This window comes from Diadema antillarum, unplaced genomic scaffold, assembly GCF_040938485.1.
Source record: "Diadema antillarum isolate AM-2024a unplaced genomic scaffold, OU_Dant_1.0 seq00000384_RagTag, whole genome shotgun sequence".
NCBI lineage: Eukaryota > Metazoa > Echinodermata > Echinoidea > Diadematoida > Diadematidae > Diadema > Diadema antillarum.
Window position 1 is genome coordinate 1,618,106 of NW_027271382.1, and position 72,089 is coordinate 1,690,194.

The 72,089-nt window shown below is 39.4% G+C and overlaps 1 protein-coding gene across 1 annotated transcript; it reads right to left on the minus strand.

The window, feature by feature from the left end:
- Window positions 1-5,289: 5,289 nt before the first annotated feature.
- LOC139731786 (uncharacterized) lies at window positions 5,290-50,220 on the minus strand (the record flags this gene model as incomplete). Its single annotated transcript, XM_071642662.1, has 6 exons — window positions 5,290-10,378; window positions 11,206-11,290; window positions 12,995-13,111; window positions 20,261-20,383; window positions 36,219-36,310; window positions 50,187-50,220. Coding segments are annotated over 6 exons (4,294 nt in total), but the record flags the coding sequence as incomplete, so codon positions are not given.
- Window positions 50,221-72,089: the final 21,869 nt, after the last annotated feature.

The window sequence follows — 72,089 nt, forward strand, 5'->3', positions numbered from 1 at the left end:
AGGTGTGAGGATTATTCTGACCCCGAACACTATGTGAGGTCATGGGGATTATTTTCTACTGGTGCCGGAATGTCAGCTCATGTACCTGTGTATATTTGGCTCCCCCTTGGAGCAGCGCAAAACACAATCAGCACACTTCTTTCTCTCTCTCTTCCCCCTCCCTCCCCTCTTTCATAAGAAAAAAATAAAATAAAACAAAAATGTATAAATGACATGAGCAAAGTCTAACTACATGCAAAAAAAAAAAAACCCAACCCTATTGATATTTATGAACCTGTACCAAAACATCCATGAAGATGTCAATATGAGTAAAGAATTGGGGTAACAACACTACAACAAAATGAACAACCTCTGCAGTGATTAATCCCTAGTACAGGTGGTACATGTACTGCCATTTCAAAAGCTGCATTATGCACTCATGAATTGAATGAACTTCAACACGCATTGCTATCAAAAGGTCTTCAATTATGTGATTCCCTGCTACATGTTTCTCACTCCAATATGATGCAGTGGCTATTGTAAACTTGAGGAGATGGTGGGAATAAAGCATATAGTCTAACGTCATCCAAAAGATTTCTCTTATCCGGGTTAACAGTATCGACTTTCACTCACGGGAACATTTTGAATGCAACTCCGCCATTAACGGTGGTTGGGGGGGATTGTAACCACATCTTAATAAAGGAACAACTTTCATATTTCAGGGTGGCCGACATACACCTGAACATTCAAATATCAAAGTCAGAGAGATTTCAGAGAGAAATCGGGAAGATACTGGTGTGTTACACGCATTTCAAAAGGCAAACACAATTTTCCAAATCAGTGAGGTATTTTTACTTTACTCTTGTCGGAGCATGAAATGTGTCTGTTTTCTGGGAGTCCCCTACACAGTCACGGCGACTCAATAGCTTGGCATGTTATGAGCACTGTAGTGCTCATGGAGGTAAAAGAAAACAAGAGACAACTAGAAAAGCACTCATTGTAGAGTGCAGACCTCCGCCAAGCAGCTCATTGATCCACCAATACATGCATGCTGAAAATCGCCTACAATGTAATTTCCCAATTAGAAGCCTTTTGTTTACGTCATCAGCTTCCAGCCATGCGGTGCCTCTCCTGAGCAGAGCACACGCTTTAGAACGCATGTGCAAACCTAAAATATGCGCAGCTTGAATGCCCAAGTTCATTGACCCTATCTGCCAAAAGATAAAAATCCTTCAAAAATCCATAAAAATGCTCAGATCACTGCAAAAATTTAATCATCTGTTCCTTATGTCATTATCAACTTTTTCTGCAAGTTTCATTCAAATCCATTTCCAACTTTTTGAGTTATTTTGCACACAGAAAAACCAAAACCGATGACAACATAACCGCCTCCTTCCTTGGCGGAGGTAAAAAATGCAGGTTTGATTCAAAGTGAGCATAGACTCGAAGAAGACCAAGCAAACTTTTGGCATGTCTACCACAAGAGTGCTACATGATGGGAGCAAAATTCAGAACCAGCATTATTTCATCAACAAATTCGGGGATTTGCCTGATTCATTTTCCCTTCCATCATCCACCCACCCTGAAGCTGGATGTTGATGAATTTCTGCCATAGGCCCAATACATTGTCGATGCTCACCACCAAAACAAATGAAATGATAATAATGATAATGATAAAAACATTTTTTTTTCTAACTTGGCAAGAATGTTATAATGTGAATGATGTAATGTGACTAATGTGAAAACGTGAATGAAATTTTTGTGGCAAAATTAACCAGCAAACTCTCACAAAGAAGCAGAATGGGGAGGTTTCATGCAACAAATTCAGTATCTCCACTCCACAAACAGGTTCATTTCTCTTTACAAAGATGTAAGATGTGGTGACAACTCACGTAATGTAAAAAAAAAAAAAGTGAATGACCCATCTCAACAGCATTTTTTGTCATATCCTCTTTCTTCTTCCTACATATGATTTGTAAAGAAAACTCAACTGGCCATTGAATACACAGATATAAAAATATTAGGACTGAGGCTGTACAGGTCTTTGCATTAAAAAAAAAAGAAAAAAAGAGAAAACAGATAAGTTGTTGGTAAAGCTTCACTAGTTTCTGCAAACAAAATGTCTGCACGTTACATGCACAGTACTGCATTCAAGTTATTATCTACCATACTGCTCTGGAATAACAAAAAAAAATGGGGGGGGGGGGGGAGAAAAACAACAATGGCAATAATTCCTCTCCCTGATAACCAAAGAACTATGTAGTTGGTAACTTGTCCTGGATTTGACAAAAAGAGAGCGCGAGAGAGAAACAAATAAACAAAAACAAACAAACATCACCGTACCACTAAAGATATTTGCAGAGTGAACACATACATCATGCAGTTTGGAATGCTTAAGAAGCACATTCAAATTTGTCTCAACATCTACACATGGGGAAAGGCTACTGGCTGCAAACAGTTATCTCAGGCCCCACCTTCTGAGAACACAAATCTCTGCTTGTCCAATGCGTGGGGATTTGCCATGGCAACACGTAATTAAGCAGAGAATGTGCAAACCTACTTTACTTCATTCAATTTAAAACCAAGCAGGGGAGTTCAAAAAAATGACTACAAAAAACTTCTGCAGGACTATTTCACACCACAGCAGGGAAATTTAAAAGGATGACAATTTCAACAGACTTTGCACAGTGCAATAACCCATCTGATGACATGCCATAAAGCAAACATGTGATCATATGATCATATCTACATCCAACATGGCATTCAAAAATGGGGGGGGGGGTGCCTTTTTAGTGCCATGAGCCAAATGTTCTGGCCATTCATACATTCAACTTAATCATTCTTCCTGCTCATTGCCTTCAAAAAGTTCAGAATACTGTATACGCCATATATTTCGCGAGTCTAAATTTTCGCAAATCGGGAATTCCCAACGATTTCGCAAGTGGTTAAATTCGCGATCGTGGAGTCCTGTACTGAATGGAGAAGAGTACATGCATACGTCACATTCACATCGGGATCAGAGTCAATATTTTCGCGTGTCTTTAATTTCGTGAATAGCACCCGAATCGCGAAATTCGCGAAAATAAAAACCTCGCGAAATATTCTGCGTAAACAGTAATGCCGCATCAAATCCTTGTTGGACTTGGTTGGCTCTCACAAGTACCCAACTAGATCCCGTCTCCTCCGATAGTAGACCGACAAACGTACTTTGATAAAGTCAGATCTCTCGCTTTAAAAAAACAAAACAAAACACTCAACAAAGATGCAGGTCCCGAATTGTAGATGGGAAGAACATTCCTGGTGACAGGTGCTACGAACCAACTTAAAACTCTAATACCCCCAGGGGCGACCAAAACTCACTCTTGAATTAGGACCCACTCTGCGTGACTATTACCTCCCGGACTATTAGTCTGGTTCTATTCATCATAGAGTCCAAAAATGTTGCTCCTTTGCAATGTACGCAGTAGGGGCTTTAAAAAAAAAAAAAAAAAAAAGTGGAAGAAGAACACTACGGTCGACTGGGTTTGACAAGGAACCAGTTCAATGATGGTGAATGATGATCCATAGTTGGGGAGTGACGACTTCGCATGATAACGTGTAGAGGGTTGAATCTGAATCCAATGTGAAAGTTTCAGCAAAATTTGAACTCTAGTGTCACTGGACCATATACAAAAACTTCCCACAACAATAGTAAGAAAATGTAACTTGTAAAGGCTCCAGTTTTGTCTTTGTCTTTTTTCTAGTTGTCAAAAAACAACACAAAAAACACACTATGTTGGGAAAATTCCAAATTCATCAGCAGGGCTATATTTACACAAGGCAGACATATGATACTCTCAAGCTGTCTTCATCTGACAATGTGTATCCTCCCTAAAAACCCCCATTAAAACAGCCATCAATGGACACTACACAATAGCTCGAATCTACGCTTTGTACCCCTCATATTAAAAGTTCCTAAACATCTTATTCAATCTCAAATGAGCCTTTCTTGTTTGTTTGTTTGTTTTTCCCCCTGTCACAATGCTCGTACATTCACATGTTTATGTCAGCAAAGGGTGGTAACTGAATATCTCATTGAATGCTCTCAAAGAATGCCATTTTGTCGGGGAACAAAGAAAACTTACGAGTCAAGCAATGTGACAATTAGGCAAACTCCATCACGTGGGTGATAACACATATCATTCAAATGTACTGTCAATTAGGATGTTGTAACATCTCTTAATGTCTGTTGTCATCAACCATGGCAAAGTTAACATTTCTACAGGAGACAATATCCTCAATGATGCATCAAATTTATTTACACTTTTAAAAAAAGAGGTCTTTGCAAGACAGCATCACTGAACTATTACTCACATGCACTGTGATATTGGGGGGGGGGGGGGGGGGGAGACCACTATTGACATATGGCAAGAAAGCTAATGTGGCTACCTTTCGGGGATACAAGTGTCACTTTGACGTTTTCGTAATCATTCAACATCACAGATATTTGCTCTCTAATAATATCATTAGCAGACATGTGACTGACATTTGTGTGAACACAACACAATAATTGCAATAGATATCGAATAGAATTTTCAAGTCAAGAATTCAACAGGTGCAATAGTTGGCAGGAGCCCTCACTCGTGTGCAAAATACTACTTATCTTGCGCATACGTGATATGGTGTCTCATTGAAGCAAGAGAGCTGAAAATGAGATTCACAAACAATTTTGCGGATTCACAACTCTATACACGCACTGGCGCCTGCCGGCCGGCCTGCACAGCAAGCCAAGATATCAAGCTCGGGGGCTATGAGTTGGCAAAACTAGTCCTGATGTTGACCACGCAATTAAGTCCACTGTCTGCAGAATCATCATCATGCTGGTGTTATCATTATTATCATTTTTTTGGTAAATTCATTGTTTTCCATTCCGATTCAAATATTCTGTTGCAAACTGAGGAGAAAAAGATGTCATTTAATTGTCTAATCATACATCAAAATGGTATTTCATTGTATGACGTAATCATTACATACATAGTCCCAGCCATGCATGATTGTGTCTATATATAATTTTCAGCCAACATGGAGGCTCCACGATGGTAAACGCAGGAGGTTAGACCATTCCCACAGAGTCATCAGCGAATCCGTCCTAAATGCACAAAATTGATGCTGCATCAGCTGGTGTACCTCGCATGCAGATGGTTCTGCATGGGGTCGTGACCTTAGACTTATCCTACAATGCAATGTGTCAACACTTAATCTCAGCGTGTTGCCAGCACTGTGTGTAGAGTTATGAATGCACAAAATTGCAACTCAATGACCTTCCCTCCCCCCAAAAAATGGCAAGACAGCTCCTGCCAAGATTTACACTGTTCAAAATCTAAAATGGAATTTGTTAAGAAACAACAAAAATCACTTTCATCTGCATGCATGCGAGCTGATGAACATTTTGTTGAATGGATATGTAAACTTCTCAGCCTCGCAAAGCAAAAAAAAAAAGGCGACTCTGTCAACTAACTGTCCATTTTGGAAACATCGTTCATGATAATCATTCTCGTATACGACAACACAGGCCACGTTATCAAGCACTCTGGTTAATCACGACGTGACTGCTCCACCTGCCTTTCAATGACTTTTTGCAGAATACTGTGTCGGGCAACAAAGATGCTGCCATGACTATAAAAACTCTAGAGCCATGCATTACCACTCCTTGCTGCAATGGACAAAATGTTCCACTTTCCCTAATGAATACTGACGTGTATCACAAAGTCTCGCCGACTTCCATACATTCACCTTTTTTTGGTTTGATCTTCAAAAGTATTTCACCACACACAACTACAAAAGGAAAGAAACAAATGGATGCACACACTCACACACACACGCGCGCGCGCAAACACACAACTCGCATACAATTTTGAACATTTCTTGCCCTCTCACTCTTGAATTTCTTTTGTCGCCTCACCAATTCCCGCCATTGTTACTCTATCGCCGGTTGAAATGCCATTATCTTTGCAGTTATAAACATTAATTCAACTTTTTTTGTCTGTATAACTTTTGTACTCTTCTAGGATCAACTTTACCGATGTATAAAAAAAGAACATCAGTAAAACCAAAGTTAATTTCATGCACATCGTTCACAGACTGACTTCAAACAATTACTCCTCCATTACTAGATTCCTAGAACCACAGAAGCTAGTCTTCCAATGTTCAGATACTTAGAGTCAATTGATCTCTATGTTAAAACTGAAACACATTCAAATATTTCATATTCATTCAACAGCATTTAAAAACTCTTTTTGCAAAAATGCTGTCCGGCAATATTTGCCTAGACTACTGAAAGAATCTCTATCAACTAATAATGCACCTTACACTTTTTTTTTTTACTGCAACACTTGAATTAAGTAAATGAGTATGATCATACATCATATATTCTCCATGAATGATGAAAAGGATTGGGTTTAGTTACAAATCAATTTTTTTTTTTTTACATCAATACGCCTAGAATCACACTGTGGATAAGTTGCGAGTCTCTGACTCTGCCACATGTTTGTGTCTTGGGCTGTATTGCTAAGCAATTCTACATGCCACATTCCAGCGTTGACAGGCTGGTGTTTCGAGTACCCATTTGCCATGGTGTGAGTGGCAGGTCACATCCCTGCTCCTCACCCATCTCCTGAAACATGTTCTCCGGCAGGTCATCCATCATTATGCTGTCACCGATGGACGATGCTGTACTGTTCGAAGTGTCATTGAATGACTGCGCCTCTGCAAACAGATTCTGGCTCTCTGCGATCTCCGCGGGGCTTGCCCTCTGTGGTGCGATGTCGTACTTGAGGTTGTAATCAGCACCATTCTCTGAGGTCACAACAGCAGGCTCCTCCTGGCCCGCAGACCAAGACTGCGTCGAGAGGTCGTTCATCTGCTGGATGTTGCTGGATGATGTGCCCATGTGGTCATTGTACGGTTCAAAGTCTGCTTCCGTTACTTCCAGATCCAAAAGGTCTTGATTCAGATTGCGCTTGGCTGAGAAATTGTTTAGTTGGACTGCTTGGATCTGCCTTACCTGGTCTGCAGTCATAGCTGGCATGACTTGGGTAGCAACCATATCACTTTGACTTGGCAGATAGTCCTGTTGGGTTGGGTATTGGGAGGTGAGGGGTTGTCCCAGGAGCCTGTTGGCAGGCTGCTCAGGAAGAGGCACAGACTGACTGCGGTTTTGCAGGACCCGTTTGTTTGCCGCCATCACGGCCTGCAGTTCAGAAACACTGGCACTGTTCTGCAAGAAGTTCCTCAGCTCAGTTTCCAAGGCTTCCTGTGTGACTGTGTTGTTTATGGTGGGACAAGCTGGTCCGGAGGGATTACGGCGCCTCTGCCACATCGCCTGCTGGCTCTGTGCACCGGGAGCCACGATGGCACCAGTCGGAGTTAATAGCTGAATGTTAGAACCAGGTTGTGCACTTTGCAGGAGGAATGTAGGTTGCTGGGGTATGATTTGTTTTGGGGCTGGGGATGTCATATTTTGGCGAAGCTGCTGCTGCTGCTGCTGCTGATGGTACTGAAGAGAGACAGGGCTGGCAGTAGGGGGCCTCTTGGAACTACTTGATGGTCTCCGCTTGCGTGTGGGTGTAACAAATTCAGACTGCTGCTGACGCTTGCCCTTGCCTTTCCCCCCAGCAGCGAGATCCTGGCCCTGATCAGGGGCTGCTGTGTTCATTAGAACTTGATTCAGTATGGTATTTGCGACAGGATGTGTTGGCTTGGGCTTGAACCTGAGCTTCAGTGGACTCTCCCCGCCATCCAATTCCACGGTATTGATTGGTGTGAAAGAAAACGACTTGCCATCACTGGGGCTGGGTGGAATGCTCTCGCTCCCTTGCTGCATAGGAATTGCAGCACTCTGAGCCCTGACCATGTGCCCAACAGCAGGCAGCTCTGGGATCGGTGTTGTAGGGACACTTCTTACTTCTTTGGGAACAGTGGAACCAATATACGACAGGTCATCTAACGTCAGCAGTCTCTCCAGCATTTTGGGCTGAGTGCTATCATTCGGGTTGAAGATCGCTACCTTTGTACTCTGTGGACACTGTGCCGTTCCTGGATGGCTGTTGTTACTGAGGCTTTGGTTGTTTATTGCTACAGATGACTGAGACTGAGGTAAATTGCTGACCAGGCTGAGCTGTTCTGGCTTTGACTTGTGAGGAAGCATCATGGCGGCAGACATGCCGGAGACAGTCAACATGGTGTTGGCGCTGGTATCTGCATCAGGCAACAGAGAGATCGATGGCTGGGCCACATCTGGACCGAGAATACCACTGGTTTCATCCACAGTCATCTGCTGGATGGGCACAACATTGTTGTTACCAGCAAGAAGCTGCTTACCTCCATTCTGCTGGAGCATGATCCTTGATAATAAGCTATTTTGCTGAGGGATGAGGTCTTGACGTCCAATTGCAATTTCAGCACTGTTGGCAGATGTCACACTGCTGTTATTGCCCAGGGTTGGTTCCTCGCGTCCAGAGTGCACAACCAGCTGCGCCAGCTTGTTCTGCTCCTGCTGGCTCTGTAAATTTTGAGCGGGCATTTGGACATGAGCTAAGACCACGTTTCCAGGCAAATTAACAAGAGTACTGGTGGTGGCTTCCTTTGGTGATAGTAATGATGATGACGAAGTCAATGGACTGGATGTCCTTGATGTGATAGTTTGAGCACTTCGCTGACTGAGCAGGGTCGCAACGGTCTTTCCCCCACCATTTTGTGTCATACCAGCCTTACCACCACTTGACATACTTCTCATGAGCTCCGCAGCCGATATGTTCACTGTACTCTTCACTATTCTGCCTGCTGCTGGAGCCTTATCCAGTTTGCCGAACTGGACTGAAGGGCTGGCGATGGAGGGCTGGCCGGATGCCTGCCTATTCTGGTCCACAGTGTTGGTCTGTATCGGTATACTATTACCTTGGAATGGTTCAGGGTTGATCAGGACAGAAGAAAGTTTCATGGGTTGGGTGGCGAATGTGACAGTCGTAGGTAAAGATGACTGCCCATTGGTTACAACTGACTGAGTGTTCTGCATCGGCACTAATGATGACACTGTTGTTCTCACAGGGGTCGTGGTTGCGGAGGTCAGCTTTGTGACTGGACTTGAGTCAGATGTTACAACACTAGACAAAGTTCTTTCTACGAAAACTGGGGTAACATTTTGCGATCTTGTGTTGCTAGTACCCGTGTTGAAAGCGATTCCCTGAGAAGACAGAACAGTCTTTTGGCAAGCGACATTGGTGGTCGGTACCACAGTATTGGGTTGTGGAGGCACGGCCTGCGCGACCAACGCAACCTGGTTCGGTGCTACATTCTGTCCAGGATTCTGTTGGATTGCAGCATTAGTATTAGTTACAGTCTTGTATCCACCACACACACCCTGTAAGTTTTTGACTTGGTTACCAACAATGACAACCTGACCACCACTCTTGATGACGTTTTGAATACTTGTTGCTGGTATGACTTGGCTGCTGAGCACGGCATTGCCAACTATTTGATTCCCTACAGGTTGCACTACATTGACCGGAGTCTGGTTTCCCACAGCTGCCACAGTCTGCACTGGACTTGAAAACACATTCTGCCCCTGTAGCACGACGTTCATCTGCTGCTGGTTTGTTAGCTTTGGGACACCTTGCATCTGTATGGCCTGCTGTCCTTTCACCACAAGAAGTTGAATTTGCTGGCCGTTTGGTTTTGCTGATGGACTGATCAAAACCATTTGGGCGGGGTTAGTGTCCCTGACAGGTGTTTTGGGTTGTATAGGAGCAAAGCGTCGTTTGCCAGGGCTTTCCTTGGATGCACTATTACTCTCTCCAGAGGTGTTGCTCGAAGACATGTTATTCTCTACATTAGTACTGGTGTCATTTCCCTCGGCAACATACGATGAAGATGAGGTGCCATCTCTCACAGTGTTCACATCCCTCTGCTCTAGCTGCGTAGCTTTGTCTATCTGCGATGCCTGTGGCGTTGTCAGCTCCTCTGACGACCCCGCAGTCGCCTGCTGCTTGAACTGCGCAGGGCTCAGCACGCCCTGAAGCCGCTGCTGGTTCTCCTCCGCCTGCTTCTTGCGCACCTCCTGCCGATACTGCAGGGCCTGCTTGAGGTGGTAGTTGGTCTCCCGGTGGCGCATCTCTGGCGTAAGGTCGTGCCGGAAGTTCTCCATCGTGTGTGACTGGACAATCAGGATGGACTTGGAACACCTGGTGACAAGCTTATTGCTGGTGAGATGCTGGGCCAGTTCCACAAAGTCGGTGAAGGGCTTGCTGGTGACATTGGAGGCCCACTCGCAGATGACCTGGGCAGCTGCCAACTGCAGGTGATCATCGTCCATGCTGCACAGGGAGGCAGGACAGTTGGTGCACTGACCCTGAAGAATGTCACCCTGTAATAGCGAGAGAAAAAAAAATTGACAAACCCGACTTAGCACAATGTCTACACTTACTATGACCCCAATTGTACCTGATTTACAAAACTTTGAAGTAAAATCAGTGCAAGAATGATACTGTAGTAATTGAATAGAGCTGACACTGTACGACTTATTTTCAGTAGTGAGTATTCATTTCATGGAGGGGAGGAGAGGGGTGTGAAATGGCTCTGTCCCTGATATAGAGACAGAACCACATATTTAACGCTTAATAGATTTCTGGCAAATAATGAACTGCATACATCATATACTTTGAGAATCTAGACGTACATTCTGCTAGCAAAAATTGTGCAGGTGGTTGAATTCACGATCAAGAATCCCAGACACAGCTCATTTCAAGAGAAAAGATAGCAATTTCCCACCTTGGAAACGATGTAAATTGCATTCTTGTTTATCAAATGGGGGCAATATTGTGGCGAGTTGTTATTAAAGTTTGCGACTATCTATCAATTTGTGAATTTCACAGAAATAAAAATGTTGTGAAATTTATATGGCCAGTACAGTGTGCGGGGAGCCCTACTATATGAGTAACATAAAAAAATGGCATGAAAATGCAAAACTTGTTCTTGTCCCACCTAAAACCTTGGAAACGATGTACATTGTATTCATGCCTCTCAAAGGAGGGCAACATTTTGGCGAGTTGTTAAGTTTGTGACTATCTGTTGATTTGTGAATTTCACAGAAACAAAATTCTTGTGAAATTTATATGGCCTGTACAGTGTGCAGGGATCGGAGGCCTACTACATGAGTAGAAAAAGGCATGAGAAAGCAAAAATTGTTCTTACCCCAGACTTTATGGCAGGTGCATCCAAGAGAGACAGAGAGGGCGACGTCAAATCAGTCTTCTTCTTCACACCGCTGTAGCAATACGTGGAATGCGGAGGTCAAGGACAATGTACCATAACATAAGTCTGAGAAAAAATTTGACGTAAAGAACAATCCTTCAGGAATGTATATTTCACAAGGAATGGACCGTGTACCTTTAATACCTGCAATACAGGGAGTCACTTTGTATGCACAATGTGACTTACATCAGTATTCTCTTAACAAAGCAAGAGTAAATAACAATAATTTCAAGATCACACTAAGAAAACACTAGAAATGTCGCTATGGCGACTGATGCCTCCGCCATAATGCATGATTCTCCCAATAGGCGTATAGTACAATGTCTTCACAATGTGTGATCCATGACATTTTCACAGAACTGGCAAAATATTGAAATGACAGGTTTGTCAGAAATGTCTTGAACTGGGTTTGCCATAATTTTCTAAGAGTGCAGGTATACATATTTGGGGAATTTTGGGGAAGTTTATGCATTGAGTAATTTCAAAGGTATGAAGAAAGAGTGTGATAACGGTATAAAATATTTTTTTTTTTTTTGGGGGGGGGGGCATTGAAACCTGGCCTTTGACCCTTAACCATTGACCTTTGACCTTCTGGCTGGAAATTTCCTGGAGAATCTCCATTAGGTAATGCATGTACTAAGTTTTGAAACTAATAATGCAAGCATTGCATATACTAGTATATGAGGGAAATAGTAAAATTTTGAGGAGTTGACCTTGACCTTTGACCCATGACTATTGACCCATGACCCCTAAATTCCCTAGAGAATCCTTGCCAGACAGTACATGCGTATGTACCAAGTTCCATGAAAATACATTGAACCATTTGCGAGAAAAGTGATATTGCAACATTTTCACCTAACCTTTGACCTTTTGACCTTTAACCTTATGACATGAAACTCTCTCTGGAGAATCTTTACGTAGTAGCACACGTCCACACCAAGTTTTAAGAAAATGCCTTCAGGCATTGCATAGATATGGGGGAAATTGCAACATTTGCAGCATTTGACCTTGACCTTTTGACCTTTGACCTCTTGCCAATGTCACTACAATCTATTCAGCTAATTGTCCCATCATACATCATCCTTGGACCAAGTTTGGTGAAAGCTGCTTCATCCAGTTTTGAGTTATCACGTAGACAGATAAATTTTAGGATTTGACCTTGATCTTTGACCTTTGACCTCTGTCCGATTTTACTGAAAAACTAATCAAGTAATTGTTCCATCATACATCATCCTCGAACAAAGTTTGGTGAAATTTGCTCCATCCAGTCTTGAGTTATCGCGTAAACGGATACAATTTCATGATTTGACCTTGACCTTTGACCTTTGACCTTTAGCTGATTTCATCCAAAATCTAATCAACTAATTGCCCTATCATACTTCATACTTGGACCAAGTAAGGTAAAATTCCAGTAAATATTACTCAAGTTATCGCGTAAACGAAAGCGGACGGACGTACGGACGGACGGACAACCCGAAAACATAATGCCTCCAGCACCACTTCGTGGCGGAGGCATAAAAATAATAGCAAACAACGTCTGAGCACCTGCCATTAAGGTTTATGTCTTAAAAATTACAGCAAATGACCTTCAAAATCATGATGCACTCAGTAAGACATTTGATCAGCTCATTAACGAGTAAAGGACCAGGACATCTTCCAAATGCTAATGGCGCGGTCTTGCATCAAAGTCGCCCATCCTTGAGTAATGGCGGAGTTTGGAAAAGGATATCTCGAATTGCCCCTCGTTCCGAGCCGCCTCGCCTGGACCATTGGAAACACTCCTTTGATGACCTTCCCAAAGTCGGCTGTACTCAGGGCTCGGTGGTTGGAGCTCTCACAGAATGACCTATGATGTAGAAAAGAGCAGAGAATGAAAGGGGGGGGGGGAGTTATTCCTGCATCAACAAAACATTAAATGTGTTATCTTGTCATTTACTTTTATCACTTGTAGAAAAAAAAATTGTTAGTGACTATTACTCACTTGAAACAGACATTCTATGGCTGAAATTTCCAAAACTTGATGAATTTTTTTTTCTTTCTCCTCTAATTCTTGGTAACAAATATTCCTCAAAAGTTGTGTCTCCTTTTGCAGCCAATTAAACTTTCTCAGATATATCTTCACGCAAATATCGTAGCTACAGCTTCAACGGATGCATAGTTCATTTGCCACAAAAACAAAATCTAAATACACATACACACACACACACACAAGATTGATTATTGACCTGTGTTGACAAGCTGGTACTGAAAACCCTGTTATTCTGTCAATATGTTGTTACACTGAGCTATGAATTTGCATATCAGTGGTCAGACCTTCCATTTCATTCAGACAGGCAAGGTCTATAAAACTTACAGCCCACCTGATACAGGTAACTACATCACGTAGTTCAAAATACTACTTGTGACGTTACTTCGGTGGCTTCAAATCAACCAGAACAAAATAATCCTCCGTGTTTGCTCACAGATGGGTAGCAGAAGACCATTTAAGACCAAATTACATCACAAACAAAGTACATTTGATTCAAAACAACATGTTTACCATCTGACTCAAGGAAACTTACAGTTTTGTGCAAGGGAGAAAAAGAAGATATGACAGGGCACACGACAGACGGACAAGCAGACAGACAGAGAGAGCCAGAGACTGACAGAATGATTTACATATTAACAGCTTCGCATTTGTTTTCTTAAATGTAAAGCATATGACAGGATTCCAGATATTTCATTTCAAAGTTTATGTCCTTGTTTGCAACTGCACAACATTGTTGAATCAAATGTGACAAAATATATTCTGCGCAAGAGCCTGGGTGCGGAGTGTTTCATGGGAATAGCAGACTGTGAATATCGTTGGACTCCCAGAATCCCCTGCAATGCCCCCCCCCCCCCCCCCCCCCCCCCCGCCCATCCCGACAAGGAACTTGTGGCTGCCCAGCACTCACTCACTCACTCACACACACACACACACAAACACACACACACACACACACACACACACACACACACAATAAGAGCACAAAATGGGCTGGATTTGAAAGCATCAGACTGTGTCATGTCGACTTAAAAAAAAGGGGAAAAAAAAGACATACTCTTCATTATATTGAGACGAGAGCAAAGAGTATGGAACAATGTAGTCTAGCTTTGGGAGCATGATCCCCTATGCCTGCCCTAGCTGCACCTAAATCTTTCTGGGTGCACATGCCACTTGGAAGAAGCTACTGCATTGTCACCTTGTAGAGGTCAAACATACAGCACTGCCACTTGAGAGCACATTGCAGAAGCGACAAAAGCGATGCCACTTTCTGGCAAATCATGCAAATACTGAATCTCTGTTTCCCAACGTGGTATCCAGATACATGTAGATCAACACTTTTTTTGACTACGGACTTTAATACTCCAACGTGTAGAGTGGGTCAACAAGTTCACACGTGACTACTCTACGTCAGGATCAGAAGACAGCCACGTACGCAGAGTGTCAAAAACATGCTCAAATTCCTTTTTCTGTTTCACAGAATGATAATTTGGATATTGTGAGATAGCTTACGCACTGACATGAGCATTGCAATAGACTTGTATGGGGCCTCAAATCTGAAATGCAACCAGTAAAGTTCATACAGATTGTGTAAGGAGTATATTAAAGAAGATTACATGTACAACATTTAATTTCTACTGCTAACGTAACATGTACCTATCTGGGAAAAACAAAATGAAGCAAAACAAAACATGTTTTCCTTTTAAATGTGACTGGGTGACACATCACAAAAACAAAAAGGGAGGAAATTAAAGAGAACACTTTCACTTCTCATTGCTAACTGGTAGAGGAAATTCCGTTAATATTTGACATACAGCCTTCTAATGAAAAGTCCTCTTCTCCCAGCACTATCTTGGGTTTAAAGGGAAGGCTCTGCAACTGCTATCTTTCTCGACTCATGACAAAGTCTGACCACACAATCATAGAACATTTCAATGTCTCTTTGCATGGGAAACGGCCATTATATCTACCACCAAGTTTCCTTAAAGGGCATATTCAAACTTGCAAATGCACTCAGATGATCAACTTCAGTCTTCACTGGGAGGGCGGGGGGTTGCTTGGGAGTGGTACACTACCTTCAATTGCCATTCCCCACCACCTTCAGGCTGTCTTTGGTGATTTGATGCAGTTAAATTAGATATGGAGATCAGCAGAAGTTTCATCAAAATTCCAGATCCAATTCCAAATCTCAGATCTTTCAAATTTAAGTGACACTTATTGCGACAACATATAAATATGCAAAGTACCTGATGCAATGATGTCACCAGCTCACAACTTACTCATTGGTTCATGCATAAATTGTCATAAAATGGTTTTCTTCCCCCATAAAAGTCGTAATTCATAAGGTGATTACAACCCCCCTTCCCCCTCCCCTGCCCCCAAAATGTCAGTTTTTCTTCTGATATGAATGCATCATGGGAAATTAGAGGAGCTTTCTGTGCTCATCACCTGGAAGATCTTACCATCTCTCCACCTCACACCTCATCTCATTTGCATATGATAATATATGGTTGTTACACCCAATAAGCCAGTTCGGGGTTTCACTTTGAGTATGAGCAGAAAAAGGTCATGTGTACCAGCAGGGCATGTTGATTTTCAAATTCACTGAGATAAGCATCTGTGATGTAATGATTATTCAACTGATCCTTATTTGAGTGGTGCTTGCCAGCACATCCACCCGACAGCAAAAGCGGTATCTGACAATATCAATGGAAAGAGATTAGTTACATTCAATGCAAAATAATGAAATGGATGCTTTCCAAAGTGCCAATGGAAGGATCATTCTGGTCACCTGTTCTACGCAAGTTCATCCTTAGTTTGAACATGACTGATGAATTCCATAAATTGTTACGTTGGGCAAGCTTATATCTTCTGTCGCCTTGAAAACTAGTGAAATGCCTAATGAATGGAGAAAGAAGAAAGGTCATTTGTACCCATGTGCCCATAAGCTAACCCCGAACTGGCTAATTATCACTGTTCCATTTAATCATGTGCAGATTTACAGTTCAAAATCTGTCGCGTTTTCAGTCCCAATTCTGTTTATAACCTCCTACCAATCTGTTTACTAAGTATTCTTTGCTTTTATTGCCTTTGTCAAAGCTGACCAGATCCTCGATTGGAAAATTTCAATTTTTCAAATGTATGTGATACTCTTACCATTGGTTCAGACAACATATTTTCACTGATAATCATTCCCATAGACAAGTATGCACACACATACACACTGGAGTGTAGGCTAGCCTGGTGATATTCCATCCACGTGTTGCAGGCCTCAGGTGACTTATTTGTTCGCCTTCTATTGTGCCAAAATTGGTTTGCCACGTGTGCCTGGGGAGCTGGCTGTTCACTGCAGCTCATTGTCACCCCGCCCCACAGCCCGGGCACTGGAGAAATTGCCCCAGCGGTGAACTGAAATCCCGGCTGCACCCTGTACTGGCGCTTCTCCTCAGTCCTGTCCTGTCCCGCTCAGCCCCAATTTTCCTCCACTTGAGACGATAACGACTGGAAGGCGAGCATATGAATTGCAGGATCGGTGCCCTGCGATGAATGGACTGCACTGTAACCTAGCCCGGGTCACTGACTTCTTTTAGGGAAGACCCGTATTAACAGGGAATGTAATCTATCAGCCCATGGTACCAACAACACTGACAACCCATTTGATGAGGCTCTAAACTTATATAGTTTTAATTGCAAGGTCACTCCATTTTAGAATGAACAAACAGCAACCCCATCTCCTCCCCTGGAAAAAAAAAAATGTGGCTCCTGAAATGTTTGAGTGTGGATGACTTCAGCTGGGGAGATCTATAAGAATAAAGGCTACTGGGTACCACACAAAATGCATGCTCATATCATTTCATAGAAATGACATAAATTCATGTAAAATTTGTGAATCATATGAGACAACTTTAATCAGTTTTCACACTTTCTTTTCACCATTGGACATAATCAGAACCAAACCAAAATCCTCCTTCTTTAGGTCTGGTTCCATGCAAATTGTATCAACCTACGAAGATGTTACTTAACCATGTCATCTAAACCGAGTATGTAATCTTACAGTAGCTGGGAAAGTATTTCTTTACATGTACGTATATATCATCTTAACATACACAGAGAGAAGCACCTTTTCACAAAGTATAGTGTTCACAGGTGAGGAGGTACCCATTCACTTGTTGTTTGTGTGTTTACACGGCTAGTTGACTGAGCAGTTTGTCCCTTTTTGCATTACACTAGGAGTAACAGACCTGAGAAGGCCCACTGGAATTCCTTCCTGGGTAACTGTTGTTTTAATTGAAGTCCTCTTTGTTTCTTGTTCTTTTTATAGGAGAAAAGAATAGACCAAAGATTAACATCTATAGCCCTTTTTACACTTGTGTTTCTTAACCCCGGACTTTCTCTGACCTAGGACTATCGTGAGTCCCGTACCAATTTTTTCAGCTTTTTCAATTGGCCAATTAGTCCCGTACTATCTCTTGTCCGGGGCTAAGGAGAAAACTGACCTTTTTACACTCGTATTTCTTAGCCCCGGACTTTCCAAACCACACGAATATTCATGATTACGCTGTGTACTGTACACGTACACACACGCACCGGCAGCACTTGATTACCTCGTTTCTGATTGGTCAGTGAGGGTCTGACTTCGTCTCCGTCGCTTAGCCCAGGATTATTTTTTCGTTCTGTTTACACTCACTTGCTTGGCACCGCAATTGCGGTGCTAACCCTGCTATTTTGCAGGGCCAGATAGTACCGGACTATCGGTGGGGCTAGCCCACTTTGGCAAAAACGAGTGTAAACAGAAAGTGGGCTAAGGATAATCCCGTACCAACGAAGCAAAAATTTACAAGTGTAAAAAGCCCTTAACTGTCTTGGCATTTGAAAATTTGAACATTAAGTTGACAGAATACATGCACCCGAAATATTTTTTTTTAATCTTAGAAGCAAGTTAGGCAAGGGGCAGTAATGATGGTACATGGATTTGACTAAAGTTTAAAAATTAAATACTGTTGAACAGACTGTCCAATTTTCTTCAAACTTCATTAGACTTCATTTGTGACTCCCTCTTTACCAGCTCAGAATAATGACTTCTGATTACACAAACAAAGAGGCTCTTGCTCTATGGGTGAAGAAACAACACAAAGAGCCTGCTAATTGCATTATACAACGTAGCAAAACAGCCCTGACTTTCCACTCCCCCTCCCTTTTCTTTTAATTGAAGTTTAACACATGCATTTTCAGCTTTGGCACAGCCATCACTTTTTCTTCTTTTTCTGATGAGGATACTAATGTAGCTCATTATGTTACTATGCTCAAGGGATGACAGATACCTCCTCTGCCATCTCCACAAATCAAATCCGAGGCTGAATCTTGTCGATCAGTCTACATCATTTTTTCTTCCTATCGCCAAAACAATTTCCTCCAAAAAGTTGCAAGATAGAGACATCTACTTGCTCTGCCCAAGGAAAGGTAACATGGTGTGATGGATGCTACCCAAGTTTAGTCTTGACGCCTTCTCTATTGTGTGTTATCATGTAAGTCATCATGATCACTGTCATCATAGTCTTCCAAAGATGTCATCATCAGTTCCTTGACATCACTATCAGTACTGATGTTGCTGCAATACAGTCAACCTTGCCTAAGTCAAATCTATTTGGACTGAAGAAATAGCTTCGACTTAGAGAAAAATCAACTTTTGAGGGATTAAAATCAATAGAATATAACGAGATGACGACTTGAAAGGACCTTCGACTTAGGCGATTATTCGACTTATGCGAGGTTGACTTTAATCAGGAAGGTTGACTGGATCTCTAAACCTTGCCATATTTATTATCACTGTCATAATCACTAACATTATCGTATCTCTGTCATTATAATCACTATCACTATTAATCATCACTACATCATCAGTATATCACTGCTCCTACAAATACTACCGATGATGGTTGATACACTACATAAACACTATTACTGCTACAGTGTCACAGTTATTGAGTGTTATCATCATACCATCATCATCATCATCATCACTGGCCATCAACGCACTCAAACAAACATCCAGTTCTATACAAAGGATGAAAAAAAGATGGCCGACTACCCTGGCCTTTCTCCAAAGACACAAGCACTGACGGATATGACAAAACAAGACTTTAAATTACCCACACTGAACATCACGACCCATTAACTCTCTGTGTGCCTTGCTCATATGCCCGACTCGAGTGAGGGCTTGCCAACTTCGCATATTCTGCTCACATGCATAACCAAGCACAAACCATTTTGTCTTGAATACTGGCTATTTTTAAGAAAAATAGCCATGTTGTTTTGTCAATGAAATTCACATCGCAGGAAAGTTTGCAAATTTTCTCAACAATCATGTTGCACCGCATTTCTAGCATAAACGCTTCTATAAAAGAGTTGCAAACAGCTTCGGAAAGCAGAATGTTTTTCCAAAGTTCTCAAGTGTTGTTGTCTCAGAATTGTGGCACACAGGAGGCTTATACCCATGGCATACGGAGAGTTAAAGCCGGACTGCAAAGAGATGTTTCCGTAAACAGCTCATTAAAAGTCATACCAAGATAAACCATGCTCTGTGGGGGGCTGACACCTGCAACACAACCTGGGATGTACAAATTTGTATCTACTGTAACAACTTCCTTTGTTTGTTTTTTTCCCCGGCATTGTACCTTGCACATACGTGTGTACATTCCAAATCTCTTGGAAAGCTTTTCTCACACACTGGCTGTTCCCATCCTCATGTGAATCCATCCGTAAGCGAAAAAATATGAATCGTACTCACTCTCTCAAATCCGTCTCGGCGTTCTTGAGGCCACATTCAGCCGTGACGGTGAATGATTCTGAATCCCACACAGCACCAAACATTCGTGTTCGGCTGCATTTTGTTCATGAGCTAGTGTTGACCTTTGACCTTCCTAATTAACATTGAAGCACATGATGTTACCAAGGAGTGTGACCTCTCACCTGTACTCTTCGTACACTTCCTTCTTTGGGAGGGAGGTGTCTGCGCTCTCCTCAATGTGACTTCGCACCCAGTTGATCGCCGTGGTCTGCTCCACCCGAGAGCTACTCAGCATTGGAGATGAGCTGGTATGAGAAGGATACAAACAAACAACAACAAAAAAGTAACAAAAAGAGCATATCAGATATCAGAGCTAATGACATTACTTGCATACACTTTGATTCTGATTGAAATTCCCTCAGTTTCACATAATTGCATGTTATGCTATTCACACATAAATAATACAGCCATGGACTAAGCAGTCTTTTTTTCCCCGTTCTGCCATAATACTGGCCTTTTATAGTTTCTGAACTTGCTGTGTTGTGTTCATGTCAATTAGAAATATGTGAAGTGTTATCAAAAACTTTCAAATTGTAAAATTTCAAATCAAAATCAATTTTCATTGCCCCACACCGAATATGACAAAACTTGGGTATGCTTTGCTTTCTTTCTTTACCATTAACACTGCCATACAAGTAAAAAAAAAAAAAAAAAGATAGCTTGCTTGCTGTCAATTTGCTTATGTGTGTCTGTGTGTGTGTGCGTGTGTATCTTGTTTCTTTTCTTTAAATAAAGCGAAGTACAGGAGGATCACCGAGTTGAACAACAGCAACAAAAATCAAACTGTTACTGGTGAGCAGCTGTAGAGAAACCATTCACACCGATCAGTAGTGACCAAGCCAAGTTGTTGAAAATTCATTTCATAATTTTTCTCCCATGATTATGTGGATAGTTGCCTAGCAACTTCCAACTTTATATCTAGAATGTGAGAGAAACCATGTCTTACCTACAGTATGTGGGTGTGCCTACCCCATCACCCCCCCCCCCCCCTCTCTTAACTTGCAATTAATGTGAATGAAACCTGATATTTAGGCATGACCACACAGGGTGTACACAGTTGTACATCTACCACAGTGCTGATGCTGTCTACTGCATCAACCACAAGATACAATGGCAAATATGTACTTCACTTCCCGTATGGCCATGATATATGGTCCATATAACACGCAAGTTTAAGCTTCAACATGGACAACTCGTTAACTTCATCTAGTACTCTTTGCTGAATGGACAGAAACAACAACACCAATGCTGTCCTTGCTCCTATTTTAGGGGTTGGGGGTGGGAAATACTGCAAAACTGGATATTTTTACGAGCCAAGATTTGCTAATGCACACAAAAGTTTTCATCTACAAAATGCATTGAATTGCCACGATGATGCTGTACACAATCATGGTCAGCCCTTCATGAAGGTTTCATGCCCATGATGAAAAAGGTTGTTGACTTGTGAACGTTTCTGGTTTTACGTAAGTACCCTTCCTATCCACTGTTGCACACATGAACAATGTCCACGAGCTTGTCTCCCTGTGGTCACATAAACACATGTATGCTCTTTTCCCAATAGGTGCACAGTACAATATGCGTGACATTCTGTATTGTTGTTTTTTCTTCCTTCCCTACCCCGAGCAGTAATGGTCCCATCTCCCCCTCTTTCCTCCACAGCCTCCCCCCCCCCTCTTGTTCTCTCCCTATTTCTCCATTTCTCTCTTGTTGTACTCTTTGTATTTTTCTTCACTGTGTTGCAGAGGAGATAAATTGATACATGTTTAGCTTGGCTGCCTCCCTTCCACTCTTGCTGTGCCCCCTCAAAAGAAAAAAAAAATGAATGAAAAGAAACAGATATTGTTCATGTTTTACGATTGTTATGCCTAAAAGCAGATGTCCTGGAAGTAATGCCCCCTTTTGTACAGTTACAATCTCAACCTGCTTCCCATTTCGACTCAGACGAGCTTACGTGTAAATCTGGAGGACGCAGATGGTTCCATTGACATACAGTTAAAGGCATTTAGGCATTTGTAAGCAAAGTAAGGCCACTTTTGACAAAAAGCATGGTATCCGAAATAAAGGCCAGGGCTTTATCTAAAGCTCAACTCTAATCCCCCTTGTTAAAATAAAAACTAAAACATAAAGCATGCAAAAAATGTAACAGTGACTGCATAAAAACACTTTTTAAAGAGTACCACCTACCACAGCCATCAAATTTAATACACATCATTAGCAAAAAGAGAAGTACAGTCAACCTCGCGTAAGTCGACATAATCGGGACTGAGAAAAACACGTCGACTTACGCGAAAGTCGACTTACGCGTAAGTCGACATTTTGTCGACTTATAAATAAAAAATAATTTCCCCTATACAGAGTAAGATCACGATGCAGATCGCCACCCAGATCTTACTCATTTTGCCGCCAAAACATACCTACTGACATTAGCAACAATTATGTTTTAGTTCATGCATAAATCTCGCGCGGATTAGTAAACGACAACGCACAATTTCCAAATTTCTTTAGAGATTCTGAGAGAGCGGGATCGGAAACCTGGGCCTGTTTCTAGACACTGTACGTTTTAAATTTGATTTTAAAAATCAAACGCATATTCCTCAAATTGCATGCAACTTTGCGATTTAAATTGAAGTGCGTTGCTGCGAAGATATGCGTGTGAATTAATATGATTCTGTCGAGATAATTTTTCAGTGCCGACTGAGTTGAAATAGGATGTGTGATTTTTCCCTCCCTAAGTCGCCATATTTGTTTTGCTTAAATTTCTATTGCCATACTCTGAAAATGAATTGTTCTCGCGCTCCGATTCGCAACATTACCGCTCTGTACGGCGCAGGCCAGTCTGAAATAAAAAGAAGAAGAAAAGATTGTTAATCCGAAAACGACATCTTTACTAACCTTCGTAAAAACAAATCTCTTTCCATCGTCGGACTAATTTAAGTTTGGACTGAGATTCAAACCTTCGGCATCGCGAACTGTAACAATAATTTGCTACTATTTTTTTCATTGACATTTCTTGAAGTAGCATGCGTTTCTGTAGTTTGAAACGAGTAAAATGTTGCGATGTCTTTCCCCTGCTAGTGCAGACTAAGTTCGGTCACGGCGAAAGTTCCGCTACGAAATAAAAAATAATGCAAGTCTTTTCAACAATAACAAACTTCCGTATAGATTTTTATGCGTTTAAACACAGTTTCTAGTTTCGTGCAAAAACCACCAGTCTTTTCTGAAACGCTCTTGCGTTTTAAATACAGCGTTGCTTGTGATTTGATGGACTTGCATTTGATTTTTAGAATTGCGTTTAAACGCAATTGAGTCTAAGTTTCTTACAATTTTGTAGTTTCGGATGATTATCAAACGCAAGTCTTTTCAGCGTTCCGTGTGATTTGATGGACTTGCATTTGAGTTTCGGGGTTGCGTTAAATTTTTAATTTTGCGTACGAAATAAGAAATAATGCAAGTCTTTTTAAAAATAACGCACTTCCGTAGATGTTTAGAGATGCTTTTAAACGCAGTTTCTAGTTTCTTACGAAAACCGCGAGTCTTCTCTGCAACGCTCTCCCTTGCGTTTGAATACAGCGTTGTGCGTTATTTGATGGAGTTCATTAAATTTTAGAGTTGCGTTTAAACGCAATTGACTTAAAATAAAAGTTCCCTACAATTTTCTAGCTTCGTATGATTATCAAACGCAAGTCTTTTCAGCGTTCCATAATGATGGACTTGCAATTGCATTTGATTTTCAGAGTTGCGTTTAATTTTTAATTTTGCGTACGAAATGAAAAATAATGCAAGACTTTTCAACAATAACGCACCTCCGTAGATGATAAGAGATGCTTTTAAACGCAGTTTCTAGTTTATTACGAAAACCGCAAGTCTTCTCTGCAACGCTCTTGCGTTTGAATACAGCGTTGCACGTGTTTTGATGGACTTCATTTGATTTTTAAAGTTGCGTTTAAACGCAATTGAGTTTCAGGTTCGTACAACTATTTTCTAGTTTCATATGATTATCAAGCGCAAGCCTTTTCAGGAACGCACTTGCGTTCATGTGCAAATTTGCTCGTGATTTGATACACCTGCATTTGATTTTTAGTTGCATTTAATTACATGTAGTTGCATTTTAATTACTTTTCTAAAAACGGGCCCAGGTTTCTAATACCGCTTCGGAATAATTAACGTTAGAATATTCGGATAAACGGGAAAACCTATTTCATGTTCTGATAATGATTCTCTACTAGGACCTATAGGTGTACAAAATTTGTGCATTTTGAGAATAACGAGGAGAAGAAAAGGGGGAAAGTGAACTGCTTTGGGTACTACATGTAATTCTCCAATGTAAATGAGTGTATGCCATTTCTATTCCGGCGTATCGATACAAGACAATGGACGCATGGCGCGAACGCGCCGTACACTAGCGAATTACCCAGTAGAAATGCGGCAAATCGGAGCGGGAAAACAATTCTTTTTCAGAGAATGGCGATAAGATTTTGAGCGAAAAAAATTATGTCGACTTAGACGAGGGAATTAACACGTATTTCAGCTCAGTTGGCACTCAAAAATCAGGTCGACTTACGCGAGTTGTCGACTTATAAATGTCGACTAAGACGAAGAAATTTTCAAGGAATAACAGAGGCAAAAATCTGGACTTTTTTATCGTGTCGACTTAAGCGAGTTGTCGACTTATGCGATGTCGACTTAAGCGAGGTTTACTGTAGTTCCACTCTTTGACATTTATACCTGTGAATAAACCACAATGAATTACATGTATTACAATTACAAAGTTGATATGAAATCAAGGCTCAGGCCCAAGCAGTTGTTGGAAATTCACTCATCACACTCATACAAAGGAGACCTGTATAGATAATAACACTAGTGCAGGGTATCATTTTACTAAAAAAACATTATTTCAAGGCTGTTAAGAAATATCTATTGCCACACAAAGTACTTGGCAAGAGCCCAACATATTCTATAGTGCATTTCATGCTCATTGTTTAGACACACAAAAAAAAAAAAATGAAAAAAAAAAAATGACGAGACAGTATGTTCAAGGGCTCATTACTTTGGTATGCAGACTCAAAGCACACTGTGTGTATTTGTGCTGACTCTTCCAACACGTTCAATCCCATGTCCCCTGGTTTAGCAGATGATGACGATGATGATGATGATAATAATAATAATAAGAAGAAGAATAACAATAATAATATTATAATTGCATTAATATGATGCTTTATATGGGTGTTTCTAAGCGCACAGAGCAAAGCATATTATGCATCTTAGATTCTCTACTGTCAGTTTGACAATTTTACAAATTTTCAAATATTTGTCTCAGAAAAAATAACAAGCAACAAATTAGTAAACACATAATTAATCAATTAATTGATTAATTAATTCAATAAATCTGGGGGTCTGCTTGGCTAGAGTGACTGGCATGGATGCCACTACATTTGACATTCAAATTTCAAAAAGGAAAGAGTAAGAAACACTTTATTTGCCTTTTGTGGGAGTCCTAAGCCAGGTATGGTAGGCATCATGCCAATCATAGATACCATTCTGGGATGACATATTCTATGGAGAATGGATGTGTTATACTCAAGAATTGTTGCTTCTCAAAAATACCAAGAGCCATTTTGCAAATACCAAAAATGCATTTTTCCCACTTGTACACAATCCTATAAAAATATTGACTATAAAACTACAGCACTTGGGAATAAAATTACTTTGTTGATGCCAGGAATAAAAACAAATCATAAAACTTTCCGAATGTACACTTTTATGTATACATTGGCACAAATACCACCGTGTCAATGAAACATGAAACTTTCAACTTCCTCATTTTGTGCCAAAATTAATTTCAAAGACGCTCTTTACTGTGCCCAATTTTGATGATACTTTTATTGTTCTTTTCAGTTGATTTTACTCAAGTTACATTTATCAAAGGTAAACTTTAACTGGGCGTTTGACCTTCGTGATCAAACTTTATGTATCTCAGGGATTTGCAAAAGTATTCAAGTTCATGATATATACAAATTTTTAGGAAATTGAGAGTGAAAACAGACTCTTCGATAAAAGTGGAAAAGTGACTGGTTTTTGATAATATACGTTCAGATAGGACTGAGTCAGGGACTGGATGGAAGTCACATGGCCCAGACAAGAAAAATTTATGAACAAAACATCATAATATCAGTTTACATGACTGGAATCTTCAATATGGGTGAAATAAATAGTTTAGACAGTTAGGCCACACATGTCTATATCAAAACTAAATAAACTAAAAACTAGATTAAAAAGAAAAAAAAAACTAAATACACTAAAAAGCTAAATAAACTAAAGGGTATTTTTTCTTGTTTTGTTCTTATTCAAACCTTATTTTACTTTGATTCTTCCTCATTGACTTTATTGACTTTTGGCCTGGGATAAATCAGGTAAACTTTTCATTGATAGATTTTATTCATTGCACAAGAAGGTTCTCTGTATTATTTGTGATACTGATTTTTATCTACATACCAATCGTTTGTTTCACGAACATAAAATGATCAAAATTCATGATTTATACGATTCTCATTCAGGACAGCACAGACCTAAACTCAATTATAATGACCTTCCAATAACATTATCTGAAATATTGATCAAAGGCTGCGTTATCAACTTCCCCATGTTTGAAAAGCATTTCGATGCCCTCTATTGAAACGCCTTTGCAAACGTCTTTCAGAACACATTTCTTGAGTTAGTGCGTGTATCAACTCTGTTGTGAGTCGATTAGGTGGCACTGTTACTGCGCAGCTCCCTTGCGCAGTTCGATCCGAGGAACGGAGATGCGTAGTTGACAGTGGTTGGCGTGGGCAGGTCCAAGCTATCAACACGTTTCCAAACAACTTTGCTTTTTTTCAACTCTACAGAAACGTGTTTCTGGCTCAAACACACGCAATCGCATTTTTTTTTTTTTTTGCATTTCTGAAATGCATTTCTAACCCCATAATCAAAACAAGTTGCTTGGAAACCTGACTTCTGCGGCAGAAGTGAGTTGATAAACGAACCACCAAAAAGTTACATTCACAATTATCCAACAAGATAGTCAAACTCATTACATTTACTTTTTAATAGAACAATGTCTGCTAAATAAATAAATGAATAAATAAATGAAAAATCCCATTCACTGGGTCTAAACTCATGAATTCACTGGAGACAAGTTTAAAAGAAATACCTACAATTATCTAGTTTGCCATAACTTTAAGGAGATCATTCAGGAATAAGTTAGTTAATAATTTATTCCTGAATTGTCTCTTAAAGTTGTAATACAGCGATACAAAGATGTTCTGTTTGAAATTATCAATCCTCCTGCTTGAAATCCTCTCCTCCCTCCATCTCTTCTTTCCCATCTCATCTCAGCTTGTCTCATCTATTCCCTCTATTTCTTATCCTCTGTTACCATCTTTTTTTCATAATGCAGAGCTTTGGTTTTAGTTGTTTTTTATGCCATTTTGGTATATACTCTGTTATGTGTTTAATCATGTCACTATCATGTGATTCAATGGGGGGGGGGGGGGCTTAAGCAATACAAGCTGTGCTTTTGATTTAGGCTCCCCACTTTGGCTGTGATGACGACAACGTATTCATCATTTGTTGTAAACGTATACTGTTATCAAAATAAACGTTTGGACTATTTTTGTATGCCAAAAAAAAGACAAAATGTTATTGTATACTAATAATCCTTGTCACTAAGTTATGTTTATTTCTTTGTTTTGTGAACAAAAAGAGGACATGATTTCAACTCAATCAATCAATCAAACTTGAATACATTGCTAGTAAATAGTTATGGTTCCTAAAATTGACAAACAGTCAGCAGCAGAGCTTCAAAATGTATTCAAATGTATGGATGTTTCATGTCAACTATTACCAGCCAGCATCCCTTTGTTTACCACAGTTCCTTTGTGCTTATCTACTATACAACATAGTGGATACAAAGGTGCCATGTTAGGCAAGGCCCAAGTTAAACTATGGAGAATCATCATGGACAGGAGGTCATCGCGGGCTGTGTGTGATTTTATGTCACACTGCAAATGCTCTGCCACAGATATATTACAGCTCAGTTTGTTTACTGCTTACGTCATATATTTACTGAGTCTAAATTTTCATGAATCGGGCGTTCCCGACATTTCCGCAAGTGGTTAAATTTGCAACTGTGGAGTATCAGTAGTGAACTGAGAAATGTATGCGTGTACGTCGCATTCATGTCTGATGAGAGTCATTATTTTCGCGTGTCTTTAGATTCGCGAATAGCACCCCATTCACGAAATCCGCAAAAATAAAAACCTCGCGAAATATTTGCCGTATACAGTATATCTCTTTCAACTTCGTCTCTGAAAATGACTGAAATACAGCAAAACTTAATTTAGTGCCGTGTTTCATTTCTGTTGCATGAGCTTCATAAAGATATTGTAATCTTCCAATTCCAATGAGCCCATGTATCTGACAAGAAACTTCCATCAGCTCCCCCCCCCCCCACAAGAAAAAAAAAAACCTTAAACAAAATACCATGACAACATAAAACCCTTGCTACAACAGTGATTGTATATCTGGTTTTATTTTTGTTTTTCATGGAAGCATTTCAAAATTATGCAATACACACACAATGGGACATACTACACCCATACGGTTTCAGCTTTGAGCACGCTTACATCAACGTTGTCTTTCAGTGATACGGGAGAAGTGACACATCTCCCATCTTTTTTTCTTTTTTTTAAACAAAGCAAGTGATAAGTTCTCGCTCTGCTTTAATCGGGGCCCCTGCCTGTAATGACATTATTAAACAAAAACAGTGAGACATGTCGGGACTTGCCTCGAAAGCAGTTCAATCTCAGGTCACACCTCATGGAATCCCTCCAAATAAAAAAAAAAAGAGAGAGAGAAAAAAAAAAAAAGCGAGAGAACCGGGTCGAGATCATCTCCCCCTGCTCAAAATAGATTCCGAGACGAAATTATCCATCATTCCAGGGTATTGTACAGTGTGCAATCTTCCGGAAAGCGATTTCAAATGCTGTGCCCTCATGAAGCTGTATTGTGTCAGCGAGAGTTGAACAATGCACTGAGCGAGTCAATGTATCACACTCACACACAAGCTCTAATTCCCTCCATCTCCCCATCAGCCCCCCCCCCCCCCCTCCCCCTTTCCCAAAAATCAAATATACCCAGTTTGCCATAAATTCATTCTGCTTGCCACTGGCTGAAGTCTACAAAATGGTGATGTACCTTCCAGGGCGTTCTCTCCGAAAAATCGCAGCGCTGGAACATTTCACATGGTAATATGCCTGTTTGGTGGTGGGGCCAAGGATTCAGAAGATTGATGGGGAGGGGGGGATTTAACAAACCTTCAACATTTATGAAATGAGAAAATTAAATGGTTATGCATGCTGTCAGGCTATCAACATCATTTTCATCTTCATGATACCGGAGTTCTTTCATAATTGAAGAATGTCTTTAGCCTTCCTGAGTAAATACCACAGTGATAATTGATGACAGAGATCCCCTGTTTTGTACACATATAGGCTGCCCATTTATCAAATCTGACACAATGCTATCATACATGCGTATTAAAAAGCAGTTTAAAAACACACAAAAAAAATTCTTACCACAAGATCTATTAATGGCAAAGAAGTCTTACTACACATCCACATGTCAACAATATAGTTAAGCGGGAATCTATTGAAAAACTTTATAATGTACTGTACTGATGCCCACAATGGGTGAAATAAGGATTCGTGTAGGCCTGCAATTGTATAGCCTATCAGACATGATTCAAATCATAGAAAATGTTCTTTACAAGTTGAGTGAACGACATGACTGGTTAACTGCTTTAATAAACTGATGACCATGCAAACTGCGATGATAATGTATGTGGCGATGATATGTTGCTATGATCACAGAATAACTGTGATATCACTATACATGTAAACAAAAAATTGTGACATTCATTAAATCAAAAAACAACAGTGGATGGACGATAAAAGGTAGTTATTACCTGCATATTTCTCATCAATATGCCAGAAAAAAAAAACTAGATATATCGCTATGGCTACTGATATGCCTCCGCCATAATGCAAGGTTCTCCTAATAGGTCTATAGTACAATGTCTTGACAATGTGTGATGACAGTTTCACACAATTGGCAAAGTATTAAAATGACAGGTTTGACACAAATGTGCTGAATGTTCACTTTCCTAGAACTAGGTTCAATTGGATGAATGATTAAAATGTCAGAGTGCAGGTATTTGGGGAACTGATGATTTTTACTTGACTTTTGACCCTTTTATAAGTTTATGCATTGAGTAATTTTCAAGGTATTGGGAAAATGTATAATTTCAGTATCAAATGGGAAAATAGCATTATCTAAACCTCGCCTTTGACCTTTGACCTCACAGTTCCAAACAGAATCACTATTAGGTTGAACATGCATAAATATGTAAGTTTCATGATGATACCTTGAGTTACTTTCGAGATATGGAGGAAAAAGTGCAATTTAGCACTTTCACTTGACCTTTGACCTTTTGACCTTTGACCTTTTGGCAAGAAACTTCCCCAAAAATATATAATGGGTAATACATGCCATACATCAAGTAAAAAAAAACAAAAAACCTTCAGACATATTGCATTTTAAGGAAAGTAGTGATATTTCGAGGAGTTGACCTTGACCTTTGACCCCCTGACCTTTGACCCATGACCCCAACTTCCCTAGATAATCACTGCCCATCGGTACAAGCATATACACTAAGTTCCATGAAGATACCTTGAACCATTTGCGAGATATGGAGAAAAACATGAAATTTCAAATTTTTTTTCTCACAAAATAACCTGTGACCTTTGACCTTTGACCCTGTGACTCTAAAATCCACACAAAGTATTATCCCCCAAGGATATACCCTCATACCAAGTTTGATGTAAAACCACCACACGGTTCTTGAGATATCGACAAAAACAAAACGGGACGGACGGACGTACGGACGTACGGACGGACGGACGGACGGACGGACGGACGGACGGACGGACGACCCGAAAACATAATGCCTCCGGCCACTTCGTTGCGGAGGCATAAAAAGAATACTTAAAAAATCTAAAATTCTGTCCAGGTTTGTAAGTCTGCAGTCGGGTAATACATCATGTTACACACACGACTGCTCCAGGGGTGATGGCTACGGCACATGCACGCCGGGAGAGGGAAAAAGCAAGTCTGCCGGACGCATGCAACAGCAACGTGACATGACATACAACTTCTGTTCTGTACAGGGAAGCTGATATCTCAATACAGCCGGATCAAGGATATCATAATTTTGCCCTTGTTTGGGGGGTGGGGGTGGGGGGTGAGTGGGGAGGAAAAGGGTTAAGGGGAAGAGCTGGGAAGGGGTTTGTGTTAGAAGTCTGTTTAGATGAAAGTACTGTGCTGGAGGCACATATGATTGATAACAATCCTTCTGACAAAGTGTGGGTGTTCTTTCCTGCATTCTAACCCCAGTTTCACCAGAAACGTCCAACACATGAATAAGTTCTTCATATCCTGTTACCAAGCAACATGTGTAGACCCTGGGCTGTAAATGCAACAGCATGGATAAAATGGCTTTTAGCCAGAACATGCCTGCCAAGTTTTTAACAACTGTTAAGGGGAAGTATGGTGAAGGATAGACTACTCTATATACAGTATATATTTAGCGAGTCTATTTTTTTTTTTTTAATCCGGACCTCCCAACAATTTCGCGAGTACCGGTAGTTGAATTTGCAATTGCAGAGTACAGTATTATCATGCACCTTGTTCATGTATTGTGCATTGCATACCAGTACATGTATGTGTGCACTTCACATTCATGACGGGATCAGAGTTAGTATTTCCGCAAGTTCTTAAATTTGCGACTAGCACCCAACTCGATAAATTCACGACAATAAAAACTCTACAAAATGCAGTGTAGATGGTGCAATACAGTATTGTTTCAAATGAGAGAGGTGAATCCACGTAATAAAGCATTACAACTTTCAAAAACATGCACAGAGTGCTCCACAGCACGTGAGAGACACAGCAATCAAAGGGAAATCCTGGACCTGTTCAAAGTTTGCCTGCACGGAAAGAGCAATATTTTGCAAGCACAACAGCAAGACATTAATTGGATTAAGGGAAATTGTGAAAGTTTAAAGATTTGCTGATTTTTGCCCAACAGTTCCCAAACAGTTGATATGAATGTCCAAATGAGTGAGCTGATGATGTCATCATGCCATAATTTTCCATTGATTGTGCTAAAAAAAGAAAAAGAAATTCAATTATTCAGCTATAAAAAGTTTACAGCATACTGTACATGAAATGTTATTCTTGGCTAAATAACTTGAAAATAATGATCAGTCAGATATATCTGAATTTGAGACTGGGGCAATAATTGTGTCTGAACCCCCCCCCCCAAAAAAAAAACAAAAACAAAAAAAAACAAAATAGATATTTCAAACGCTTTTGTGCAGGTTGTATGGCACATTGTGTGGCAATAGCATTATCAACTCACTACTTGCATTTGCACACATCTCCACTGATTGTTCAAGAACTGAACTGTGAAAATTAAAGACACTTCACAATTTCATAACTTCCATATTTTTTGAATGATTTTGGTCAAATATTCACTGTTGTGTCTGTTGAATTTTACTCTTTCTTTACAGATTAAATTCCCCTTTAACTGTTCACTACAGCATGAACACATGCATCAATACCAATAATGACTCTTCAATGAAAAACAAAGTTTCAGTAAACATCAACAGCTTTGAGGAGGAGGAGGGGGGGGGGACCACAGATTTAACTTTTCGCCACTGTCGAAAGTTTTTAAATGTGGTACAAATAACAGATTACGATAGGAAGAGTGAATAGTTCTATTTAATCTTGTAAAAAGCAGATTGAAAAGAAGGTTCTCTTAATCAAACATAGCAGACTAGATTATGAAATAACTTGTGACAAAATAATCAAATACTGCCGCATAAAAGAAATGCATGCATGTCACTGTCAATACAATGGAGTAAGTATGCATTCTCATTTGAGCTATGCATTACAAGCATTTTCCATTTATTCAAATCACAAAGAAAATGTGTACAGTGTATACAACCACGCACTATCCATCTCCCGTAGATGTTTCCTTTCTTGCCTCTTTCCGATTACAAATCTATATTTCTTTCACCAGAGATGAGCTTTATTGTAATAATGTTGTGCGCTGGACTGAAGTCCAGGTTCAAGCACTTCCCGGCAAAAACTGAGATTTGGTTTCCGTGACAACCAAATCATGCATACAAATAAACAGCATTCTTTATGAGGCAGAAGCAAATTTAATACAAACAATCCTGGAGGAATAAAATGTAATAGAATAGTTTATCAACAGATATGAAAGTTTGCACATATTTTTTGTTGCAATATAAGTTGTTTCTGATTACTATAGACCAGAGACCGTGCATGAGGCTCACCTAACATAGCAACAATTAAAGGGAACGCAAACCCAAAGAGCAATGTGGATTGAGTGAAAGCAGCAACTTTGGTAGAACACATCAGTGAAAGTTTGAAGAAAATCCGACAATCGATGCAAAAGTTATGAATTCTTTAAGATTCGGTGTTGGAACTGCTGGATGAGGAGACTACAATTGTACTAGAGGTTATGATGTATGAGTGGACAACAAAATAAAGAAAATATAAAGAAAATTCCACAAAAATTGATTTTTCATGAAAATTACAAATTCCATCAACTTGATACTGACATACATGTATATTAAGGGTAGCAATTATTCCCCCCTGCTTTCTGAAAGCGGTTAGTCACGTGCTCTTTCATAATGCTAGAAAAGTGAATTTTTGCTGAATTTCCTTTATATTTTCTTTCTATTGTTGTCCACTCATACGTCATAACCTCTAGTAGTCTCCTCATCCAGCGGTTCCAACACCAAAACTTTAAAAATTCATAACTTTTGCATCGATTGTCCGATTTTCCTCAAACTTTCACTGATGTGTTCTACTAATGTTGCTGTTTTCACTCAATCCACATTGCTCTTTGGGTTTGCGTTCCCTTTAATGTACACGCAAACTGGATTCAAAGTGCTGTATGCACCATATATTTAGCAAATCCAATTTTTCACGAATCGGGACATCATGATTATTTGGCGAGTGGTTAAATTCATGATCTTGGAGTGCAGTAATAGACAAAGAAATGTGCACATGTCAGGCTGTATTCATGTTGGGATCAGAGTTAACATTTTTTATACGTTGTTAGATTTGTGACGAGCACCCAGCCTGCAAAATTCACGTAAAAAAGAAAATCTAGCTTAAAATATACGAATATGGCATTTACAGTATTGCAGAGCATCAACTATAAAATTGGTTGCAAGAGCTTAATACAGTTACAAGGTCAATACAATATGAAAAATATGCATAAATTTCATATCCATCGATATGAATACACAAGTCAAAGGGCCCATTGCTAGTCTTAATAACCTTGGAAACGTTAACCAATGGCCAGAGCTCTGAGCATTGAAATAATTCTCTAATACAGAGATCCACCTTTTTCATGACATGTAGGCCTATTCTATTGTTTTTCAAAAGTATTTCATGCATGGAAAACAAATGAGATTTATTCAAGCTTTGCCACAAATAATTTTAAGTTGCATTTGACTAACTTATGCAATGTGATCAACCACATGCAAATTTGCTTTGCCAGGTACCTGAATATCAGTCAATATTTTTCAACCTTTTATTTCATCTGAAGTTTGTTCTGACGATACCCAAAGCTTTTGTGCTGTGATGAAAACAATTTTCAAAGCATTATGACTGACCTTCCCTTGAACTCTCTCTCTCAGACTACGAGACATAAGGTGAATAGACCAGTTTATTGACGTGTATGAAATTAAATGGTTTTCTATTTCTCTTTATTTCTCTACCCTTACCCTCCCTTCCCCATCACACTCCACCCCTGTGTAGGACCTTGAAACAAGTTATTCCATTTACTTCTTCCTACTCAATATTTTCAACGCTTAGACCGGATTCCATTTCTAGTGATATTAGTGACTACAAAGCTGGGAAAACCCTGGTGCTTTCTTATGACTGAGTAATGACTTCTATGGAAGTGTTTGAAGAACCAACACACTGGGTGCGTTTATCAACTCACTTCTGGCACAGAACTATTAGGTTTTCAAACAACCTTCAGGGAGTTTTGGGCAGTTGATGAATAATGCAAAGCTGTTTTGATTATTGCATTAGAAACACATCTCTGAAATGCTGAAAAAGGTGTGACCGCATAAGCATTTGAGCCAGACATGCATTTCTGTAGAGCTGATAAACGCAAAGTCACTGCTAAACTCGTCGAGAGCTCAGACCAGCCCACGCCCATCACTGCCAACTACACATCTCCTCAGGTCAAACTGTGCAGTGATAAGGCCTCTCAATCGACTCAAGACAGAGTTAATAAATGCAACAACTTGAGAAACGTGATCCGAAAGGCGTTCACAAATGCATTCTGATAGTGGGTATTGAAACGCATTTCTAACAAGGGAAAGTTGATAAACGCAGGCACCGCCCAGACAGACAGAGCAATATGATTACAGTCCGACCTTGATTATCTCACCTCAAATTGTATCTCTTTTCTGGATCTCTCTATTATTCAGACATGGACTGGCGCACACATGTCCGTATGTTTCCAATGTGAAAGTACTAAATAACAATTCTCTTGCAATTACAAGAAAATTAGAAATCTGGGACATGAATGTTGATCATTATGACAGATATGATGTGCACTAATACCAACCAGAATGCTGATGCATGAAGAACAAAGACCGAGTGAAGAGAAAGGAGCATTTCCACTCATATTCCATTTCACTAAAATCATAAAGCATGCATGTACTGTATCATGTAAATCATCATAGTAAACGGTAAATTATCAATGCCCTGTGTGATACCCAAAACAAGTGTCCGGCTTGAGCAACATCTCACCTACATGTAAATCCAGCAATGTCACCAATCCAATGAGCATTGGTCCCGGCATGGCCGGATATTAAAGTGAGGCTGGACCAAGGAGGGATACCTCCTTGGTTGGACTCGACTACTTACCTCTTGTACGATGCCTCATGCTCCTGGTTCCCGGAGGGTAGCTGGAGGTAGAGCCACAACTTCTCCTTCTCCCCCAGTTTTCTCACGTCCGCCTGATGACCACAACGGGGGGATGCGGCAGAAAATAAAACAAAGGAAGAAAAGAGGAAAAGAAAGGAAGGAGAAAACAGAAAGGGGAGGGTGAATTCAGTAGTCAGTCAAAAACGACAACAATAACAGCAACAACATTCAACACAAAACAGATCCAGAGACTTTTGTGTAAGACATAACAATAGCACTATCGCGACTGCGGTCTTAAAAACAGGGTTGAAGTTCAATGCAGGACCCACATTCAAGTTGACTTGAATGAACAGCTAGGCGAATCAGACTCAGAAGATGGAAGTTTCCCATGCTTCAACGGAACGGTGACACAAATTCAGCCCCCTTTCCCCTCAAAAGTCGACGTTACTTGGCTATCACCAGACTGCAATAATTTGATGGGAAGGATTTGTCTGAAAATGCAGTGAAACTTAATGCTGTCACTGCTGCATAATCCAAGATGACTCAGGAGTAAATCCTTTGTCTAAATCACCCAATTGTCCAAATAGCAAGAGGTCAGCATTTTTTTGCACCACTATGCAGCAGGACAAAGTTGGGGCTATGTTGGGCTCAGTATGCCGGTAATCTAATATAGAGCTTCTGCTGAAAACTGCTTAAAGGACAAGTTCACCTAATACATATGTGTGTGGTAAGGTGGTGTGTGGATTGAGTGAATCCAGCAATATTAGTAGAACAAATCAGTGAAAGTTTGAGAAAAATTGGACAATCCGTTCAAAAGTTATGAATATTTAAAGTTTTAGTGCCACCATCACTGGATGAGAAGACTACTACAGTTTATGATGTTGTATGCGTAGAATTATATCAAGAAAATATACAGAGAATTTCGTCTTTCTTTTTAAAGCACACATTCTGTTGACTACGGTAGTTAATGACATATGTTAAGGGCAATATCTAGTCTCCCTGATTTCTGAAAAAGGCAAGTCAAGTGCTCTTTTATCATGCGAAAAACGGGAAGATATGTTGAATTTTCTTTCTATCAGTCTTGGCATGTGACATCACAAACTGCGGTAGTCTTCTCATTCTGCAATGGCGGTGCTGCAACTTCCAAAATTCATGGCTTTTGAACGGACTGTCTGACTTTTCTGAAACTTTCACTGATGTGTTCTACAAATATACATATAGCTGCATTCACTCAGTCCAGACACTACACATTTAATACATGCGGATTCCATAACTGGTAACAAGGATTTGTTGTTGCCTGCGGTTACATTTCACAGTACATTACTAAATTGCTTCCCTTCAGTATTCAAAGAAGAGCTTGATGCACAAAGTCTAACACATGTATTCTATGTAAATGTTTGAGGGAAAACAAGGAAAAGTAGAAATTATGCGGTGCGTAATATATGTCCCCGCCGGAAGTAGCATTTAGCAGCAAAATGTACAATATAGGTAAAAAGATGAAGGTCAAAGGTCAAAGAAGTCAAAGGTCAAAATTCTATGCAGAAGTTTTGAAGCCCTCACCTAGTGCCATCACATAAAGCAAACGGAATCAAAATCGGGTTAGAAATGGCAAAGGAGTAGCATTTTGTAGCCAATGTACAATATAGGTAAAAAAATCAAGGTCAAAGGTCAAAGAAGTCAAAGGTCAAAATTCTGTGTAGAAGTTTTGAAGCCCTCACCTAGTGCCATCACATAAAGCAAACGGAATCGAAATCGGGTTAGAAATGGCGAAGGAGTAGCATTTGGTAGCAAAATGTACAATACAGGTCAAAAATCAAGGTCAAAGAAGTCAAAGGTCAAAATTCTGTGTAGAAGTTTTGAAGCCCTCACCTAGTGCCATCACTTAAAGCAAACGGAATTGAAATCGGGTTACAAATGGCAAGGAGTAGCATTTTGTAGCAAAATGTACAATATAGGTCAAAAATCAAGGTCAAAGGTCAAAGAAGTCAAAGGTCAAAATTCTGTGTAGAAGTTTTGAAGCCCTCACCTAGTGCCATCACATAAAGCAAACGGAATCAAAATCGGGTTAGAAATGGCGAAGTAGTAGCATTTTGTAGGCAATGTACAATATAGGTCAAAAATCAAGGTCAAAGGTCAAAGAAGTCAAAGGTCAAAATTCTGTGTAAAAGTTTTGAAGCCCTCACCTAGTGCCATCATATAAAGCAAACGGAATCAAAATCGGGTTAGAAATGGCGAAGGAGTAGCATTTTGAAGCAAAATGTACAATATAGGTCAAAGGTCAAGGTCAAAGGTCACAACTGAAATTCTGTATAGAAGTTTCAAAGCTCCCATGTAGTGCTATCATATAAAGCAAACAGAATCAAAATCGGGTTAGAAATGGCGAAGGAGTAGCATTTTGAACATTTTGATCACACACGGACGCACACACGGACGGACGGACACACGGACGGACACACGGACACACACACGTACGGAGCCCGTTTCATAGTCCCCTGCTCGAACTCGTTCGGCGGGGACAAAAAAGTCACAATCTTTATCTCATGTATATGGTCAAAATAGTTGCCTTGGAATGCTGCTGTGATATTTTTCCATTAAGTAGGAGTTCCCATCTGAGTTCCAATCAAACAATAAACAGGTGCATCCAATATGAGTACATGCATGTAGGTATACCTAGATATGATTTGTGGATCTGCTGTCAGAAGGCATATTAATAACTACAATCATCATCATTGTTATAATCATCATATGATAACAATAATAACACTAATACAATGTTTATGCCTTTTCTATGCTATGATGTAACATGAGCAGTTTTGTGGGGGGGGGGGGGGGGTTGACAGTCATTTTCACATTACGGAGACCGCCTTGTTTTTATCTCCAATTTCGTCCACACTGACGTACCATCAGAATTGGGATCCATATTTTAGCACTGACTGCACACGTGTATGGCCATGTGCATTTCCCTGCTCAAGTAAACTGACCTCCTTTCGTTTCACCCTACAGGGAAAGTTTTGAGCATAATAACTGCAGCACTGCCGGCTGGCATGCTTCGCACACGGGGCTGCCATCCACTCGATATTGCGTCGACAGCCACTTTTTGATGCAAAGATGGAGATGCTGCCTCTAGAAAACAATCGTTAGCCTCCCCATCATTCACATGTCACATGACTTTTACACGCGTCCAACGCACCTGCATTTAACACAGTCAATTCCCGACAGAGCCTTCTGTCTGCAGAACACTAGACCTCCACTGGGCCTAAATATGATTTGCAAATCCTGTTTTCTTTTTTTTAAATGAGCTACGTTCAATTCTTCCAAGATATTTGTGCTAGCGACATTTGAGCATGACATAGAAAAACTCCTAAATCGGGTCCATATATTCCTTGCCATAATTCACCGCTTCCTTCCTCATCATCACTGTGCATCTCATGGAACTTGAAAGTCATTCTCCTCTCTGCCTCCCCCCCCCCCTTAAAAAAGAACAGAAAAAGGAAAACAGGAGAAGCCATTCAACTTATGAATCTAGGACACCCGTACCACTAATGACATTACTGCCTTTGGCACCCTCGAAAGGATGGGATGGAATGAGAACATGGAAAACAAATTGGTGGTATGCAGCGCAAGTGTTAGATATGAACATATTTTTCATATCAAAAACAAAATAATCCTCTCCACGGTGTCCACTGTGCATGTGGAAACAGAAACATATTACAGAGCAGGCCATTTAATATCAGTCACACTTCATGAGGTCAGGTTAATGGTGTTGAGGCTGTACAGGAATATTTGGAATAAAATGTGTAATTTTAAATCACGATTCTAATGATGCATTTTGGCCATGTGTGTACATGCAAACTGGAATCATGGTCCGGAAGTGTTTTCCAATTACGATTATGGAACGAAACAGTTGTGTGTACAGATTGACCTCCAAATCATGTTTTGGGGGCTGAGCTTACAGTGACCTTTCAACCACTTCCACAGAAAAACCGCACTCCTCAAATGCTCACACTGCGGTCAAAGCGTGTGCTACATGTACTTGTAATTGCCGCTAAAGGGTGATTGATGGGTATTCAGAAAGAAGCCACACTTCCTCTCCTTGCTCCGAAATTCAAAACGGTGTGTTGCGTATACGGACAATAATTCTAACCATGATTGTAATCGTGATTGTAATTCAGCTTTGAAATTCCATTTTTAAACCTGTGTGAAAACTGCTTTTGTTACTCTCATGTACATCATTCATTCCACAAACTTGTTTACGTAAGTCGATATGCTTTAAAGCTTTCTTTGAAATGAATTCACCACTTCTGCCAAATCTCTTCTGTTCCATGTAAAACGTCATTCGCTCCCATCTCCACACGCAGCGGACATCATCGTGACATGGCACTAACTCTTGTATCTAAAGGTATTCATGAGGTGTATCGCTGCCAGTGGAAACTAGATGCTAATTTGTAGGATAACCTGCAATACTGCCCCCTTTGATGCATCAGCATATTGATGACTGTTAGTCAAACAGTTCCATAAATGACTAGTTATATCTCAAGATGGTATGTATGTTGATAAGCAAGCTCGTCGAGCAGTATGACATTTACTGTAGTGGCCGGCGATAAGGCCGCAATATTTTGAACAAAAATAAAGCAGTGAAGTTGCGGTGAGACCTATATGCCAGTACAAGCAAATTATTGTCTTTCCAACTCAGAGAATCATCTACCTAACCAACACACATAATCATGCATGGGACTATGCAATGCACCAATGAGCAACGTGATATCAACCACTGGATTATACAATTTTACGGACAATGCTTTGTTCTGCAATCAAGTGACGAAATGTTTTGGGGTTTGTTTTTTCATTACCTACTTTAAATCACTGTCACAGGTACATAAAAAAAAAAAATGGTCTAAAAAAAGAAAGCACAGTGTGATTGCAAGTTGGCGTGCTTACATGTAGGTAGCCATAGCGGTGATTGCAATCCTACAAGCATCACACAATAGCAGTATCGCATGCAATACTGCACTATTGAATATTGAATAGTACAGTGTGTATGAATGAAGACACACTGGTAATCTGCTATTGAATAGTGTGTACAGTACGCGCAATAGAAAACGCCCGACGAAAGTGCGTCCAAATTTCGTCCCAACGCTTTTTTCATTGTTGATTTCGTCGGGGACGTTTTCAACGCTTTTTGCGTCCAGACTTCATGGACGGATTTTGGACGAATTCAACGAATTCAACGAAATCCCCGAACACTTTTCCGAAGCTGTGGACGCTTTCAACGCTTTCGACGCTTTCAACCCTTTCAACGCTTTCACAACCCTCTGTACACATCACACACACAGCTACACTGTATACAAAGTTAGCTCGAATCGCGAATCGCTAGCTCTCCCTTCGTCGAAGTTGTCTAGGTTTCCCGTCCATTTCTCTCATTTTCTCTCTTTTGCTTTCGTATCATTGTATCCCTTTCTTTTCAGAGTACAATCATACTTCTGAGAGTTTAGTTTTCTCATTTTTATTAAGTGATTACCTTGTTTGCAACAATTTGGGGTGAGTTTTTGTTCGAGTGTTTGTTGAGTTTTTCGATTGAACGATTTGTCGATTATCTTCGTGTGTGCGAGGACATCGTACCCACTCGTTTGTTTCCGTGTAAGTATTTTTACCGTAAAGTGTCTTCATCGTTCGTCTTCACGCATCGGGTTTTCACCTAGTTTTCCTCATCGTAGTTTTCCACATCCATTTTTTTTTTTCCGGTGCAAGATACTCTGTGTATTTTCTGCTACGGTAAAATGCCATCGTCGATAGTTTTTGTGTATTCATCGTAGTTTTCCACCTCCATTTCATTTTTGTGTGCCAGATGTGTAGCTAGGTCTGCGATGTCTGAATCGTTTACAGGTTTGTTTTGAGAGGGATTTTGAGGGTTTCACGGTGGATGAGATTGACTGGAATGATAGTGATAATAATAATGATTCTACTATCTAGTGGTGTTGATATACGAGCTCTTTTGATGATGCAATTTATTTCGTGTGACCGACCATCATGACGTTGGCGATGACGAGTACGAAACGAGTAGCCTACACATGTACAATGTAGGCCTGTAAGACGAGAGTGACACTGACGACATGGCCTGGCCCTGGGGGGCGGTTTTAGTGTTGGCTCGCTCGATCGTGCACTGGAGTGGTCTAGAGACCTGCATTTTATTTTTTCATTTAATTGTATCCTTTTGCCTTTTCACTCTGGTTTACTGCTACCAAAATTTATGTCTCTGAAGAAACTCAACCAGAAGTTAGACAATATGTTTGCACATCAAGCCCAAGTCTGTCAATTGCGATGTTCCTACTCCTTTTTAACTCGAAATCCCATTTTCTTTGCTCATTTTTCCACTGATAAATTATTTAGAACTGTACTGCATTTCTGATGAATTGCTTTTGTGTTATATCAAGAGCCTGCTGAGTAGGTGTTTCATTCTATCCTTTCAATTATCTTTCTATCACTTTCTTCTTTGACCCTGGATGGAAAAGAAAAACCCTATCTTGCCATGTAAAGACAGAACACATACCATCATGAAATATCATGACATTACTAAAGTAATAAAAGAAATAGGAAAGTGATGAAAATTCTTGTTTGTAAAATCATAAATCAAAGGTGATTTCATATGAACCAGCTCTTTGAAACGTATTTAATTTGCCTATTGATACTTGCTTTGCAAGTACACTGTATACGTTTTCTCTCCCATGGACTTTGTGTCCCCCTTTTTTTATGTGCTTTAATGATTATTATTCTAGTTTGTTTTGTCAATATCATCATTATTGCTGTATCATTATTACCATACTTTGATATGGTTAATTGCATTTGTTGATTGACTCTCACTTTCATTTCGTTGCCTCCTCTTGGTACTTGTGCAGATCCTTTCTAGGGCTTGCTGTTTGCTCACCCCCCCCCCCCCCCTTTGCTGTTGCTATTTCACTCTTTACCTTTCTTTATCTCTCTGTTGTTCCTTATCTTGTTTGATGTTGCCTCCATATTCATCCTTTTCCTTCAATGGTTGCCCCCTGGCCCTCCCCTTCCCCTGCCTTTTGTCTGTCCATCCTCCTGCTCTAATCCCCCTCCCTTTACCTGTTGGGCTCCTTGCCCATGACATCCTACCCTCTCCTTTTGTTTTCTTTGTTTTGTGTCCCTTGCCTGTTCCTGACTGTTCTTGTTGTGTGAAGTCGCATTGTGGTTGCTTTTTCTGCCTATTTGCCATTTTGCTTCTGACAAAGATTCTGCTATGATCGAAAGCTTAGGTCCCTTTTGACTCTATCCTAAAAACATTCATGTACACTCCCCAAACTTGCTGGGCTGTAGTAATGGAAACTTCATTATCTAGCATGGGAGGGGGAATGCTTTCATTTTCTCAAGAGAGCATTTGTGTGAGAGAATGCAAAACTTGATTGAGTGTTGCCAAGTTGTTTTCAAGCTTCTTCATTTTATTTGATCTTAAGCATAATCACTTTCGTAAGTACATGTACAGTATTACGATTTCTTCTCCCCTGACTGTAATCGGAAAGTTCGCCATAACGATGATCGCTAATGTGTTTGGATGTGCCGATATGGGAAACACGTGGTTCAAAGGAATGCACCATGTGCTACTGCAAGTTTAATGGATAGAATGCGCCATAGGCTTAGTTACGGTAAACAGTTTACGTTCGATGCGAATGATTATTACGTCTTTCAGGATCGAGGAATAATACACACAAAACATGCAAACAAACAAATCCACGAACGAGTGTTGATAACCAAAATTCATATAATGAAAAGTAATAGGCAGTTTTGATGAGCGTGAAATTAATTGTCATAATTTTGCTGTTTAATCGGGTGGTGGCTGCATCACATAGGACATCGCAGTGAATTTGTCTAGGCATATGAGACATTTCATATATTTCTGTGATTGCATTTTTGAGTGATTAATCAATTCCTTTTAACAGTTCGGGAACATATAAATGCATTGTACTTAGATCAAGTACACAATAATCGACGGTTCGATGTATGCGCCTAAAGAAAGGCGAAAGAATCAGAACATCTTTGCAATGATTCCTTTAACTCAACTCACCAGCGAGTTCTTCGATCGATATTAGACCAGTGCGCGCATTCTTTCGACTGGCACCTGGGGTCTGGCACGCACCTGGTTTTGTGGAAATTTCCACAAAGGGAGAGGGTGGGGTTTTTCCAATCCCAAGAGACCGCATTACACAAGAAGACAATCTCGTCGCTTCTATTATTTTCCGTCACTTGTGTTTCCCCCTTATTCTTTGCTAATAATGAACATTTAGGTTGAACTTGATGATGGTTGTTCACACGTGGTTCCTTTTGTTGTGAGGTGTAGGTATTTTCTTTTTTATCATTCTTGGGAGGGGAAAGAAGAGTAAAAGAGGAAAAACTCATTTAAATAAACGAAGGGCACGTACGCTCAGCATCCACAGCAAGCCGTCTTTTACATCAGCATCGTTGATTATCATCACCATCATCAGGCATCACTCCGATAATTTTGTCCTTTTCTTAAAAACATTTAGAAACACGATCACCATCACTCGAGATAAACACGTAGCAGTGGCAGATCCAGAGGGGGCGCATGAGGCGCACGCCCCCTTTATTTATCGTTAAAAGAAAAGAAAAAAAAAAAGAAGTGAAACCCGGAAGTGGCACCAGAAATATTACAGAATTCCTGGATCCGCCCATGCCTGTACGAAAATAAATGACAACAAACAAAGTATCAACAACCTCCCCGACAACTACATAAACATTACCACAGAGCACACCGAAGCGGCTGGGATCAAACACCCTTCGAAATACTGCAGCAAAGCGGGAAATCGCCGTTACTAAAATGCATATGTACACAGTGCGAGGCAATTGAAAGAATTACCTTTAAATATTTCAGAATATAAAGGGAACAAATTAAGTGATATGAAACGAAAGAAATCGTATACCAAACGAGAGGTATATGAGAAACGACCTCCAATATTATAGGCCCTTAGCCGCAGCATATCAACAAACATGAGTAGGCACACGGAATATGCGTGTTTGGGATTCCTCCCTTCTATATTTCTTTCCTGAACTACTAGTATTCCCAATGCCCGAATAAAATAATGACTAGTTTGTTACTCTGATTTCTTCATCTGAGGTAAGGAAGTTCGTTCATCCGAAAACGAAAGGATTGACACTCCGAAAGTTTGCTAATCGGACAATGCCCCCCCCCAAAAAAAAAAAAACAAACAGCCCACAAAATGCTCGTTAATCAAATTATTGGTTAATAATAGTGAAAGACGATAATAATGACAATAATGATAATAATAATAATAATAATAATATAACAAAAGACAGAAATAAAACAATATATGGCCCTATAGCAATTACCCGCAGCATGATTACATTTTCGAATCAACAAACATGGATAGGCACAAGGAATATGCGTGTTTCGGATTCGAAATAACGCCGTAACCATCGGAATAGCGCACCCGTTTTCTTTTTAGGAATAATGAACACCAAGGAAATGAATAAAGATTTCAAACTATAAGAATCCAACGTAATTCTTGCCTTAATGATTTTCCTCCCTTCTATATTTCTTTCCTGAACTATTCCCAATGCCCGAATAAAATAATGACTAGTTTGTTACTCTGAAAGTGGTGTTGTGAGTAAAGGAAGTTCGTTTATCCGAAAACGAAAGGATTGACACTCCGAAGGTTTGCTAATCGAACAATGACCAAAAAAAAAAAATAAAAGATTTTATTTTCACACTAGGTACGAACGTCTGCAAGGTGTAGGGAATTTGCGTGTTACGGAACATTTTATCAGTTTCGCATCAGCGAACTTTACGTGGGTACTACAAAAATGCCTCCCCCCTAAAAAAAAAAAAAAAAAAAAAAAAAAAAAAAAAGTATTACACCAACACTTGAGCATAACAACAAACAAGAAAGCTAACAAACAAATAAACAACTTAAGATTTAATCTCATTTAGCTGCTTTGAATATTTCACGTTCCGTCTGTATATTATACTTCTTTTCAGAATTATCTCTCGCTTCCCGCTTCACAACTAGGAAATAAACGATGTCATACTACAAGTATATAAGAATTAAACTTATTGTCTTGCTCTAATATAGAATTCATTATTCCAAAAGTTCGTTTATCCGTGAATACAAAAAGGCTCGATACTACAGTACTACGAAGGTTTGCTTATCCGACAATAACGCACCTACCCAATCACAAACATTCGTGCATTTTCGGATTATGAATCATAATATAATTTGACTATCACATTTACGAACATCTATACGTATATAGTATTTCGTGTAGGGAAGTCGCGTGTATCTGAACGTTTCATTTTCGTACTAACGAACCTTTATATGGGTGCATGGGTACAACGAACATGACCCTCACCCCCCCCCCCCCAAAAAAAAAAAGAAAGAAAGAAAGAAAGAAAGAGCTTAGTCAAACTAAGAATCAGTCAGAATTAGTCGCTTTGAAAATTCCACGTACCGTCTGAATTATCTCTCTGTCCAATAAAGAAATAAACGATATGAAACTAAGAATTAAACTTATTGTCTTGTTTTAAATATTTTTTTTTTTTTTTTGCTTTTCTGATTCAATAAAAAAACGGGCAATGTAACGCGCAATTGCTGAAGAAAGAAAATATATTTAATGACCAAATAACGGCGAACAAATCCTTCTAATTTCTTTTTTCCTCTTTTGGGGGTTAATTTTCTTTCTAATACTCAAATGGATTTTACGTACACGCAATTTTAGTGAAACCATTTTCTTTTTGGTCGGCATTCTACGATAAGGTTCCTGTGGGTTCCCGCTCGCCAAAATTGCGTGATTTCTCTTAAATACTATGAACCCGAATGATCTCTGATTGGTAATTTAGTCTATTTCATGATCAACAGTTGTTTATTTTCTGCTTGTAAGAAAAAAAAAACACCACGTGAACTACTCGTACTAGTACATCGTACATTTCTTATCTCTGTTTCGTTCAGCCAGTCTCACCTGCCTGGTTCAGCCCACAGAACGTGGTTCAGGCGAGCGAGCCATGCCATAGCAATGGCGACGCACACACGGCGCACTCGCCTTTCCCACCACATGCAGCCAGCAGCATGAAATGTGATGTATCAGGTGACTTACTAAATGCAGTGATAACGGTACCGTACTTACAGCTAGGGTAAGGGAAACTAAAACTTTTACAAATTGCTTCAATGAAAACGGCATCGATATATGTATACATGTTACCATTTTAATATTATCATGTGTATCAGGTGAATTCCACGCCTGTCTACAGTTCTCATTCCGACCGCTGTGCTACTTGCTGAGTCTTGCAGTGTGATTCTTGCCGGCTGGCTAGTGAATGTGGCCACTACACACATGTGTATTCCATGTGCGCCTTGGATCACGGACGCTTCTAACGAAATTTGGACGAAACTGCCGAGCTCCGAACACGCATTTTCCGAACGAGCAACGCATTTGCCGAACGGAATTGAGCGGGCGGTCGTGCGTGAAATGCGTCCACAAAGCGTCCACAAAGCGTCAGAATCGTTGCTACTGGATCGATAACGAAAGTTCGTCCAAATTTCGTCCAGATTTCGTTGCTACTGGATCGATAACGAACTTTCGTTGGAAAACGAAATTGACGGAGGCGTTTCTTATTGCGCGTACTGTATGAGTGCACACACGCTCAGTCATTCTGCACATTAGGGTCCTCCACACAGAAATATTAGGGAGCTTTAGATTTTAGACGCGCGGACGTTCAAAGGAAAAAAACATGTTCTGAGCTTGCGCAGTAGCGCGCGTAAAGTCAATCTATTTTTAGCTTGCGTCGCCTGAGTTGTTTACTACGCGTACTGGGCTATTTTCACGTCCGCACAGTTTGCGACGTGGAGAGCTTCTTCATGCACTGATCATATGGGGGCGCGATTTTATTTTTTATACATTGCGTCCCAGCGTAATCTAAACCTAATTTTCCACACGACGCAGGGAGAGGAGAACGTCCAGCGCAAGCGTCGGCTCAAACGTCCGCGCGTCAAAATCTAAAGCTCCCTATTATTCAAAATCCTGACAGGCAGTTTGCATCAACCGCAAAAACTTAAGGTAAAACAAACATAAATCATTGTTAGGAAATGCGTGCAAACACGTAGAAATTACAAAGTTTCTTAGCAAAAATAATGTAGAAAAGTAATCAAGTTCGGATTACAACAAAATCCTCCAAATTTTTATTTTTTCATCACTTTTTCGGTCAAGATGCGGCTTATCCTGCATCGCGGCCTTATCGCGGGCGAATACAGTAAACTGAGCGATAAGATTAGCACATCTGTTTGAGGCTTGAATATATTATTACACAATTGTGTAGCATGAATTCAAGAACCCGCAAATATGTTTTGGAGCCACTCGGCATGAAAAATTTATCATGTCTAAAATCTATCATGCGAAAAATTCATCACAAAAATCAATCGCCCCAAAATATTAACGTTTACAGTACCCAGAAGAGTGACACCTACAATGTAATCCCCCCCATTACAAACCATTCTCCATCATTCTCATAAAGGTGCGAAGCAAATAATGGCTCTGTGTAATTGTGGACGTCTGCGGAGGATAAGACGTTTTAGTCACATCAGCACCATGTGCAGCTTTTTTGATGTAGGTAAAGGAATGCATGATTTGATGAGAATCGTACCAACAGTGATACTGGTATGGTGTTCCATTCCACAAATATTTGCTTCACACAAATCATTATGAGTATTAGGGGTAACCTCTCTATCAAGTTTAAGATCCTGACCCTCTCCATGAAAAAAAACCCCAACATAACAAAAACAAAAACTACAAAAAAATCATACGGAAATCACAGAATCAAAAGACTATCTTTTGCAGCAAAACTGCAATGTCTTACATATAGCCATTTCTGAATGTATGATATGATTACACGTACCATACACGGTATCTAGAGCATTGTTTTTGAAGTATTCACTCATTTTCTTTTCTTTTCTTTTTCTTGAAATGGGTCAACACAATCTGGGGAGGCAGAGTTTTCATACTGCTGGATACTACAGTAATATAAAAAAAACATTTTACAATTATTCTTCAAATATTATATGCTCTTCCTATCAAAAAAAAAAAAAAAAACAACCAAAAAACAAAAACAAAAACCAAGAAACTGTCATCTCTTTACCACTGCATGAGGGAGTTTGTATTTACTGGTGACAAAAAGACCAAGTTACTCCTGTATTTCACACTGTTGCCCCTAATACTATGAAAGTTTCTGTACTTTTGATACTGGCCTCTTTCATTCTGTTTTCTAAAACTGGCATTCTTTTTGTACACATTACGTACACGGATGTCTTACAGGGACATCGTGTGCCACTGACGCTGCCAAAGATAGCCTTTGTCAAGGAAGCACGCAGAAACGATGACTACGTCGGTTTAGGGGGACTAACTGTATATTGATTACTTCAGATTGCAGTACGAGATAGAATGACTACATGCTGAGTTTAAATACTGCCCTGGGGAATTTTGCTGCAAATTTTAGGCTAATTCACACTCACCAAAACAGTTTTCAGAATACGGCACACCATATGTTTCTCGGAAAGGCACATGATGTAGCAGTAAAGCCCCGGTGATGTTTATTACAAAACTATTAAAAAATGATAATTAGAAAAAAAAGACAGTTTTCAAATATTGATTTTTAAATTTTTTTATTCTTATCCCATGCTCCAACTTGCTGCTATAAAGCCAAGGGGCGAGGGTGGCTGGGGGTCATGCTAGGGTCAGTATGTAGGCATGGGCAGTTTGGAGATTCATCAGTTTGTATGTTAGCCCTGGGAGCCATTGCAGACGTGCGAACGGTGGCAAATAAAATTGCCTTTGGCACTGCGATTCAGAAACAAGTAATTCTGATGTGTGTGAATACACCCTTCTGATTCCATGAGAAAAACTATGAAAATTTGTTCCAGGGATACTCACCAAGAGGCTCTCCACCTTTTGCTTTGCATCAGGGCTGTAGAATGAATAAAAACAAGGATACAACCATTAGTTCATCAAATCAAGGCAAACATATCACTACAGAACAACTATCAACTCCTTCTTTACTTTAACTCAGTTGCCCGAGGCAATAAATAGGTAGTTTAATAGCTATTCAACAAAGCCGGAGATTAAGTGTTTTGCAATGAATGCCCTCAAGTGTCCATCGTGTAATTTCTTCAATAAACAGTGTAGATACTTGAGCATAGGCTCAATTTCTAGGTATACTTCTCTGGAAAACAAGATGCACTGGCTTATTTCATAAATCAGTGGAACTGGATGCATCTTTCATCTTTAGGAATGAGGCCATTATAATAACATTCGAAATTCAATTCATGCATCAGAATCTCATCAATCAACTGAAGGCGGTGCGCTATGCATTGTATTACGTATTAATTGTACATACACACCATTGTACGGTATTTTGTCAACAAGCATGCATAGCCACTCTACGCTAAGAATGTTTTGTTCCAACTGTGACACAAAATATGCAAAGATTAACCATGAAACGCAACGACAACATTGAACCACATGGTGCAGACTTGTTTCAGAGCTTTGTCATTTAAAATCAGACAACTTCCACGCGTACCTGGGCCAAAATTACCTCTGAAAAGAGCAAAGCCTATTTACAGGCACATTACTCACTATTTCCTCCAGTGCTTAATTGTTTGCTTGGCTGGACTTGTTTTCTTGTGTCTGTGTGTGTGTGTTTAAGAATTATTAAAGGAGGGACGTTTCAGGAGCTTACAAAAGATGTGAGCCAACTACTGTAAAAGTGGAAATTTTCGCGGCGTTGAAATTTTCGCACATTTCGTGCAACCAGAAACTAGCACGAAAATAAAAGCACGCTAATATTTTTGCATGCCACACGTTCCAGTGGTTGATGTCTTGATTCCGCGGAATTAAAAACATGCGAAAATCTTCTCACCCGGCCAAGTGCAAAAAATTAGTCGCGCGAAAATATCCACTTTTACAGAATCAGGAAAAATCTAACACAACACCAAACTACAGGATCGCTCCGAGAAAGCAGACCTGCGCTAAGCAGCCATGATAATATTGTCATTTCGTCGGGAGTATCTTCAACACGAAAAAAACAAGAGGTATGAGGACATTTAAACAATACATTTGGTGAAAATCTGATCATTCCCTGTTAAGTTATTGAGGGATTAAGCTTAGTATTATATCCCTTATGAATATCACGTATATCATATTTTACAGTATATGGTGTTTGAACTCTAGATGGGGTACCGTGAGTGGAGTATCCAGAAAGAAGGTAATGGTTTGTATAACGTTGGCAGGGTAGATGTCCAGCTTGCTACAATGTATGTCCAGCTAAGAACTGACCATTAAAGAAAGATCATCAAACTCTATACACCAGACCAGCCACAAGATTAGCATTTCCAGCATGATTGGTGAAAGGGAATTGTGCCATCCCAATACAACTGCTGTGGAACAATGACTTTTCCCATTCTGTTCCATGGGAGGTGCTGAGAGCATCCCTTTCGTAGCATCACATCCAGGGTTTTCTATTCAAGAACATTAATTACACCACTTATTTGCACATTTAGCTAAAAAGAAATAGTGTCTTTACAAAACAGAGCAAAATATAGCAAAGAAAAAAACTGAATTCATCAAATTGCTAGGCACAATACAATTCAGACACATTCTTCCTTTAAAAAAACAAAAAACAAAACATGTTGCTATCAACCACTGATATGCGGGCTGTTTTGTATGTGATATAGATGGCTCCAAACTGATCATTCTCTGAATGAAAAAAAGAAGAAGAAAGAAGACAACTAAGAAGGGAATACGGAGCGCACAATCAGGAAATACCCTGACTGTTCTCGATGATCTCCACAAATGCCACCCAATCCCAGTTGTACAGCTACGAAGTCACTGCAAAACATCTGCCTGTCACCAAATGGAGCGGAGGCAAGCTGTTTTATACTTGAGTGCACTAGGGGCAGGTGGTACGTTCAGCACACAACACAGGCAGTGTCCATGAAAACGGGGGCAACAAATACAGCTTTGCAAAATTGTTCTTTTCATTCTCATATTTATGGATGCTCATTCACACCATGGCATAAGTGATTAATGTGTTTGTTTACACCTACACATTCCTAAAATCTGGTTTCCGCCGAGGCAATACCATCGCAGAGTTGATAAACACAGATATTAATGAGAACACACTTTCATGGTATGCATTAATACATGACATATAACTGCAGATCACTTTGTCAATACTTTACTACGTAATTCACAGTGAACAGTACCAACTGCTCGTTGTTTCAATCAATCTGCTTTCAAATTCAATTCTATAATTAGAATGTAATTTGGAAATTGAAGGAAAATCAAGGTTTGTTTGCCATCATGTCTTTAGTGCTAAACAAAACAAAATAGACATCTCTAGAAAAACTATTCACACTATAAAGCCACTTTATAATTGCGTGTGTGTGTGTGGGGGGGGGGGGGTCAGACTCCTCAATTAGTGGACATCTTAATAGCCATAAAAACTATCCCAGGTAATGTTGAAAAGCTTCTTCACGGCATTTCAGACAGGCCGTTCTTTAGGAGACCTCCAGCAACAGTATGTGAACAACAACACCAAAAAGAATATAAAAGAGAAAATATTTTAAAAGTCCAGGATCTAAACACTTGGATATATTACAATATTCGTGAACAAAGCATAGCCTAACAATATCTTGTCAAATATGGCCCATTATGTTGTAGCTGGGTTTAAAAAAAAGAAGAATTGGATATGGCATAGTAGATGTATCTTTGTTGACCTACTCTGAATGGCTAGCGAACCATGTCCCACTCAGTCTTTGCAGGCATTCATACTAAACCGCTTTATCAATCATTCAGAACTTGTCAAGCAGTTCAAATACATGATAAAAAAACCCCACAAACAAATATTTTGAGACTTTCATAATGAATGTATATGCTACGCTTTGCTAATCACCAATGACCGTCAAATATTGGCATGATTCAACTCTTATAAAAATCTGTGCAGTAGCCCTGTCAACAGATCATATATGTCAAATAAGACAAATTTGTAGTTGATTTTAACAGTTGTAGTACACAAGTTGTAGCTGCAGACATCATGACAATATTGCTAATCTCAATGTTATCTTGTCTCAAATATCGCATTTCCGACATTCCTCACTTCACTGGTAACTCTAACATAAAAGCATTACAATGGTGAAAAACTATTAAGCCAGGGAACACAAGATATTATTAAACATGACTCCACAGATCATGTATACTTTAAGCCTTATTCTGAACAAAACTGTGTATTGAGATACAGTTGAACCTCTATTATCCGGCCTCCCTTTATCCGGATCTGGTCAATTCCAGCGTAACGGACATGACATTCAGACCACTTTTTTGTGATTCAAACCATCACACAGTGAAATTGGGAGTCTCCAAAAGATTCTAATTGAGTTTATCAGACACATTTAGGTATATGTAATGTACACAGAAAAATTCATGGAAATTTATCCAGTGGTTGTTGAGAAATTGCATTTTTAGCGAGCGTAACGGACATGACACTAAATGGACAAGGCATTTTGATCTACTTACCATTATGAAAATTCCTGTGAATTTTTGGATAAGATGCAGCTGGTTTTGGTCTTGGTTAAACCTTTAGGTCATGCTTTACTCATAAAGTCCTAATTTAGAGTAGTTTTACGGTTCATTCTTTTTTAATAGCTTAAAATATTGCGTAACGGACATGACACTTCGAGTGTAACGGACATGACAGTTTTGTCCACTTTCTGTAAGCTAAGAGAATCTTTTTATTACAAGGTATAACAGATATTCAATTGTTGGCATAGTAAGGTTAGAACATAGGGACACACATCATAACTGCAATCATGTAATATTTCTTATATTTATATCTTTTTAGGGGGGTTAGTCTTTTTATATATTTACAAAACAAACAAATATAAAACAAATTCGCTCCTGCACCAACTAGCTACAATTAGTGACAAATTTTCAGTTACTACCACTCACCATAGCAAGACAGGACATATTACTATCTTATACTATGGTTATTTTTTTCTAGGTGGCCTAATATCTGATACTTAGTATTATACTGTAGCGTAACGGACATGACACCCTTGTAAGGTGAACCATATTTTCACTTCTTTGTTTCAAAATAAAAAGATTAAAATAACTGCACACTGCTAACTATATTATGTTCTTGAACAAAACATCAAAAGTCCTTTTATTGCAGGTTTCAGTGATCTAACAGCTACTCTAAAGCACATGGAGTACAATGCCCAGAGCACCACAATGGCATACATATACATGTACAACACAGAAGACCATGTGTTCATATCTGCGGATAGGCAAAGAAAACAGAACGAACCAGACCTCTATGAAATAAAAAGCTTGAATACAACATCATTAAAATGCACTCAGGATTGCATCAACTTTTATGCAATGAAACAGGACCACAAAACTGTTACCATTATCTGTACCATTATCAAATTAGTGTTATCATCTGAAAGAAATAAGGTATGTAAATTTCATTTCTGCAAAGTTCTTTCATTTGGCATTAATGTCATCCTTGGAGTAGAATCATCCTCTGTTATCCAATCTTGGATAGACTATTGTAAAAACTTCCACTGCTAGTACCAGTACTTTATCATTGTCAACAAATGCTTTCTTTTCTTGGCTAGAAGTGAATGATCAAGCCACTTTTTTTCTGAGAATTTTCATAGCATATAATCCATTTCCATGTAGAGTGGTCACCTGGGCAACAAAGTATTTCTTGTTTTCTTCATGGCAAATTCAACTTGTACAAATTGTATTTAATCAACTTATTGCTTGCTTAGGCACTTCTTAAGGCTTGCCAGAGTGGTGTACTGGTTACATTATTCTCACCAGCTTGTGAGTAGGACTTTTTGAAATAATGGATACTTTCCCTACCAACTGGTTGTAACTGATTATACAGTGTACCTTTTAGTGGATAAACATCTTCTCATAGCATCTCAAAATTGTGCTTTGTGTATGATGCTGTGCACTGTCATATATACCGGTATATCCCTTGGCATAGAGGTACATCTAGTTTAGTTGTATTGATGAAATGGATAGGCAGCATTCAGACCGACTTTCTCTGACAATAGAGCTACATACCACTTTCAACACGATTAATAAAGCAAACAATTCCATTCTCAGCCCTCTTGGCAAGTGATACATGTATCTCATTAACATGCCACTGAAGGTGTGGATTTATAGAGTCATAGAGATGAGAGAGGTACATGTATGGATGCAGCACAATTTATTTATTTTTTTTAATTATGAGGCAACACCATCATTGAAAACATTGATGCTGGTGACATTTGGATTCTTTGTTGTTGTATCATCAGTGATCATGCTCATTGGATGCACGAGGATCCATTTGTGCAGGAGTTCCGGGCTGTTGTGTTGACTCCATGGCAGATATGTGTTAAATGTGGTCTACAATGTACCTATATATGTAGAAAGTGTTCATTTTAAGTATTGAAGGGAAGGCCAACAGTGAAAACTCCATTGTCTAAATACTCCTTGGAATGACGGCTGCTGTTTATCAGTCAGGATTACAAGAGGTGGGAATGGATCAAACCGGTGTAACAGGGTAGCAAGATCATCTAAAATCAACAGTCTGCCAGTGGCAGAAAGCAAAGTCTGCTTGTTTTTGTTTTATTGAGTGATGTGCAGACTTAATTATTTATTCAAGTACAGAAATGTCCTACTACCCTCAAGCAATTAAAACTAATCACCACCCTGTTTCACTGGGCCACAATGTTATTTCTGCCACTTGTCTAATATGAGGTGTCATGTCCGTTACGCAAAGTGTCATGTCCGTTACGCCATTTACAGGAAAACTAGAAGTGGTACAGAAAAGTGGTTTCCACACATGCAAGGGGATTCAATCCTAACATAGAAAATGAATTTGCAGCAACTTTACACTAATTTCCTCTTGGCTATGAAAACTTATAGTAAAAAACGTAACGGACATGACGCTTCAAATGTTACAGAAATCACACAACTTTGAGGATCAATGGGTCAAAAACTGACGAATGCTAAGGAAGTTGGTTGTGATTTTCCGTTGATATATACACTGGACTATAATTTAAAAGCTGAACAAGGCCTCTAGGACATATCTGGCCTTCTTTAGAGACAGGAACACTAAACTCTTTAAAAATAGTCAAATTTTTGCATCATTGCAACACATCATACAGTATTTTCATTGACTGAGAAAAATACAAAATTTTGTAATGACAAAGGTGCGACTAGTGAAAAATGAAAATATATATGTTACTTTTTGAGAATATTTGAAAACTTAAGTGAAACTCAAAACTTTATTTTTTCACCAAAGTGAACATTTCTCATGGAATTGCCCATCTCTCTATTATCCGGACGCAATCTCGCCGTGATTTTTTTTTTAAATAATTACAGGAAGAAAGAGGGATTCCCAACTCCTTGAGAACTCCTACCCAAACACACATGAATTACATATTACTTCCAATATGATTAACATACATTGCATCAAATTTCCTTCCAAATTGCTTACCTTCAGACATTTCAACATCCCGAAACATCCCCAAATGTAACAATGAAAAGGTTGCAGTATACACATTACTACATGTGGTACTACAATGGGCTACATCAGTACATGTGTGTGTATATGTACATGTATAAAGCATTGAGTCTCCCGTATCCGGCCAAATCCCTTATCCGGATGAGCCCCGGTCCCGACTTGTCCGGATACGAGAGGTTCAACTGTATTTCCAGTGCTATGTTCCATGCACCTACAAAACTGTAGCAAGGCACCGCACGGCGAAAACTGTGAATTTAATATCCCCTAGTGAAAGGCAAAAACTGTGAATTATCCCCCAGTGAAAAGCAAAAATAACCAATAGGTAAATGCGAATTGATCCAGAGGGATTTCAGACTTGTCAAGAACTCATTTGTGGTCCCGTTTTTTATACAATGTATTTAAAACATGTTTCAAAAATTATGTATTTTCAATTTGCAGAGTGCTAAAAAACAAGAATTGGCTACTTCCATCAACTGCTATCCGTCACCGACATTTCACACAACAGCTGTGTCATATATCAGAGACTCCAACCCAAAGTACCTTCTGATCTGGAGATTCTCCCGCCTGAAACCCCTAGCAAACGGGAGACTCAAAGTTGATGTGTGCGAAGCGCGAAATTCCCAGGGTTCTAGATGCTCTCTGGTGCTATCTAAGGCTTATTTTTCCAACATACGATAGAAATATGTAAGAAATCCTTTCCAACGGGAGACAAAGAGCCAGGGCGGGAGAAATTAAATTTCAAACGGGAGAACAGAAGATTTTGCAAAAATGGGTTTTCGGCGGGAGATCTCCCGTCGAAAACGGGAGAGTTGGAGTCTCTGATATATAATAGCGATATGGCTTGTCAGTCAAAGATACAATCCTCGATACACATACCCCCCCCCCCCCACACACACACACATACACAAATATACCAAGAATCGTGGGTCACTGAAAAACAGTGTAGGTAAAGCAATTCCCCTCCCCCCCCCCCCCCCAAATGGAGCATGCATGTACTATGCATGTGTTTCATTGAGCTACATTGTAGACATGGAAAGAGTCATGGATATCGCCCAAACAAGTGGCACTAGGCATGATAACAAGAAACAAAAATTCAATTCTCGCCAAAACTGCTTTAAACACATAGTCTGCAATATCTACATTGTATTTTGCCCACAATACTTCCAGGTTTTCTACACAGTAAATTCAATTGCGAAGACAGCATGATCATACACCATTATAGATAGCAATATGAAAAATACAGAAGGTCAGGGGTACTTTTAGGGTTGGGTGGGTTATGCCAATGCAACAATAATTGGGGGGGGGGCTTATTAACATGCAACAGTACCATGTTTAAATACATCTATAGACACTCATCATCATAGAAGTAATTGGTTGTCTAATGCAAGATTACACCATGCTCTACAATTACCTTCTTGATTAATGTTTTAGAGAGCAAACCACTGGTACGACAGAAATACACCCAGAATTGAGAAAACTCACTGGAAAATACCTCCAGACCACACCTGGGTCAAACATGATTTGAAAAAAGTATACAGGATCCGAATCAAGTTTGCTTCCAGACTTCAAGATTGACATGTACACTGTAACTCCTCCATAAGCATGACACATGTTTCTAAAACATATTTACAAACAAGATCTTCTGTACTGCACCTGTACAAGAGAAAACCCTACATCCATGTCAATCCACTTGCACTCTTTTCTCTCAAATGCTTTTTTGCATTTCCTGATGTCAATGTCCTGGAGTTGTCAGAATCTACTGGATTTTGACGAAAATCTCTCATTTATGATGCTTCTATTTGAAATTAAGAAGGAACAAGTTCTGCCTAGATTGAACAGCATGCGCTTTGACGACAACAACCGGTACGACCAGAAAGACATTCAGGACGCAATTCTGTATCAGTAACTTTCACATGCAGCCACTACATCACACAGATCGGGAAGATGATCAGTCAATGCTACGGATCATAAACGAGGGTAAAATTCAGAGCAGCGTGCATGCCTCTCAAGTGACACAAGATTCAACAGCTGCGTCGGGATGCCGACAAGAATACATGTTTTATGACTTACTGACACGCAACTGTCGAGAACCGACTTCACATATTTGCGCAGTTTGCTCAATGTTTCGCCCGACTGTGGCTTTTTATCCAACACACAACCCATAAACCAATGCAATTACAATACTACAAATACTTATTCATTTTTTAAATCCTTACTGTGTTCTGTTCATTGACTGGTGTACACACTGGAGTGCTTTCTTCACCAACTGGCACAGATATCTAGAAATGAATTGTAAAGTACCGTATGTCCCCCAAAAAAATTAAACGGGACCCTCCGCAATGATAACTTTAAATATATAGTAAATCAATCCAAATACAATTTCAGGGTATGAAACTATAACTCATTGCCCACATCTTATAGAAAAAATACCATTCGATTTGCTTCAGTGGTCAAAGAGAAATGAGAAATTTTGTAGAGCATGTCACGAATCTCTTCCCTCCAAGTTCTGTCTATTGTGTTCACACACAAGAGCATCCAAGTGCTAAACTCGGAAGAATCAGAATCACGACATGCTTTACAACAATCCACATTTCTCTGTGACCGCTTCACCAAATTGAATTGGGTTTTCTGCAAAATATAGCTAAGATGTTATAGTTTAAGACCCAGAAGTAGCATTTAGAAAATTTAATCATATTGGGTATTAGAAATGCAAAAATCTGATCATATTTTTTTTTGTTTTTTTTTTTTTGGGGGGGGGGGGGGGGGGACATACTGTATAGTACACAAAAAGTATAGATTGCCTTATCTCCCTAATACCTACATTGTGTCACGAAGGTTTTCCTGTTGGACGAAGGCACATTGCAACAACTGAACGGGCTTGCTTATTATTACGACTAGGTCAAGTTTGGATGATTATTAAATGCAGATGAAAAAGTTTGGCAAGGTAAGTGCCTTTGGGCAGATAAAGGGTTAACTAAGCTGGAAACTTTATGATGCAGCATGCTACAAAGCAGCCGTCCCATAGAATCTTACTGGAGCTATACTTTAATTTGGTATGTGAAACCTTAAGTAATTTTGTGCCACTCTAGGACAGAAAGTGTTTAATGGGACCTCCATGTAATGGAGAGGAGTATACACAATTGTATATGATATCTAGTATATTTTGGGTTCCATGTGCAACTTTGGTCTGTCTGTGCATTTCAATGATCCAATATGTTTACCCTTGGCCTTGGTGCTTCTAGATTATTGGTTGACTTTATTGATACTTTCATTTCAGGATAGAAGAATAGCAGGACAGAAAGGTGTAAAACGCACTCGAATCACTCTTAATATAGTTTCATCTCATAGCACTTTCGCACTCATGACAGAGCCAAAACGCAGTGCTAACAATAAAAGAAAATAGATGCTTAAAATGCCTATTCCCTTCATTTGTCCAGCCTCACACTTTCATTTGTGCATAGTATGCTCATATGTACATGCATACGGCAGGTATTAAGTTTTGGCAGACCATGTAACATTTTTAATTTTTGTCGATGATTGAGCAATTGTGGCACTTCTGGTGGGAAGACAGTAAATACAATGTGTGGGATTTGACACTACATGTATGTTGTACAAATTAGAACACTGAACGATTTTGACTTTTGTTTTTTAGAGTCGGCAAGAATTTTTTGATGAAAATAACTGCAATACATGTTTATGAGTGGTGTATTATTTCTGTCAAACAGCAAAAACATGTCCTTGCCTGGCGGTACTCCTAATCAACGTAGAATAAAATATTATCTCTATTCTGAGCATCTCAAAAAATGGAGCTCCAGAAAAATCACCTGAAACATGTGTGAGAACCAACTATACCACAAACTCCACTTTTCAATACCAATACGAGAAGAGCAATGATAGTTTTTTTTTAAATAAATTTTGATTGATTTTATATGATACATCATCATTTTATAAATTCATAAGCAATGTCATTCTCACATCAATCTGTCAAAGTTTTATGGAATAAACAGTTTCTTAGAGATTTAAAGTATCACGGTGATGGGGGAACCACAAGGTGTACTCATATCGTGTGGCCACATACAATCATTACAAACAACAGGGCTCACTGTATCGGCAAACTACACGCCTGTTTCAGTGACGACGGTGAACACGAGTGCTCACTGTCAAACTTTGTGAGTGTGATGGTCCGTCTTTCGATTGTGGCTGCAACATAATCCCAACGGCAACGAAGCTACGAGTGCGCAAGATGATCTCTTCAGAGTGCTACCTCAAGCGACATGAATGGCTACACTGCATGAATCATGTGTGCATGCAGCCATGTTATCAAGGTCTGCAGATTCTCCGCAACTGGGTTTTGGATAACGCTCCATTTAGCACTTCATCTACATGTGCATATCACCATTACATACATGTAGTAGCTTAAAAGGGATGTTGGATTTAAAAACATATAGCATCTCAGGAATGTATGGTTTTTGTTTGTAGTTGTCGTTAATTTTTGTTCCCCACAATGTTTGTTTGATTTTCGTTCTAGTCTAGAAAATTGTGCAATGCTGTGTAATCATTCAGACCCAAGCAGCATCATTAAAGGGAAGGTAAACCCAAAGAGCAATGTGGATTGAGTGAAAGCAGCAAAATTAGTACAACACATCCGTGAAAGTTTGAGGAAAATCGGACAATCGATGCAAAAGTTATGAATATTTAAAGTTTTGGTGTTGGAACCGCTGGATGAGGAGACTACTAGAGGATATGACGTATGAGTGGACAACAATACAAAGAAAATATAAAGGAAATTCAACAAAAATTCACTTCTCTAGAATTATGAAAGAGCAATGGACCAACCGCTTTCAGAAAGCAGGGGGAATAATTGCTACCCTTAACATATGTAAATATCAAGTTGATGGAATTTGTAATTTTCATGAAAAATGGATTTTTGTAGTATTTTCTTTATATTTTCTTGGTATTGTTGTCCACTCATACGTCATAACCTTTAGTAGTCTCCTCATCCAGCGGTTCCAACACTATAACTTTAAAAATTCATAACTTTTGCATCGATTGTCCGATTTTGTTCAAACTTTCACTGATGTGTTCTACTAATGCTGCTGCTTTCACTCAATCCACATTGCTCTTGGGGTTTATCTTCCCTTTAAACTGGTGCACTATCATTGGCCAAGTGGAGATCCCTTAAAAGGTGGCATCTGTGCATTAAACCTACTGTACGATGTCAGCTTGTGTTTAAAACACGTTTCAAAGTCCAGGCACGGATCTCCAGTGATCTTGGAAGGCCTATTTCATATTGCATGGTATTTGTAGGGGTTTTTTTTCTTCTCTTTGAAACATATGCAGTTGAAGGGCTCTTCCAGACCTCTCAAAAATTATTCTGAAAAGAAAGAATACAATTTTATATATAAAGCACAACAGTGAAAATTTAATCTCATTCAGATAGAGATTCAAAAGTAGTTTTGAAATGTGAATTCGCTGACATTTGCCAAACAGTTCTCAAACAATTGATAAGAATATGCAAGTGAGTAAGCTGATGATGTCATCATGTCACAATTTTCCGCTGACAGTATGCAAAGAAAAAAAAAAAAAAAAACGAAAATTCAGTCTTTATGCAATGAACTTGTGAACATATTGCTGATTGATTTTGATAAAAAGTAAGCAGCTCAGACAGAAGAAACTACTTCAAGACATATCATTTTCCAGAGCCAGACTAAAAAGAGAAAAAGAGAGAGAGAGAGAGATAGAGACCCATGAGTAAATGCCGAATTGATCCACAGGGGTTTCAGACTTGTTAAAGAACTCGTTTGTAATCCTGTTTCTCATACAACGTATTTGAAACACGTTTCTAAAATCATGCATTTCAACATGCAGGGTGTTAAGAAACAAAAATGAGCATCATCCATCAACTGCTATCTGGCAACGACACTTCATACTACAGCTGTGTCATTAAGATATGGCTTGTCAATAAAACCTATAATCCTCAACATAATTAACCTCCTTCCAGCCCCCCCCCCCAAAAAAAAAAATATATATATATATACAATGTACTTCCATAAGCCTGTTGTTGAACGGTCAACATTTTTATGCTAGAGCTGATAAACAGCAACAATTTTACAGTGCATTCTGTGATGAAACTCTGACATTGAGGCTATTTTGGGGGATGTCGTCTGGATCACAAAGTCATTTTAGATGCAACAGGTTTAATGAAGCTCCTCAAATGAAAGGGGAAGGTCAATTGCCATCGTAATTACCATTATGCGCAACTGAATGGTATAGAAAATGGCACAGGAAGCAGGGTAAACTGCTTTCCTTAATATGCTTTTTTTTTTTCATTAAACGCTTAATATAACAAAAAGGTATCTATACTTAAATGCAACTACTCAGTGTATAAAAATTATTGTATGATCAAATTTTACCTGAAAAAAAAAAGAAATGTCCTTTCTCATATTCAGTAGTAATGGCAATGTAATCTGGAAAACTCAGAGGGGAGGCACCAGTACTTTTGAAATCATCAATTTTCTATGACTGTACTGAAGTTAAAGACAATATATATGGACTTGTTTAGGCAATTTGCTAACTTCAGTAAAGGTTTTTATAGAAGAGTTTCTTGTTATGCAGAAGAAAACACAAAGATTAGCACAACTACAACCTACAACATTGTGAAACTGCACTTTATAGTCCTCTAAAGCAGAAACAACCAGAGCTTCAAGTGTTATCGAGAGGTCATGGAATGCACTTTCATTGCGACAAAGATCCTAAAGACGGCCAAAATTTTGTTGAATTGGGAAATACAATTGATACAAAACAAACTAATAAACTAATACTGCTTCCTGTGCCATTTTCTAAGAGAAAAGCACACACATGTACATCACCAATCTGAGTCTGAAGAAAAATAGCTGATCAAAACAGGGCGGAATAGTTTGATTTGAATCCAAGAACGTTTGTGCCTGTCAGCCAAGTTTTCCTCCTTTTAATAGTTTGCAGCTATAACAGAGAAGACAAATGTACATGTAGCATTTGCAACAGATTGGTAAGGGCATTAACACACTCTCAACAAAAAATATAGTAATTTTAATATGGAACTGACACATGATGCCAACAAAAGGCATTCCCTGACATTTGATGGCAGAGACTCCAACTCTCCCGTTTTCGACGGGAGATCTCCCGCCGAAAACCCATTTTTGCAAAATCTCCCATTCTCCCGCTTGAGATTTGATTTCTCCCACCCTGGCTCTGTGTCTCCCGGTGGAAAGGATTTCTTACTTATTGCTATCGTATGTTGAAAAAATAAGCCTTAGATAGCACCAGAGAGCATCTAGAACCCTAGGGACTTCACGCTTCGCACACATCAACTTGGAGTCTCCCGTTTGCCAGGGGTTTCGGGCGGGAGAATCTCCAGATCAGAAGGTGCTTGGGGTTGGGGTCTCTGTGATGGTTATTTCTTTTGTAATTACTCCCACCACAACTCTGGAAGCACTTGTCAGGTTTTCCCTTGTTCATCTGGAGGCTCTGTATGAAAAGTCTGATTGGGAGCAGCAGGCAAACTTTCTTCTGCATCTCGCAAAAAACCCTGAAGCTGTATAAAAATCCTCGGGAAGATCATTGGTATTAAAGGGATCGTACAGTTTTGGTTGAGATCTAATTTCAGGTTTCTAACATTTTTTGGTGAGATAATGAGAAACCTCTTATAAGATATGAAAGACCATGTCATTCTATGAGGAATTCAACGTTTATTTGATGAAAATTGGTTTTGAAATGGCCGAGATATCCAAAAAAGAGCGACTCTGATAAAGTGTGGGACCCACACTTTATTACGATCGTTTTACTTGTTTTTGGGCATTTCAGTCATTCCAAACCTGATTTTCATCAAATAAACTTTGAATTCCTCTCAAAATAGTATGCTCTGTACTATATCATAAGTGTTTTCTTGGTATCTCGCAAAAAAGTTAAAAGCCCAATTCTCATCTCCACCAATACTGTACTATCCCTTTAAATACCCACTTGCACATGAACTCCAGCACGAATACCCACTGGACACAGCCCCAAGATCCTCTACTGTGTGATCGATTTGATTATCAAGTCACAGCGCATCATGGTCGTGACTCTCTGCTGTAGAACACATGCAAATTCTGGAGGGAAAACAATCTTTTACATATAATATAACCGTACTTGGACACTGCAGCACACAGCTCAGAAATGGTACACAGCGAGCACGCTGGAAAGCATGCTGCACACGCTGGCAGGGCTAAACGAAGGCATGTGTTGATAGCTCATACATTGTAGCAGCACATCATGTTTCTTAACCAGAGCATCATGACTCAGCCATACAGCGGTTGCCATTTCTGCGCTAAATTCAAGAATCTGTGCTGACCACATCTGTTGACGTTCGAGGTGTTGTATATTTAAACAAATAGCGTATGGTCTTTTCTTGTGCAATAGAACAAGATTTCGCACTCGGTGAAAGATGAGGCAAATGTCTGTTGAATAGAGCACCTCTATCTTTCATCTCGTGCGAAATCTTGTACCATTGCACTCGTGACCATTCACTATTTGTATATAAATGTAGTAATATATAGAGAGATCAGTGATAAGCTATGCACAATTCATTACGGGATTACCGAATAAATCTCGTGTTCAGGTTTGAGTTTCTTCAAGAAACTCAAACCTGAGTCTTCCCCCTCTGAATAATATATTTCTTTCATTATCCTATGCCTTGTCCGCCTTGGACTACTTAACATAACAATGTCGGAATTTCGGAGCTTGGGTATTTGTTCCCATGTTCATCGTGTCACTGCCGGCAACCAGGGACAGCCTGGTGGTAGTGTCGCTGCCCGGAAAGCAGTAGATGACAGGTTCGAGTCCCACTGGTTCCTTTTTTTCGATATGTTTGTTAATTTACAGATCAGCAGTTGCGATCTTTAAATTTTTCATTTGTAGAGGGAGACAAACTGAAGAAACTCAAACTTGAGCCTTCAACCCCCCCCCCCCCCCCCCCCCCCCCCCCCCGGAATAATGTATTTCTTTCAATATCTTGTGTTATCACTACCCTTTTTTTTCCTCCAAATTTTGAGCAAGTTTGCTCTCATCTCGTGTTTCCACTTTGTTGATTTGAAACCAACTCATCTCTGGTTTATTTATTTTTTTTTCCTTTGTGGAAATTCCCTCCTTTGCTGTCATAATATGTATCAAGAACTGAAAGTTCATTTCTGTGTGGCTCCACATGCAAACTAAAGGTACAACAAACTGTAATGTATTCATCACAAACTGAGACAGGCATAAAACCTATTAAGAAAAAAAAACAAGAAATGATAATTCTTCATCCAGGTTCCACATACCCTGGGAATTTTCATCAAATTTCAGTACCACAGAATTATTCCCAAGTTGTCTTTGTTTCTTTTCATCAACAGGAAGCAATAAAATATGTGAAAGGCCGGCCGAGCTCAGCAGAAACATTGCACGGAGCCTCGCGCACAAATGTGGTCGGGAGACGATGGATCGACGTGGCTTACTGTCTAACACAAGGAATTTCTTTTGCAAACTTCAAAGGGAATGATGGGTCTTGCACTGGCAGCTCAGTGTGAGATCATTTCTGCTGGAATCCCTCCCAATTTCTGAGAATTGTACACTTTTAAGAGGTGGGAATGTAACGCTTCCACAGTGGGACACACTTTGCAGATTTGACAAAATAAACTTTGATAGTTTGAAAACATGTCTATTGTCCACCCCTTCTAATGTAAACAACCTTACACCAGATCACATCTCTACAATGAAAAGGATTTACTTAATATAACACTGTAGCTGCAACAGTTGCATTTAGGTAAACACACAGTGAGTCGCACATGCGAATGCTATGCATCCACTGAAGGATCTTCATTCCTTGGTCAGAGATAAACAGTGCCAAGATTCATAAATGCCACATTTTAATACAGTACCCTGTACTTTCAAATAATGCTTGTAGAGCAGAAACAAAAGTTTTCAATCCATTCACTGTGCATCATCAAAGACAACTAAAAAAAAACAAAACCTAAAAACTACATCCCATGCACCATAAGAGCGCTGGCAACTTGTTTACATTGTCATTTCAAAACTATAAAGAATGGGGAGATGCGATACGTATAGAATTAATAGCTTGTTGGCAAACATGGAAGCAAAACATTCCAAGCGTCTATCCAAATCACACTGAATCATATTTTCAGAGTTTTAGCATGAATTTGATTAGTGGGCAGATGGGTTTGATGACATACAAATTGTACATCATATAAACCATCATTTAGTAAATTAGACAGGGAAAATGAGAATCTAGCCATGCCACAACTTTGCCAATCATTACAACACTCATATTGTGCATCAGGGATACACATGTAAACAAATATTATGCTACTATACATACATGTACAATGTATAATACATGATAACAAAAAAGGGCAAATGTTTTCTTTTCATTTGTATTCTACTTTGAAGTATTGCATGTCATGTGAAAATTGATTAAAATAGCCGTGTACAATAACGTGGCCAGTCAAGATAAGTTCTAACATGCTTTGACAATAGAAATGCAACATTACAATGTACTTTACAGATTATTTTATGAATATAAAAATGTGAGTATATGGAGTCAAGCTTTCAGAGAAGGCATTGTGGGCAGACATCATGCCAAATTACATTGGGAAAGTTCAGTATAATGGACAGAGACATCTTGTCAGTAATCAATGCTTTATATGATATGACCAATATTTCTTTAGAGCTCACGGTATAAAGTTAATTTTTGTTTCTTGTTTCTTCCTATTTGTACACGTATAATTGCTTACTCCAGTGTAGCTCTCGTTCATATGGGCAGCAAAGGAAAGTCTGTTTTCACATCCTAAGTTAAATTCAAATCTCTATTTCATACACAATTAACAAACATCCTATTTGTATATTTCTAACTGATGACATTGTAATAAGTGGCAATTAAAATCCTATTTAGGAAAATCCTGATAATCAGTATTATCTGGAAATGTCAAATTGGATGTGAGCATGAATCATACAGACAAATGACAGCTTTTTCCGTAACATTGCTCTATTTAGGGGGAGTAAACCCACTGATCACGTTCTACATCGAAATAAATGGAATGATCCTATTTCTGAGAAACATTCGATTTGCTCTCAGGCAACAGTAAAATGGGATTTGAAAAAAAAAAGAAAAAAAGTAGTGTACTTCGAAGCCATTAGTTGAAATGGGCTGAAGTACCCAGCATACTGTTGGAGAAATAAAAAGATATTGTCTCTGCAAAACTGGGTTAATGGCTGACTACAAAATGGATGTTTCACAGAGTTTGAGTGATCTTGCTGATTCAAATGCAAGTTCACATTCTACACGTGTACATGGTCATTCTGAGAAACATCCAACTTGCTCTCGGATAACAGTAAAAAAGATTTTAAAAATAATGTACTACAAAGCTGCTGGTTAAAACAGGCTGATGTTCCCTATATACTGATGGAGAAATGTAAAAAGAAAAAAAAAATGTTTCTGCTAAACTGGGTTAATTACTGACCCAGCTGCTCATATCATGTTTCAAAATGTTTCTGCTCATAAAAACAAATGAATACTCATCGAAAAATTTGGAGTACAGATCCAAGCCATGTTCATGTTGGCCTATTTAAAAAAAAAAAGAAGAGAGTAAAACGGGTATTGAAAATGAGGAAAACGGTAGAAGTTTCAGTGAAGCCGGACATGATACAGTAGGCCTACTGTATATGAAAGCTGGGAAATTCCATAGTTCCATGTGTTTCCAAGAAAAGGCAATATCAGTAGCAACCACATGTATGCATACAATATGTCATGGTTTCACATGTCTCCTCTAAGACTACACAGAAAACTCACTATATATGATTTGTTCTTGTTTCAATGTGAAAAAAAAACAAAACAAAACAAAACAAAACTTGTATCCTGCCAATTAAATGATTGTTATGTTGCATGGAAGGGAGATTGACATTGCTATATAATGGATATAGAAAAAATGATAAGGCTTAGTTTTGTGCACAATCCAATGGGAGAATAACAAGTTGATGACATCATCACCTAAGCAAATCTGCTGACAATCAACATTTTCATCATTAACGTTTTAATCATGAAAATATGTGACACTTTCATATCATATAATTCCCACACTAAAACATGCTATGCAAATCTATGCTGCCGGCACAGGGCATTTCCCCATAGTTTGTACACATACATGTAGTCACGTCAACTCTCTAATGACTGTGCAAGAACATCAACCACGGGGAAACAAATCTATTGCTTCCAGCTCACTGCACATAATGCGAACGTAAAGGGTTGTGAATCTAGCTGATTTCAACTACCAACCAACTTTAAAGGACAAGTTCAGCTTCATAAACATAAGGATTGAGAGAATGTAGCAATATTAGTAGAACACATCATTGAAAGTTTGAGGAAAATCAGACAATCCGTTCAAAAGTTATGAATTTTTGAAGTTTTTGTGCAGTACCCGCTGGATGAGAAGACTACTGCAGTGTATGAACAACTTAGATGTCACATGCGTACAACAATATAAGGAAAATATAAAGAGAATTTCACAAAATTCCATCTTTTGAAAAAAGTACACATTCCCCTGACTCGTTACCGACAAATGTTATGGGCAATATTATTCCCCCTGCCTTTAGAAAGAGGCAAGTCAAGTGCTCTTTTATTATGCGAAAAAAGTGAAAATATGTTGAATTTTCTTTTACATTTTCTTTATACTGTTGTACGCAAATGACTCACAAGCTGTAGTAGTCTCCTCATCCAGCGGTTCCAACACAAAAATTTACAAAATTAATAACTTTTGCATCGATTGTCCAATTTTCCTCAAACTTTCACTGATGTGTTCTACTAATATTGTTGCATTTTCTCAATCCTTATGTTTATGAAGGTGAACTTGTCCTTTAATAGCGCACTAATTAAACTAAGTGCATTCTTTTCAACACTAAGGCAAAAAAAAAAAAAAAGGTTGTATTGGCGTAACATGAGATTTTCAAATAGGGTCGGTCGGGCGGATTTTTTATTTTTTTTTTTTTCTTTGCTACCTGCAGTTTACGTGTAAAACTCGTGCTCAGTAAACAGTTACAACTGCTGCACCGTATGTGCTGTGTTCATCTATTCTACAAATCATTTATGAGGCCGATATTACTCGAATTATACCCCTTCACAGAATTTAAAGATGTTGAAATCCCTATACTGAATGTTTTCACTTCATATTTTACTATTTTGACTTAGATAAGATAGATGCAAATTGACCCATATGTACGATCTTTTCATCGCACACGGCGATCTCTATTACAGTCCCACATATACAGATTCGTTTAAGTTCTCCACACAAGAAACCTATGGCAAAACTGTGCACAATACATTGCAGTCTGAATGCTAAGTATACACTGTATAAATCTTGATAGAGTACGCGTCCGTGTTGGAAACAGATGACGTACTGATCAAGCGAGGCTATGCGAGGCGCTAGCGAGATCTCTCCAGAGCTCCCTCGTACATCCGATATCCCCAGAGCCGTTTCCACTTCCGGGTTTTTGCGATCGCGATCGCAGTCAACAAGATACTTGATATCGATAGCAAAAAAAATAATAAAAAAACATAGGGTCGGCGGAATGTTTAGGGTCGGGCGGTGTCAGGAGAGAAATTTATTTTTGATTTTGTCAGTGAAGTGAAATCGAATTTGTTTGAATTTGTAAAGATTTAGGGTCTTAAAGTTGTCCTAGAAAGCCACTAGGTCAAACTGCAAGAAAGTGACTGTCTGGAAATTTACATTAAATGAGACAAAGTAAAAGTAAAAGAATAAATTGGCATAGCAACAGCATGTCTAGATCAGTCAAGTTCAGACAGGGCAGTCTCATGAAATGAGACAAAGCAAAAGTTAAAGAAATAGCATGGCAACAGCATGCCCGGTTTGTAGTATTATGTATTAATTCAGACTATAGAAATTGAGTGAATAGAGGTGTTATGTAATAGCTCAAATCCAGGTGGTGGCTAGGAATGTTCTCTAGCTCTGTTGAGACTCAGCTATGTCAGTGTCATTAGGGTGTTGGTTGTAGTTTATTGTTCACAAGTTCATGAGTAAAGATGTTATGTAATAGCAGTCTAGACGATGGCTAGACATATTGTGTAGAGTTTCAATAGGGCTATATTTAAGCATGATGATTGGATGATCCTTTTTGTGTAGAAAAGGCATGAAAAAGCAAGTGTATGGGAGTGTAAGGGACTTTAGTGTTAATCTCTATGGTTAGGGAAGCTAATAAAAAGCTCAGTAATGTAGAGGATCGAGGAGAAATACTTTGATCAGACATCCAGCATAGATCTCCGCTTAGGCAGCAGTCGTTCTTCTGGGGGTTTTCTACGTCGGTGAGATGCGAGCTCCAGCTGCCGACAAAACTGAACTCGGACAGTTATGATCCGAATTTTGGAACGGAGCTCAATCTCCATTTGCCTGCTCGCCGTCGTTTGAGCTCGGGCATCGCAGATCAAGGCATGAGTCTGCGTGGTAGCAGGGACTAGTGAAGGCCGAGGAGCTGAAAGGACCGCCGATAGGGTAGCGTCTAGCTGAGTGGCCAAGTCAAAGGGTGCTTCCAAGAGACAAGCCAAGCGACTGTGCCGAGGTCGACGACGAGGGTATCGGACATCGATGACGACTGAGCCAAGCTGAGGGGATCACCAGTTCAGGTCATCCAAGATAACCTAAGTTATGTACTTGTGATTTGTTTCCGATTATTATTTTTTTTATGCTCAATGTATTGTTATGAACGAGAAAGCTACAAAGGCTTGAAAAATTAAACTCGAGCATAACTGTATACGAACAGTTTGAATTTCCATTATTTCCGTGTCAGAGTAGCAGAGAGAGAAAAAAAAAAAAAAAGTCACTCACGTGACAGGCGGGTTACGCCAATACAACAATTTTTTTTTTTTGGCCTAAGGATCAATAATGGCACAAACACTTTGTCCACGGTGGCACAAACGTTTTCCATCTCAGAGGTCTAGTGTAGCAACATAAAAAATGTCGAGCTGGAATTTTGGAAATACTAGAAGGACCACATGACATCTACACAAATCAGCATTGACTGTTTCAGTATACACTGACTCACACCTCCACATGCAATGTTTACGCTTGGGATGATCCGAAGCCCTCTGAATTGTGTCACTTTGCCGGCAAGGTGCAACTGGGTGCACACTTGCCACGCACACACACGGGTCTCAGCAACACACACTTGTTTGGGTGCTCTCC